The sequence below is a fragment of the Moschus berezovskii genome, chromosome 16 (genome assembly GCF_049115385.1).
Source record: "Moschus berezovskii isolate FMDL1 chromosome 16, NW_MosBer_1.0, whole genome shotgun sequence".
Lineage (NCBI taxonomy): Eukaryota > Metazoa > Chordata > Mammalia > Artiodactyla > Moschidae > Moschus > Moschus berezovskii.
This window is the reverse complement of record NC_142475.1, coordinates 75,331,207-75,403,295: the sequence shown is the minus strand read 5'-3', so window position 1 is coordinate 75,403,295 and position 72,089 is coordinate 75,331,207. Positions and strand designations below refer to the sequence as shown.

Below are 72,089 nucleotides of genomic sequence, written 5' to 3'. Positions count from 1 at the left end.
CCAGGCTTCCCTGTCCATCACCAACTCCCAGAGTTTGCTCAAATTCATAGCCGTCGAGTCGTTGATACCATTCATCTCATTGTCTGTCATCCCCTGCTCCTCCTATCTTCAATCTTTCCCAGCATCAGGATCTTTCCCAATGAGTCAGTTCTGCACATCAAGCAGTCAAAGTATTGGAGTTTCAGCTTCAGCATCAGTCCTTCTAATGAGTATTCAGGGTTGATTTCCTTTAGGATTGACTGGTTTGATCTCCTTGCAGTCCAAGGGATTCTCAAGAGTCTTCTCCAACACCACAGTTCAAAAGCATCAATTCTTCAGTGCTCAGTATTCTTTATGGTCCAACTCTCACATCCATTCATGACTACTGGAAAAACCATAGCTTTGACTAGACAGACCTTTGTTGGCAAAGTAATGTCTCTGCTTTTGAATATGCTGTCTAGCTTGGTCATAGCTTTTCTTCCAAGAAGCAAGCATCCTTTAATTTCATGTCTGCAGTCACCATCTGCAGTGATTTTGGAGCCCAAGAATATTGTCTGTCACTCTTTCCGTTGTTTCCCAATCTATTTGCCATGAAGTGATGGGACCGCATGCCATGATCTTAGTTTTTTGAGTACTGAGTTTTAAGCCAGCTTACTTTTTCACTCTCCTCTCTCACTTTCATCAAGAGGCTCTTTAATTCCTCTTTGCTTTTTGCATAAGAGTGGTATCATCTGCGTATCTGAGATTATTGATATTTCTCCCAGCAATCTTGATTCCAGCTTGTGCTTCATCCAGCCCAGCATTTCGCATGATGTACACTGCATACGAGTTAAATAAGCAAGATGACAATATACAGCCTTGACATACTTGGAAACAGTCCATTGATCCATGTCCGGATCTAACTGTTGCTTCCTGACCTGCATACAGATTTCTTAAGAGGCAGGTCAGGTGGTCTGGTATTCCCATCTCTTGAAGAATTTTCCAAAGTTTGTTGTGATCCACACAGTCAAAGGCTTTGACCTAGTCAATAAAGCAGAAGTAGATGTTTTTCTGGAACTCTTTTGCTTTTCCTATGATCCAGTGGATGTTGTTAACCTCTGGAGTTTCAATTGCTATCTAAAACATTTCTAATGTGGGGACTTCCCTGGTGGTCAGTGGTTAAGACTGCACAATGCAGAGAGCCCAGGTTTGATCCCTGGTGCAGGAACTAGATTGCACATGCTGCAACTAAGAGTTTACATTCACAACTAAAGATCTCACATGCTGCAATTAAGACCTAGGAGAGCAAAATAAATATGTTTAAAAAATTAAAAACATTAAAATATTACTAAAGTGGACACAATTTGTCATAACTAGCAGGAAACTAGCATTAGAAAAGAAGTGTTTAAATGACAAATAAGATGTGCTGATATAAATGTGCAGAGAAAACACATATAATGAGATTCTCTGTGTCTAGTTTTCTAGGTTCAGTTTTCTAACTGATCAAACTTAGCTCAATTTTGAAAAAACTTATCTTTATCCATCAACCCTAACTTGCAGATGAGTTCCTAAGAATATGCATTTGCAACAACATGTATGGACCTTGAAGGTGTTAAATGGAGTAAATTCAGACAGAAAAACACAAATACTGTATACTCTCACTCACATGTGAAATCTAAAACAAATACACAACAAAAAACCAAATGAGAAACCATGCCAACTGCATAGAAAAAGAGATCAGTAGGGAGAAAAGGAATTGGATAAAGTGTTTAAAAGGGACAAACTTCCAGTTATAAGACAACTAAGTTCTAAGGATGTAATACACAGCATTAACAGTGTTGTATGATATATATAAAGCTGTTAAAAGAGGAGAGCCTAAGAGTCCTCATCACAGGAAAAAAATGTTTTTCTTTTCGTTATAGCTATACAAAATGGTGAATGTTAACTAAACCTATTGTAATCATTTCACAATAGATGTCAATGAAAGTCATTATGTTGTATACCTTAAACATATACAGTAAGGTATGTCAATTACTTCTCAATAAAACTATAAAAAAAGAAGAAGAGGTTGGACTTTCAGTCCCAAACTTCCAGGGAAAGGCTAGAGATGGAGATCAAGCCCCAGTGGCTGATGATTTAATCAATCATGTATACGTAAAAAAGTCTCCATAAAACTGCAAAAGGACCAGGTTTAGCGAGAGACGGCCGGCTCCCGGCGGCGCAGACGCGAGAGACGGCCGGCTCCCGGCGGCGCAGACGCGAGAGACGGCCGGCTCCCGGCGGCGCAGACGCGAGAGACGCCCGGCTCCCGGCGGCGCAGACGCGAGAGACGCCCGGCCCCCGGTGGCGCAGACGCGAGAGACGCCCGGCTCCCGGCGCAACCGACCACGTGCAGAATCGTGGCTGAGAGGAGCTGCCCCGCGCCCAGGGTTAGGGCGGTGGCCGAGAGGAGCTGTACCACGTCCAGGAGGCGGTGGCTGCTTGGGCACCTGAGGGCCGGGAGGAGCTGATCCACATTCAAAGCAGGAGGGGCGGCCTTGAGGAGATACCCCTCGTCCAAGGTAAGGTGCAGCGGCTGCGCCTTGCTGGAGCAGCTGGGAAGAGATACTCCACGACCAAGTGGAATATAAGAATCCAGTGTTCTGGGGAGGAAGGAACAAGACAGCGAGACCACTTTCTTCCCCACAAATTCATCAGAAGAACATTTGAACGTGGAGTGAAGTCCACAAAACAACTTCTGAATACTGGCAGAGGACATCAGGCTCCCAGAAAAGTAGCCCATTGTCTTCTAAAGGAAAGAGAAGAAATCCAGCTCCACCCACCAGAACACTGACACATGCTTCCCTAACCAGGGAAACCGGACAAGTCACCTGTCCAACCCCACACACAGCGAAGAAACTACATAATAAAGAGAACTCCACAAACTGCAAGAAGAGGGAAAGGACACCCCAAGCAAAGCAATATAAGCAGGATGAAGAGGCAGAGAAATACCCAGCAAGTAAAGGAACAAGATAATTGCCCACCAACACAAACAAAAGAAGAAGATATAGGGAATCTACCTGATAAAGAATTTCGAATTTTGATGGTGAAAATGATTCAAAATCTTGAAAGTAAAATGGAGTTACAGATAAATAACCTGGAGAAAAGGATTGAGAAGATGGAAGAAAGATTTAATAAGGACTTAGAAGAAATAAAAAAGAGTCAATATACAATGAATAATGCAATATATGAGATCAGAAACACTCTGGAGGGAACAAACAGTAGAATAACAGAGGCAGAAGACAGGATAAGCGAACTAGAAGATAGAATTGTAGAAATAAATGAAACAGAGAGGAAAAAAGAAAAACGAATTAAAAGAAATGAGGACAATATTAGAGACCTCTGGGACAATGTTAAACGCTCCAACATTCGAATCATAGGAGTCCCAGAAGAAGAAGACAAAAAGAAAGACCATGAGAGAATACTTGAGGAGATAATAGTTGAAAACTTCCCTAAAATAGGGAAAGAAATAATCACCCAAGTCCAAGAAATCCAGAGAGTCCCCAACAGGATAAACCCAAGGCGAAATACTCCAAGACACATATTAATCAAATTAACAAAGATCAAACACAAAGAACAAATATTAAAAGCAGCAAGGGAAAAGCAGCAAATAACACTCAAGGGGATTCCCATAAGGATAACAGCTGATCTTTCAACAGAAACTCTTCAGGCCAGAAGGGAGTGGCAAGATATACTTAAAGTGATGAAAGAAATTAACCTACAGCCCAGATTACTATACCCAGCAAGGATCTCATTCAAATATGAAGGAGAAATCAAAAGCTTTACAGACAAGCAAAAGCTGAGAGAATTCAGCATCACCAAACCAGCTCTCCAACAAATGCTAAAGGATCTTCTATAGACAGGAATCACAGAAAGAGTGTATAAACTTGAACCCAAAGCAATAAAGAAAATGGCTACGGGATCGTACTTTTCAATAATTACCTTAAACGTAAATGGGTTGAATGCCCCAACCAAAAGACAAAGGCTGGCTGAATGGATACAAAAACAAAACCCCCATATATGTTGTCTACAAGAGACCCACCTCAAAACGAGGGACGCATACAGACTGAAAGTGAAGGGCTGGAAAAAGATAGTCCATGCAAATAGAGACCAAAAGAAAGCAGGAGTAGCAATACTCATATCAGATAAAATAGACTTTAAAACAAAGGCTGTGAAACGAGACAAAGAAGGAAACTACATAATGATCAAAGGATCAATCCAAGAAGAAGATATAACAATTATAAATATTTATGCACCTAACATAGGAGCACCGCAATATGTAAGACAATTACTAACAAGTATGAAAGGGGAAATTAACAATAACACAATAATAGTGGGAGATTTTAACACCCCACTTACATCTATGGATAGATCAACTAAACAGAAAATTAACAAGGAAACACAATCTTTAAATGATATAATAGAAGAGTTAGACCTAATAGATATCTATAGGACATTTCACCCCAAAACAATGAACTTCACCTTTTTCTCAAGCGCACACAGAACCTTTTCCAGGATAGATCACATCCTGGGACATAAATCTAGCCTTGGTAAATTCAAAAAAATTGAAATCATTCCAAGCATCTTTTCTGACCACAATGCAGTAAGATTAGATCTCAATTACAGGAGAATAACTGTTAAAAGTGCCAACATATGGAGACTGAACAACACGCTGCTGAATAATGAACAAATCATAGAAGAAATCAAAAGAGACATCAAAATATGCATAGAAATGAATGAAAATGAAAACACAACAACCCAAAACCTCTGGGACACTGTAAAAGCAGTGCTAAGGGGGAAGTTCATAACAATACAGGCACACCTCAAGAAACAAGAAAAAAGTCAACTAAATAACCTAACTCTACATCTAAAGCAACTAGAAAAGGAAGAAATGAAGAACCCCAGGGTCAGTAGAAGGAAAGAAATCATAAAAATTAGGGCAGAGATAAATGCAAAAGAAACAAAAGAGACCATAGCAAAAATCAACAAAGCCAAAAGCTGGTTCTTTGAGAAGGTGAATAAAATTGACAAACCACTAGCCAGACTCATCAAGAAACAAAGGGAGAAGAACCAAATCAATAAAATTAGAAATGAAAATGGAGAGATCACAACTGACAACACAGAAATACAAAGGATTATTAGAGAATACTATCAGCAATTATATGGCAATAAAATGAATAACCTGGAAGAAATGGACAAATTCCTAGAAAAGTACAACTTTCCAAAACTGAACCAGGAAGAAATAGAAAATCTGAACAAACCCATCACAAGCACGGAAATTGAAACTGTAATCAAAAATCTCCCAGCAAACAAAAGCCCAGGTCCAGACGGCTTCACAGCTGAATTCTACCAAAAATTTAGAGAAGAGCTAACACCTATTCTACTCAAACTCTTCCAGAAAATAGCTGAGGAAGGGAAACTTCCAAACTCATTCTATGAGGCCACCATCACCCTAATCCCAAAACCTGGTAAAGACCCCACAAAAAAAGAAAACTATAGGCCAATATCACTGATGAACATAGATGCAAAAATCCTTAACAAAATTCTAGCAATCAGAATCCAACAACACATTAAGAAGATCATACATCATGACCAAGTGGGCTTTATCCCAGGAATGCAAGGATTCTTCAATATCCGCAAATCAATCAACGTAATACACCACATTAACAAACTGAAAAATAAAAATCATATGATTATCTCAATAGATGCAGAGAAAGCCTTCGACAAAATTCAACATCCATTTTTGATAAAAACCCTCCAGAAAGTGGGAATTGAAGGGACATACCTCAACATAATAAAAGCTATATATGACAAACCCACAGCAAACATTATCCTCAATGGTGAAAAACTGAAAGCATTTCCCCTAAAGTCAGGAACAAGACAAGGGTGCCCACTCTCACCACTACTATTCAACATAGTTCTGGAAGTTTTGGCCACAGCAATCAAAGCAGAAAAAGACATAAAAGGAATACAAATTGGAAAAGAAGAAGTAAAGCTTTCACTGTTCGCTGATGACATGATCCTCTACACAGAAAACCCTAAAGACTCTACCAGAAAACTACTAGAGCTAATCAATGATTACAGTAAAGTTGCAGGATATAAAATCAACACACAGAAATCCCTTGCATTCCTATACACTAATAATGAGAAAATAGAGAAATTAAGGAAACTATTCCATTCACTGTTGCAATGAAAAGAATTAAATACTTAGGAATATATCTACCTAAGGAAACAAAAGACTTGTACATAGAAAACTATAAAACACTAGTGAAAGTAATCAAAGAGGACACGAATAGATGGAGAAATATACCGTGTTCGTGGATTGGAAGAATAAATATTGTAAAAATGAGTATACTACCCAAAGTAATTTATACATTCAATGCAATCCCTATCAAGCTACCAACAATATTTTTCACAGAACTAGAACAAATAATCTCACAATTTGTATGGAAATACAAAAAACCTCGAATAGCCAAAGCAATCTTGAGGAAGAAGAATGGAACTGGGGGAATTAACCTGCCGGACTTCAGGCTCTATTACAAAGCCACAGTCATCAAGACAGTATGGTACTGGCATAAAGACAGAAATATAGATCAATGGAACAAAATAGAAAGCCCAGAGATAAATCCACGCTCCTATGGACACCTTATCTTCGACAAAGGAGGCAAGAATATAAAATGGAGAAAAGACAGTCTCTTTAACAAGTGGTGCTGGGAAAACTGGTCAGCCACTTGTAAAAGAATGAAACTAGAACACTTCCTAACACCATACACCAAAATAAACTCAAAATGGATTAAAGATATAAATGTAAGACCAGAAACTATAAAACTCCTAGAGGAGAACGTAGGCAAAACACTCTCCGACATAAATCACAGCAGGATCCTCCAAGACCCACCTCCCAGAATATTGGAAATAAAAGCAAAAATAAACAAATGGGACCTAATTAAAATCAAAAGCTTCTGCACAGCAAAGGAAACTCTAAGCAAAGTGAGAAGACAGCCTTCAGAATGGGAGAAAATAATAGCAAATGAAGCAACTGATAAAGGATTAATCTCCAAATTATACAAGCAGCTCCTGCAGCTTAATTCCGGAAAACTAAGTGACCCAATCAAAAAATGGGCCAAAGAACTAAACAGACATTTCTCCAAAGAAGACATAAAGATGGCTAATAAACACATGAAAAAATGCTCAACATCCCTCATCATCAGAGAAATGCAAATCAACACCACAATGAGATACCATTTCACACCAGTCAGAATGGCTGCTATCCAAAAGTCTACATGCAATAAGTGCTGGAGAGGGTGTGGAGAGAAGGGAACCCTCTTACACTGTTAGTGGGAATGCAAACTAGTACAGCCACTATGGAGAACAGTGTGGAGATTCCTCAGAAAACTGGAAATAGAACTGCCATATGATCCAGCGATCGCACTCCTGGGCATACACACCGAGGAAACCAGAATTGAAAGAGACACATGTACTCCAATGTTCATTGCAGCACTGTTTATAATAGCCAGGACATGGAAGCAACCTAGATGTCCATCTGCAGATGAATGGATAAGAAAGCTTTGGTACATATACACAATGGAGTATTTCTCAGCCATCAAAAAGAATGCATTTGAATCAGTTTTAATGAGGTGGATGAAATTGGAGCCAATTATACAGAGTGAAGTAAGCAAGAAAGAAGAACATCAATACTGTATATTAACGCATATATATGGAATTTAGAAAAATGGTAACCTGAACCCTGTATAAGAGACTGCAAAAGAGACATAGGCATTTAGAACAGTCTTTGGGACTCTGTGGGAGAAGGTGAAGGTGGAATGATTGGGGAGAATGGAATTGTAGCATGTATATTATCATAAGTGACCAGTCCAGGTTCGACGCATAAATTTTCCTCTGTTCATTTCTTTGCATTTGTGCTTTTTTAATAAAATTCTTTTTTAGAAATAAAAACAAAAAAAGAAGAAAACTAGGAAAAAACTAGAAAAAAAAAGAATATGTATTGATATGTACTACAATTAAGAGAAAAACACACACCAAACCAGACCTTTTAGCCCTTCTGCAGAGGCCTGGTTTTATTAGGACAAGAAAGGGGAGTTAAGGGTTTCAGCTCCTCAAACATTTCAGCATAGCAAGCCTGGTTTTACCTGTTTTACACTTTGGTCATCTATAAAACAGGCTTCCCTGGTGACTCAGTGGTAGAGAACACGCCTGCCAATGTGGGAGACATGGGTATGATCCCTGAGTCAGGAAGATCCCTTGGAGAAGGAAACAGCAACCCATTACAGTATTCTTGCCTGGGAAATCCCATGGACAGAGGAGCCTGGCAGGCTACAGTCCATGGGGGTCACAAAGAGTCGAACACCTCTTAGTGACTAAACAGCAACAACATCCATAAAAAAGATTTAATGACTTCAGAAAGCTTGAAAATCACAATACTGAAAAAGTTAGAAGTCCCAGGGCAGCAGAAACCTGTGGGACAGATTTAGGTCACCCAGCATCCAACCTAGATTTAGCACCAACTGGACATGGAACATGGAACCAGCCATAGAAACCCTCTGGGCCTCAATTTCCTCATCTGAAAACTGAAGCATTTAATGGATAGGAATCCACAGTCCATTCCACCCCCAAATCCAGAAATGAAAATAAAATCTTTTGAAGTATATTAAAAATCATTCCTGGTTAGGGAAGCACAATCTCTGCTTCAGATGTTGTGAAGGGAATTTTGTTTCTTAATGAGATGACATTCTGTATAACGAATGTAACGTGTGGGAGTCATCTGTCTTTACTTCATGCTGCTCATTATTGGTGCTTCATCTCAACGCTTTCCTTGGAATTCTGTCCCTGTTGTTTTGGGTTCCCTGATTGGAAGCAACAAAGGTCTGAACCAGAGTGCCTATCCAGTTTTGCTCAACTTATTAATTATTTAAATTATGTGGTTCGATTAAACTAAAATGGGGATCCCCAATGTCCCAAAGTGATTAAGAGAATAGAAGCCCTAATCTATAATTCAAAAATTATAAAGATACAATTAGATGAAAGATGCTTGCTCAGAACCTCAAGGCTCTTCCACAAGTCAAGTAAGTCTTCATGCCACTAATAAAATCTCAAGCACACTGCTAAATAATAATATACTTGACTTTCTTGGCTATATCATACGTAAGTCAGATAAGCAAACATTCAAAACCAATATACACAAAATGTTCAGACACAGTATCTAACTTTCACAGTTCTATGAAATGGGTGGGGGGGTGTGTGTGTGTGCATGTGTAGGCATGTGTGTGTATGCATAATCAGGAAATTATCAAAAAAAGTTAATTACACTGCCTAAGGTCACATGTAATAGGGGTCAAAGACCTAGAATTAATGGGAAGATCCCCTGGAGAAGGAAATGCAACCCATTCCAGGATTCTTGCCTGGGAAATCCCATGGACAGAGGAGCCTGGTGGGCTACAGTCAATGGGGTAACAAAGAGTCCAGACATACCTGAGTGACTGAGCACTCATGCACACAGGATGAAAAATATTTGGAAAAAAAGTAGAAGCTTCAAAAAATGTAGCGTCGCTTGTTTAGAAAATGCCTACTTCTCAGAAGGACTTGGGACAGCACAGAAAATGTATAAATTCTCCTTTAAATAAATCAATGTCTTACTTCCCTGGCATTTTCAGAGAGTGTTCCATGAAGCCAAGACTTTAAAGAATATGTCTGATTCTTTCATGTCTGAGCATATTGAAAAAAATAAAGTTCGTGCACTTTCTTGATGATTCCAACATTAAAAATACTGGTTATTGTACTCTGTTCCACCAAACTAGCAAACGAGAAACAAATGCACTGCACTAAACATGTTTATGCTTTTGAGATCTCCTAGGGCCATTGCAACACAGGATGGTTTGCCTTGTCTTAAGTGACCCCAGCTGCTGGGCCGCTGTCATTTATTATCGAGACTTCGGACCATGATGTTCCACACCTTCTCCCATATTTTACGTGCAATTTTACTGCAAAAGGCACGTTATCTTATGACAAAGCACCAAGGATTTTGCCACTCAGAGGCATGTTTCCTTACTTTTGCACTGCAGCCTATGTTCCAAATCGTTAAGAATGTCAGGTTCTTAGGGCTCTGTTAAATACCTTCACGTCATTCACAAATCCTGTGTATATATATTTAACAATCACAGATATTTATTTCAAATGGTGGTTACTATCCCTCCAGATACATTAAAAACTACTGTACTATTTTATAAACCAGATATCTATTATCAAAAAGTAATGAAATTGTATGCCTGATGCTGCTAAACCATCCCAGTCAGCTGAATTATCATATTCCTTCATTCTGAGTGCACCTGAAAACACATTTTAATGTTTCTGAAGAAAAGCTGTGACAAACCTAGACAGCGTATTAAAAAGCAGAGACATCAACTTGCCAACAAAGGTCTATCTAGTCAAAGCTACGGTTTTTCCAGTAGTCATGTACAGATGTGAGAGTTGGACCATAAAGAAGGCTGAGTGCCAAAGAATTGATGCTTTTGAACTGTGGTGTTGGAGAAGACTCTTGAGAGTCCCTTGACAGCAAGGAGATCAAACCAGTCAATCCTAAAGGAGATCAACCCTGAATATTCATTGGAAGGACTGATGCTGAAGCAGAAGCTCCAATACTTTGGCCACCCGATGCGAAGAGCTGATGGTGGGGAAAGACCCTGATGCTGGGAAAGACCAAGAGCAGAAGAAGGGAGCAGCAGAGGATGAGGTGATAGATGGCATCATTGACACAATGGACATCAGTTTGAGCAAGCTCCAGTAGATAAAGGTCAGGGAAGCCTGGAGTGCTGCCATCCATCGGGTCGCAGAGTCGGAAGCGCCTGAGTGACTGAACAACAACATGGTACAGATGTATGCTGATTCACGTGTAAGTACCAAAATGCTGCGTTCCACTACTCCTTCCTCTTCTGGCTCCTAAACAGTCATTTCAGCTTGACAAAATAAATGGATGTAGTTTTTACATATGTACAAAGTGACTCCATTTCAACAAAGTCCAGACCTTTTGCTTCTTTTGTGCAAGCTTTCCACTGGTGCCAATGAGAGCTTAACAAGAGAAAGCATGAAGGGATTGGTTGGTCCATTGTTGGAGGATGGAGAGGAAAGGGAATTTTAGGAAAGTGGGATCATTTTGTAAAGTCACCCTCCAAATACAGTCTTGGAAGAATCTATTTCTTTGTGACTTTGTGGTAAGTTCTTTCAGAATGTCAAAAACCTTGCTGAATAATTAAATAGATTTTTAAAAAGCAAACAGATCTTCATCTTTAAAAAACAGTGACTAGAAACTCCCTAGAAATATAACCCTACCCTGAATGCTTATGGGGCTGTGCAGTGACCCTGTAAAGTTTTCCTCTGTTGTGAAGTTACTTGTTCAATCATAACCTTGGTTTATCATCTTAACTGTGTATTTTTCCTTCTATCACTGGACTTAGCAGTTTCCGTCAGTCAGTGCAACAAAAGCCAAATTTATCTTTTGTTCCTGAAGTTTCATTTATGCTGCAACCTCAAAAACCAAACAACGAATTTCACTTTACCCCTGTTACTGAGCTAGTGGTTGGCAATTTCTAACAACTTAAAAAGAGCTTGAAACCCAGGGTTTCAAATTCAGATTAATATATGGTTATTTAAGCCACAAAGGAAATAACGCCATCTAATCAGGATATTCTTGCAGTCAGGAGAGAGCTTGCTTCCAATCAGTGATCCTGCATGCCAAAACACTTTCTGAGAAGTACATTTATAGATGTATTTTTGAACTTCCTGTGTGTCTTGCTATGAGAAGAAAAAAATCCCTAAAAGTACAATTCTGCAAAATAGAGAAAGACAAGAGAGCTGTAAAGCTGACACATGCTGTTCAAGACCCTCTGAGACCCTCTTCTAGGTAGAAGTGAGCAATACTGTGTCACACCTGATCTGGCAAACTGGGAGTCACAAAAACAAAATCTGATGTGTCGGCAAAGATCCCTGATGAGAAAACAAAAAGATGTGTGTGTCTGTGTGTGTGTGAACATAATGAAAGAAACTACAGCTTTCTAATGGGCTTCCCAGGTGGCGCTAGTGGTAAAGAACCTGCCTGCCAATGCAGGAGACATAAGAGATGTGGGTTCGATCCCTGGGTCAGGAAGATCGCCTGGAGAAGGGCATGGCAACCCATTCCAATATTCTTGCCTGAAGAATCCCGTGAACAGAGGAGTCTGCAAGGCAACAGTCCATAGGGTCACAAAGAGTCGGACACAACTGAAGCAACTTAACACACACACACACGAAAAAGTTTAACCCTACAATTCACTACTTCCATTTTTTTCATTTATTTTATGCCTTGTATGCATATTATTTGCTTCTTAAATGTTTACTGCCATTAAAGTTCAGTCAGTTCAGTTCAGTTCAGTTGCTCAGTCGTGTCCGACTCTTTGCGACCCCATGAATCACAGCACGCCAGGCCTCCCTGTCCATCACCAACTCCAGGAATTCACTCAAACTCATGTCCATAGAGTCAGTGATGCCATCCAGCCATCTCATTCTCTGTCGTCCCCTTCTCCTCTTGCCCCCAATCCCTCCCAGCATCAGAGTCTTTTCCAGTGAGTCAACTGGTCGCATGAGGTGGCCAAAGTATTGAAGTTACCTCATAGTAAAAAAGAAAAATAATCTTATCATACTAATTGAATGCTTCTTCCATCTTAACCAAGCATTCCTCCACACTGTGGCCACAACTTCTGCAGCAGGAGGCACGACAGCAAAACTAGCACAAATTCCTTTCTCCCTTTTCACGATTTCATGGATAGATCTATTCTTATCATAGATCTTAGTCATCTCAGCGTATGATTTTTTTTCTTTCCTTATAAGTTGAGAACTTTCACTTTTTCACTCAAAGGAAGCACTTTACAGCATCTCTTTGTCATATCTGAACCGCCAGCCTCACTGCTCTTGCACTATGTGGTCGTTATTAAGTAAAATCAGGGTCACTAGAACACAAGCCCTGAGGTACTTCGACCGTCGATCTGATAACCCCGACAGCGGGCAGGAGACACCCAACAAAGGGATGACGCAGTGGTGGCACGAAATTTCAGTAGGCTACTCAGGACGGCATGCAATTTCAAGCTTATGAATTGTTTATATCTGGAATTTTCCATTTAATATATCTGGATCGTGGTTGGCCATGTGCAACTGAAACTATGGAAAGTGAAATTCCGGATGAGGGGGGAGAACTGCAAGCACAACCAACTCGACTGCCAGCTGATGACTCAGGCAGATGGTGGCAGAGAGAGGGAAACGGGGGTGATCTAACTGCTAAATAATGGAGATACTGGGGGAAACAGAGTCACCAGCACGAAAACAGTACTCCAGGAAATAAAGTTCAACTGAGTAGAAAGAGAATCCCAGGATAGATATTATTGATAAACCACAAATTCTACAAGAATAGTGCAGGCTTTGAGAGGACAAATGACATGACTAATTAGCTGGACATAATTCTAAAAATGAACAAATAAAGCAAAGCCGATGAGGGGGAAATTACTGGCAATGAAATGTCTGGAGTACTGGATGTCGGTACAAAGGAAGAATAAATTAGATCCAAATGTCACATCATACACCATAATAAACTCTAAATGAGTTAAAGTGTAAAACAAACATTAAAACTATGTTCGAAAAAATAGAAAGATACACATGTAAAATGACACAGATAAATGTTTTAAAAAGAAAGCAATGAAATTCCCAAACTGACAACATAACTAATAAAACTTTAACATTCTGAATATACAGAGAACTGATACAAATAATGTCAGTGCTCACATTTTCTTGGAGGCAGGAAAGAAACACAAATAAATTTCAGTTACCACGGATACAGCTGTAAAACCAAGCACAATAAATACAAATAACAAGAGTCAAAGTTAAAGACAAAAATTCTACGGGAAAGGAAAGATATTCACAGTAAACCACTTGACAATGTCAGACAATATTTACAAAGTCACGATAACACGGAGTGTCTACCCACACGACCACTGGTGAATGTGGAGGCGGTTGTTAGAGGTGGGAAAAGACTAAGTGTGTGCAGCAGTAACATTTACTACTAGGGACTTCCCTGGAAGTTCAGTGGTTAAGACTTCACCTTCCAATGCAGGGGGTTTGGGTGTGATCCTTTGTCACAGAGCTAAGATCCCACATACATCACAGCCAAAAAAATCAGAACATAAAACAGAAGCAATAATGTAACAAATTCCTTAAAACTTTAAAAATTGTTGTTGTTGTTGCTTAGTCGCTAAGTCCTGTCCAATCCTTTGCGACCCCATGGACTGAAGCCCGCCAGGCCCTCCTGTGCACGGGATTTCCCAGGCAAGAATACTGGAGTGGCTTGCCATTTCCTCCTCCAGGATCCTGATTCAAGGATCAAACCCGCATCTCTTGCTTTGCAGGCAGATTCTTTACCTCTGAGTCACCAGAGAAGCCTACATCAAAAATTTTTTTAATTTACTACTGAAGAAATAGCAATTTAAGCAGTTAAAAAATAAAATAAAATGGACCTAATTACCTAAAGAAAGAGACAGAAAGTGTGTAAAGTCACAGATCTGGAGGCCAGAATTAAGAGAATGGACAGGATAGAACAGAAGAATGCTGTTTTCTATAAGACTTCTAATGCTACAGATCCTTTGGTTAAATTTTGGCTTTGAAAATCACATTTTTTTCTAGCATAATTAGTTATTTAACTTGTGAACAATTTGAGCATAATCGAGATTTCCCATTTCCTTATGTGTGATTTTGTCTGCAGGAAGCGCTAGAAATACTGCATCAGATGAACTGAGTGGTCATTTTTCTTTAGTCAGTGAGTCGTGTTTGACTCTTTGCAACTCCACAAACTGTAACCTACCAGGCTCCTCTCTCCACAGGATTTCCCAGGCAAGAATACTGGAGTGGGTTGACATTTCCTTCTCCAGGGTATCTTCCTGACCCAGGGATTGAACCCGCATCTCCTGCATTGGCAGGCAGATTCTTTACCACAGAGCCACCAGGGAAGCCTGCTAAATTTGGTAGGAAAACACAAAACACACTCTTGTCAGTTATCTACCAACTACCTCTGTGCAGCAGGTATACAAGCCACACTCATCCACATCTCTAATTATCAATATACATTAGCCATGGAGATGAGCAGCAATAAATAAGTCCAGCTGTTTGTAACACCAACATTGACAATTTTAGTATTTTGAATATTTTGCTCTTAACAAAAAGGTTTTAAAAACATTATTTCTTTTTCTCTGATTTATCACTAGTAGTTTGTGTTTGATTCTTTTATAAATAACAGCATTACATTTTCATATCAGTTCAGTTCAGTCGCTCAGTCGTGTCCGACTCTCTGCGACCCCATGAATCACAGCACGCCAGGCCTCCCTGTCCATCACCAACTCCCGGAGTTCACCCAAACCCATGTCCATAGAAACAGTATTTCCATGATCTATAACACTATTACCCAGATTTTTTAAAATATAATAAATGCAAAATATTAAAATACAATATATATTAATAGAGTATCATATTGGGATTCTCAGGTAGCTCAGTGGTAAAGAATCTGCCTGCCAATACAGGTGATGCAAGAGACATGGGTTCGATCCCTGGGTAGGGAAGATCCCCTAGAGAAGGAAATGGCAACTCACTCCAGTTTTGTTGCCTGGGAAATTCCATGGACAGAGAAGCCTGGCAGGCTATCGTCCATGGGGTCAGACACACAGGAGAGGTAAAACAATGCCTGGAATTTGCTTTTAATATTATTTCAAAATTATTAGCTGTCAAATTCATGTATGTCATTCATAAAATATTTGAGAATCATGCCCCTAATCCCATTTTTGCCCTGTTGTATTGTTTTTTTAAATTGAATCAACTTTATTTTTTAGAGCAATTTTACATTTACAGAAAAACTGAGCAAAAAGCACAGAGTTCCCAAACACATAGCTGCCCCATTATTAGCACCTTGCATTAAGTGTGGTGCCTCATTACATCTGATGAGCCAGCGCTGGTACATTACTGTTATTATTAACCGAGTCCATTCTGTGTGTTGTACATTCTCTGGGTTCTGACAAATGTATAATGACATGTATTCACCATCACAGTGTCATTCAGAATAGTTTCATTGCTCTGAAAGTCCCCTGTTCTCCGCTGATTCATCCTGGCCTCCCCCTGAGCCCTTAGCAACCACTAATCCCTTTACTGTCTCCAGAGCTTTGCCATTTACAGAAAGCTACACAGTTGGATTCACACAGTGTGTGGCTTTTTCAGACTGTATACTTTCACTTAGCATATAGGATTCTGCCATGTATTTCTGTGGCTTGAGAGCTCATTTCATTTTATTGCTGAATGATATTCCATGGCATGAATGTGCCACACAGTTTGATTCCAATCACTTACTGAAGGACATCTTGATGGCTTTCAAGTTAGGATAGTCATGAGAAAACCTGGTATAAACATTTGTGTGCAGGTTTTTAAATTGTAATTTAACTTTTTTTAGTTGGAGTATAATTACTTTACAATGTTGTATTAGTTTCTGCTGTATAGCAGCATGAATCACCTATGCTGCGCTGTGCTGTGCTCAGTTGCTCAGTTGTGTCTGATTCTTTACCACTCCAAGGACTGTAGCCTGCCAGGCTCCTCTGTCCATGAGGATTCTCCAAGCAGGAATACTGGAGTGGGTTGCCATGCCTTCCTCCAAGGGATCTTCCTGACCCAGGAATTGAACCAGGGTCTTCTGCATTGCAGGTAGATTCTGTACCAGCTGAGCTTCCAGGGAAGCCTGAATCACCTATGAAGTGAAGTCACTCAGTCGTGTCTGACTCTCTGTGACCCCCATGGACTGTAGCCTACCAGGCTCCTCAGTCCTTGGAAATTTTCCAGGCAAGAGTACTAGAGTGGGCCTTCTCCAGGGTATCTTCCCGACCCAGGGGTCAAACCCGGGTCTCGAGCACTGCAGGCAGACGCTATACCGTCTGAGCCACCAGGGAAGCTCACCTATATGTGAATCACCTATATATGTATATAAATCCCCTCCCTGTTGAGTGTGCACAGGTTTTCTTGTGCACGGACATAAGTTTTCAATTCATTTGAGTGCAATTATGTTTTCAACTCAAGGCACACAACTGCTGGCTCATATGGTAAGAGCACGTTTAGTTTTGTAAGAAATGGCCAGACTGACTTCCAAAGTGACTATAACGCTTTGCTTCCCCATAAGAAGTAAAGGAGAGTTCGTGTTGCTCCACACCCTCGCCCACATTGGATGCGATCAGTGTTTCGGATTTTAGGCATCTAATTGATATGTAGCAGTTTAGTTCAGTTCAGTTCAGTCGCTCAGTCGTGTCCGACTCTCTGCGACCCCATGAATCACAGCACGACAGGCCTCCCTGTCCATCACCAACTCCCAGAGTTCACTCAAACTCATGTCCACAGAGTCGGTGATGCCATCCAGCCATCTCATTCTCTGTCGTCCGCTTCTCCTCCCGCCCCCAACATTTCCCAGCATCAGAGTCTTTTCCAGTGAGTCAACTCGTCGCATGAGGTGGCCAAAGTATTGCAGTTTCAACTTTAGCATCAGTAGCTTATTTTAATTCCAATTCTCTAATAATATATGACGGTGAGCATCTTCTCAGACACTCATTTGCCATCTGTGTATTTTCTCTGGTGAGGTGTCTGTTCACATCTTTTACCCATTTTTTAAACTGGGTTGCTTCTTATTGTTGAGCTTTAAGAACTCTTTATATATTTTTGCAAAATCTGACTTATCTTTTCATTCTTTAAACAGCATCTTTCACAGAGTAGAAGTTTTCATTTTAGTCAAGTTCAGCTTATTATTTTTCTCTTTAGTGGGTCGTGTTTTTTATCACAGTTTTGCACAATGCAGTAATTTTTAGGAATTCACAGTGTGTGATAGCCACTGACCACATTTATCCTTTCAACCATTCATTTATTTGACCACATCACTCATTTTGAATAAAGCCCCAAAATAATTGGTATAGAAGTACTGAGAAGCATATGGTGAAAAACTGGAAATTTAACGACAAACAGTTGAGTTTGAAAAGTAATACAAGAGAATATTACCAATATGAAACAGGAATATGGTGTTAAAGATGGTTAGCATGTCAACATTCTTTGCATATGAAAGTGGTGTTGTTATTGCTGTTGTTCAGCCACTAACTCGTATCCAACTCTTTGCAACCCCATGGATTGCAGCATGCTAGGCTCATCTCTCCTCCACTATCTCCCAGAGTTCATTCAAATTCATGTCTACTGTCGGTGATGCGATCTAACCATCTCATCCTCTGCCACTGCCTTCTCCTTTTGTCTTCAATCTTTCTCAGCCTCAGGATCTTTTCCAGTGAGTCAGCTCTTCACATCAGGTGTCCAAAGTATTGGAGCTCCAGATTCAGCAATAGACCTTCCAATATATATTCAGGGTTGATTTCCTTTGGGATTTATTGACTGGTTTGATCTCCTTGCCATCCAAGGGACTCTCCAGCATCACAATTCGAAAGTATCAATTCTTTAGCACTCAACCTTTTTTATGGTCCAACTCTCACATCTGTACATGACTACTGGAAAACCATAACTTTGACTACATAGATTTTTGTCAGCAAAATGATGTCTCTGTCTTTTAATAGACTGTCTAGGTTCATTGGAAGGACTGATGCTAAAGCTGAAACTCCAATACTTTGGCCACCTCATGCAACGAGTTGACTCACTGGAAAAGACTCTGATGCTGGGAGGGATTGGGGGCAGGAGGAGAAGGGGACGACAGAGAATGAGATGGCTGGATGGCATCACCGACTCAATGGACATGAGTTTGAGTGAACTCCGGGAGTTGGTGATGGACAGGGAGGCCTGGCGTGCTGTGGTTCATGGGGTCGCAAAGAGTCGGACACAACTGAGCGACTGAACTGAACTGAGGTTTATCATAGCTTTTTTCCAAGGACCAAACGTCTTTTAATTTCATGGCTGCATTCACCCTCCACAGTGATTTTGGAGCTCAAGAAAATATAATCTGTCACTGCTTCACTTCTTCCCCTTCTATAGTGATGAGACCAGATGCCATGATTTTAGATTTTTTTAACGTTGAGTTTCAAGCCAGCTTTTTCACTCTCCTCTTTCACCTTCATCAAAAGGCTCTTTAGTTTCTCTTTACTTTCTGCCATTAGAGTGGTATCATCTGCATATGTGAGGTTACTGATATTTCTCCAGGCAATCTTGATTTCAGCTTGTAATTCATCCAGCCTGGCATTTCACATGATGGATTCTGCATAGAAGTTAAATAAGCAATGTGACAATATACAGCTTTGTTGTACTCCTTTCCCAATTGTGAACCAGTCTCTTGTTCCACACCTGGGTTCTACTGCTTGTTGACTCACATACAGGTGGTCTTGTACTCCTAACTCTTTTAAGAATTTTCCAGTTTGTTGTGATCCACATAGTCAACAGCTTTAGCATAGTCAAAGAAGCAGAAGTAGATGTTTTTCTGGAACTCCCTTGCTTTCTCCATGATCCAACAAATGTTGGCAATTAGACCTGTGGTTCCACAGCCTCTTCAAAACCCAGCTTGTACATCTGCAAGTTCTCGTTTCACATACTGCTGAAGCCTGGCTTGAAGGATTTTGAGCATAACCTTGCCTGCACATGAAATGAGTGCAACTGAATGGTAGTTTCAACATTCTTTGGCATTGCCCTTCTTTGGGACTGGCATGAAAACTGAGCTTTACCAGTCCTGTGGCCACTGTTGAGTTTTCCAAGTTTTCTGGCATATTGAGTGCAGCAGCTTAACAGCATCATCTTTTAAGATTTTAAATAGTTCAGCTGGAATTCGATCACATCCACTAGTATGTCAACATTCTTTACATATGAAGGTAAGTTCATGGAAATTTAAGTGAAGAAAGTAACATGTAAAATATCAATCATACATTAATTTCAACTAAAAACTGTAATCTGACAGAAATAAAAATTCAGTAACATGTATTAGAATAAGTAGCACTCGTTATAAAATGAATCCAAAACTTCACAAGAAAAGTTCGTTTTTCATTTGTGCAAAGTTGAACACAAATATTCCAGGTAAGCATCAGCTAAATGACCAGCCTCCTTCCAACTGTGGCTCCAGCATCCCCTAGATCACAGTACCCTTGGCCAATTACTTCCTCTGAACTTGGCCAGTGGGTGGAGAAAGCAGGTGAGGATCACACAGGAGGTTTTCTCAGGTTGGCTTGAAAGGCTGAACTCACTCGCACCCACGTGATCCTCAAAGCAGGTAGGAGAAGTGGCCCAACTTTGTGCTCAGGACAGAGATCACTTTCGTGCCTGCACACACCTCTATGCACTTAACAAAATTAGACTTCGGTTTTCTTAGGCTCCTTTCTCCTTTCAATTTTTCCCAAATCTGTAATAATATCTAAGTATCCCTTATTATCTTTATCTATTTAGTTTCAGATTATGAGGATTTAAATACACTTATCCAAGTCTATTAGGTTCCTTTGTTCAAATAGGAAGGGTTTTGATAGCTAGGATTTATTCATTCTTTAAAAAAAGAAAACCTAAATTCACAGGTTCTCTAGCCTTTATTTCAGATAATAATCACCTAAATCATCTAAGAGCATTGTCTGACCTACTTAAAATTTTTACAGTAAGATTATGTCTTGCTAAAGAAACATCATGCAACAATTTATTCTCTGATTCCTTATTCTTAACCCAAGTCTCTCTTTTTTTTTTTTAAGACAAAGCAAAGTTTCAAAGATTTCTTTCCCAATTAGCACAAAATGACTCTAGGTCTTCTAACCTACATATTAAGAATTAGTGTTGGTTATTCATCAGTGGCATTCATCAGTTTCAATTTTTGCAGAAGTGTCTTGTATTAAGATAGATATTTTTATATGATATAAGGAGCTGTGCATGCGTGCCTACTAAGTCACTTCAGTCGTATCCAACTCTGTGCAACCCTATGGACTGCAGCACACCAGGCTTCCCTGTCCATCACCAGCTCCCGAAGTTTTCTCAAACTCATGTCCATCGACCATATCATCCATCTTGTCCTCTGTCATCCCCTTCTCCTCCTGCCTTTAATCTTTCCCAGCATCAGGGTCTTTTCCAGTGAGTCAGTTCTTCGCACCAAGTGGCCAAAGTATAGACGTTTTATCCTCAGCATCGGTCCTTCCAATGAATATTCAGGACTGATTTCCTTTAGGATTGACTGGTCTGATCTCCTTGCAGTCCAACAGACTCTCAAGAGTTTTCTCCAACACCACAGTTCAAAAACATCAATTCTTCAGCGCTCAGCTTTCTTCACAGTCCAACTCTCACATCCATACATGACTACTGGAAAAACCGTAGCTTTGACTAGATGGACTTTTGTCAGCAAAGTAATGTCTCTGCTTTTTAATATGCTGTCTAGGTTAGTCACTGGAGAAGGAAATGGCAACCCACTCCAGTATTCTTGCTTGGAGAATCCCATGGACAGAGGAGCCTGGCAGGCTACAGTCCATGGGATCACAAGAGTCGGACACAATTTAGCGACTAAACCACCACCACCAGGTTGGTCATAGCTTTTCTTCCAAGGAGCAAGCATCTTTTAATTTCATGGCTGCAGTCACCATTTACAGTGATTTTGGAGCCCAAGAAAATAAAGTCTGTCACTGTTTCCATTGTTTCCCCATCTATTTTATGAAGTCTTATTATTATGATCTTTAAAAAATGATTTTATGCACTTGCTTGATGATTTTTCTGAAAGATTTTTACTACTAACTTGTCAAGTTGTATAAAATGTTATATACAGGCTCTTAATAAATAGTTACATTTAGTCTATGCTCACCTTAAATGGTATTTTCATGTTTACTATTTTTAATCTCTGAAATTATGAGTGTCTTCCTCTATTTTTCCTAATAAGACTTTATTATAATTCTTTAATATACGTCATATGTTAAAAGATGAAAAGCTTTTCTTGCTATTTTATTACATGACATTTTATTTTCTGTCATTACTGCATATATGAAATTTATTTTTTGAAAATTAAACAACTTAAAATCTTTCAATTTCAGTGAACTTTCAATGTCCTTGGTTTACTGTATATTATACAGTTACTAAAAGACGACTTTCTAAAAAGATATCCAAGGACCTTATTTGAGGCTCTCCTTTAAATAACTTCTTATATAGACTTTTACAGTTTTAATAGGATAAACAAAGTTCAATCTGTATCCACTCTTAGTCTTCTAATTAAACAAATTGATTAATTAAAACTGAAACTATTTATAAAATTAACTGAATTAAGAAACTACAACAGATTGGAAATCATGTCTGTGGTAATTAGATTTGGAGTCTGATTTTATAGACATTAAAAGAACAAATTAACAATCAATTGATATCATAAGTGAATATATTGGGCTTCCCAGGTGGCTCAGTGGTAAAGAATCTACCTGCAATGCAGGAGACTTGGGTTCAATCCCTGGGTCGGGAAGACCCCTGGAGAAGGAAATAGCAACCCACTCCAGTATTCTTGCCTGGGAAATCCCATAAATAGAGGAGCCTGAGAGAGCTACAGTCCATGGGGTTGCAAAAGAGTCAAACACGACTAAACAACTAAAGTGAATATATGAAATGCAACATAATAAATTTAAAAATGCATTCCTTGTATATAACATTAAAATTTTACTACACTGGCAAAGAATATTTCTAAATATGAAATATTGACTCCTACAGGGAGAACTGCAGTTAGTTACTAGATTAGTAACTATTTTGAATGTTATAATATCACCATCTACTGGAGAATTAAGGTAGGAACAATTTCTCATCTTGGAAATCCTCATCAATAATGATATTTACTGAATTTCAGTTCAGTTCAGTTCAGTCGCTCAGTCATGTCCGACTCTCCGCGACCCCATGAATCACAGCACGCCAGGCCTCCCTGTCCATCACCAACTCCCAGAGTTCACGCAAACTCATGTCCACAGAGTCGGTGATGCCATCCAGACATCTTATTCTCTGTCGTCCCCTTCTCCTCCCACCCCCAACCTTCCCCAGCATCAGAGTCTTTTCCAGTGAGTCAACTCGTCGCATGAGGTGGCCAAAGTATTGCAGTTTCAGCTTTAGCATCAGTCCTTCCATTTAGACGCTTCTAAATTCACATTTTTTAAGGTACTGAGGTCCTAACCCTGTACATTACACTCATGAGGAAATAGACACACAGTTCAATGATTTGCCCCAATAACACGACTAATTATACAAAAGATGATATGAGGTCAAATTTACATATATATATATAACAATTCTCCAGGTCTCCTAGTTCTCAGTCCCATGATCTGAGTTCTGTTACTCGGCTGTACAGTGATAGACACCATGTTCATTGTCAGTGTCCATTACAATAATGGCTAAAACATCCCTTAAGTGAAAGCAAAGTTGGTTTTCCTATCAAACGTACTTATAATTCCCCCAGCCCCATTTTTTACTGACTTATAGAACAATTAAGAGCTAAACCTCAGTGACATTCTTCTGTTATCTCCAATGGGTGACTGTTAACTGAATTATTTATATGAGCAATCTAATTTATCATTTCTCCCTTTTATTTTCTCACCTATAATTAAAGAAAGAAAGGAGATAGCACTTTTCATCTCTCGGATCAACAATTTAAAAGCCTGCTGGAAACTGGGTGGTAAAACAGGCTCCCTCTTAACTGTGAGAGAATAAATTGGTGCCAAAGTTTGCTGGTTATTTCACAGTGCGGCCAACCCCCGCCCCATCCCCCAACTGTGCCTTCTCTTTCCAATTCAACTGCAGTCCAAAATTACTAAATGGAAAATTCCAGAAATAACCAATTTATGAGTTTTAAACTGAAAACTGTTTTGAGCAACATGATGAAATCTCATGCTTAGTCCCACCCAGGAGACCCAATGATCAACACTATCTACACCTGCCATCTAACCACTGGCATCACCACAGGTCAGTGATCCAGGATCAGCCCAAGCAGATGATCCTCTTGATGTATCATTATCAGAAGGTCAGCAGTGGTCCAACGCTGTGTCACAATGCCCACGTTATCCATGTCATCTCACCATGTAGGCATTTTATGATCTCATACCACCTCAAGGAGAAGGATGAGTACAGTACAAGATATTTTGAGAGAAACCACATTCACATAATTTTTATTACAATATATTGTTAAAATTGTTCTACTTACTGTTGTGATAAGTGCTAATTCGCTTCAGTAGTGTCCAGCTCTTTGTAACCCTAGGGACTGTAGCCCGCCAGGCTCCTCTGCCCACGGGGTTTCCCAGGCAAGAATACTGGAGTGGGTCGCCATGCCCTTCTCCAGGGGATCTTCTCGACACAAGGATCGAACCCGAGTCTCTATGTCTCCTGCATTGGCAGGCGGGTTCTTTACCACTAGCGCCACTTGGGAAGCCCTACTTACTATTACTTATGTTAATCCCTTACTGTGCCTAATTTATAAACTAAACTTTATCATCAGGGTGTATGCATAGGGAAAAACACAGTATATCCAGGGATCTGTACTACCTGTGGTTTCAGAAGGTCTTGCAACACATCCGCTGTGTATACCTGTACACAGGACTATAAGGGGGACTCCTGTATCCATAAAAGATTTAGGTCAAGTAGACTTTGATGCCACAATTCCAATCCTAGGAATTTATTCTACTGAGATTTCTACACAAATAATTACTGAAGCATAACTGGTAACAGCAAAAGTGAAATAAAATTGGAAACAACCTAAGTGTTATTAATAGGAGACTGATAAAATACAGGGCATTGATGACAGCCATACGATATGGAACACTGTGCAGTCGTTTTTCAAAATAACAGTGTTCTAAGCATACTTATAAGAAAAGGTAACTAAACCTTCTGTTTAAAGAAAAAGGGCCAGTTTTTGCATTATATGTGTACTATCAATCCACTTGCATAAACATATAGACTTTTAAAAATGCTTACAATTTAAAAAACATTAATGTGTGGTTTTACATAAATATAATTTTATAAATACATGTGAAAATGTGTGTATATATGTGTGTGTGCTAAGTATACATATGTGTATATATACACATATACACATTAATACATGCATTTGATTATGCATAGAAACTTCTTAGGTGATGTGTTACATTGTTACATCTTTTTCAAGTTCTGACTCACATAGCAAAAACAGTGTCCTATACTCAGAAAAACTAGAGAGGATTTAGAAGCATGTATGAGTTTGAGTGAACTCCGGGAGTTGGTGATGGACAGGGAGGCTTGGCGTGCTGTGATTCATGAGGTCGCAAAGAGTCGGACACGACTGAGCGACTGAACTGACTGATGTGGAACTTGATTTTAAAAAATCATGAATTTTTTATAGTACAAAATTATTATAAAATCCATATAGTATCTGGAACACTTTTAAATACTAAATTTAAGCTTCAAATATCATTTGTTAATATCTGATGTATTACTAAGTTTTTTCTATATAATTTTTTAAAATATGACTTTATACTTGAAATGTCTACATGCAATCCCTGATCAAGACCTTTAAAAATGACTAAAGCTACTTCTTGATGACCACCATTGATGAAAAACTTATTTACCCTAAAATACAACAAAAAAATTTTATTACAACTGCACAAAAATTTTAACATAAATGAAAGTCTGTTTTCAATTTTAATGTCTTTTCTTTCATTGATAAGTGTGATGAAAAAATTTCTTGGTGACATGAATGGATTTCCAATGATCAAACGTTTCTATAACACGTATTTCATCACCTAAATCTTGAATTTTTAAAAAGGTGTGTTCCTTGTTAAAGCAAGGATCCTCAAAGTGATCTGGATGCCCCTAACAGGGCATGTCAGCCCCAAGCACACAGAATTATTGTGCATGTGGTATACGGGGTGAAAAATGTCCCCCCAAAATTCACATCCACCCAGAACCCCAGAATATGACTTTATTAGGAATAAGGGTCTTTGCAGATGTAGTTAACATGAGGTTCAAATCATCCTGGATTCGGGTGGCCCTGAAATCCAGTGAGAGTATCCTCAGATGAGACAGAAGAGGAGAGACGCTGGGGCCCGGAGAAGAAGGTGATGCAAGTCCAGTGACAGGGGCTGGAGTGATAGGGTCTACAAGCCTAAGAGGACCGAGGCCCTGCAGGATGCTGGGAGCGAGGCAGGGAGTGCATTCTCCATCAGGACCAATGGAAGGAATCACCCTGGGGACACTGATATCAGACTTCCAGCCTCCAGAATGACGAGAATACATTTCTGTTACTGTAAGCCATTCCATTTGCAGAAACTTGTCATGGCCACTCTGGGCGTAGATGTACATGGACGCCCATCCAGCACCCCCACTAGGGTGGGATGGCTCCTGGCCAGGCTGCTCCCAGCTCTCTGCGCTCTGGGGGTGATGGGATGCAGAGAGCGGCAGCCTGGATGAGGGAGAGCTGGACTCCCCATGGGCTGGGGCTGTGGAGCAGGAAGCTCCCTTTCCTGGAGGTGAGCCAAGACTGCAAACCATGATGGAAGGTCTATGGGACTTAGTTGTGACTTGGCACCGCACACCCCTGAGCGGATCCACTGGCACCACACCAGGAGTTCAGAAGACACACTGCCACAACACTGGAAATCAACTACACTCCAGTAACATGCATAAATAATAAATAAGTAAACAGGGAAAAGAGAAAACACTGCATGAGTGAACACCGTGAGGATCACCGGGGAAAGCAAGGTCAGCCCTTCATTCCAGCCACAGTGGGGTAAAGCGTCTTAGACTCAAGAGGGAAGAAAACCACCAGACCTTTTCAGAGAAATCAGTATCTGCAACAGACAAAGGTGTGAATTTCAAGAAAATGTTAAACACAATGCATTTGAAGAATGGACATATTTGAAAAATACCTTCAAGAGTATCAGTGCATGAGAATCTCAGTCACTTGAAACTAGGTCAGGCTGCAGTCTCCAATATTTGTGTGAGAATCTTCCCCAGGGAGGAGTAATTCATGAAGTGGAGATGCTGGTACATCATGAGTTGCAGTCGGGTATTCTGAGAAAATAAGAAACTCAGCCTTTCCCACCTGACAGACCCTTTCAGATTAGATGATAAACTGCTACATTATAGCAGAAATGAAGATGGAGTTCAGTTCAGTTCAGTTCAGTCGCTCAGTCGTGTCCGACTCTCCGCGACCCCATGAATCACAGCACGCCAGGCCTCCCTGTCCATCACCAACTCCCGGAGTACACTCAAACTCATGTGAAGATGGAGTTATAGGTGCTTAATTCATAATATTTTTCTCCAGAAGACCTTTGACAAAGACAATTTTATTTAAAGATACTTATATATTTTATGGAACTTCCCTGGCAGTCCAATGGTTAAGACTTCACTTTCAAATGCAAGGGGTATAGGTTTGATCCCTGGTTGGGCAGCTAAGAACTGGCATGCCTCGTAGCCAAAAAACCAAAATAAAAAAACAACGGAAGTAATATTATAACAAATTTAATGAAGACTTTTTGAAATGGTCCACATCAAAAAAGATCTAAAAAATAAAGATACTTATAGATTTTAAATGGAAGATATAAACCTGGGGCTTAGAGAACAGTATCAGTTTAGGGCACTCTCATATAGCTGGGTTATAAAGTGAAATTTTGATATTTGGGGTAAATTTGAAAGTGAAGTGAAAGTGTTAGTCACTCAGTTGTGTCTGACTTTTTGTGAGCCCATGGACTGTAGCCCACCAGGCTCCTCTGTCCATGGAATTCTCCAGACAAGAATATGGAGTGGGTAGCCATTCCCTTCTCCAGGGGCTCTTTCCAACCCAGGGATCGAACCCAGGTCTCCTGCATTGCAGGCAGACTCTTTACCATCTTGTCTCCCTCAAAATTGATACAGAAATGTAGGGGGAAATTATGAGTTAAAAAATAACTTGGAAAATTCTGGAAGTCAGTTTTCATAGGTTGTTTTGTTCTTGCAATAAAAAGTTGTATGTTAAATGTTAAAAAATAGTCCAGTCTGGTGAATATCTAAACCTAAACTGGTCCACACACGTCTGCCTTTCGCCTATTTCCATCTGGATGGTTTAGCAGGTAAATAAACTCCCCTGTCCAAAACTATAGTAGTTGTAGTAGAAGTAGTAGTAACAGTAATAATAATCAACACGGAGATTAACTTTGGGGCCACAGCACCAGCCAGAGGCCTCCCTGACCCCTGCTCCCCAGGCTGCTGTCTTGCATCACCTCCTTTAGAAACAACTGTTGCAAATTTCACATCAGCAGTTCTCCTTTTCTTTTACTAAATTCAATTTTACATTCTACATAAAAAATAACCACAAAAAATATGTTTAACCCTCTCTCAGCGTGAGTTGTATGTAACACTGCATTCCGGAGAATTTCACCTTCTTTTGTTCAACAAAGATGGAGAGGAAGCTAGAATCAGAAATCTCAATTTAGAGCTGAAATCTATGGGCTGGTGCGCCCTCTGATGGACATTTTTCACATTACATATGCTTTTTATTGTTTGGGGTATTTTGTTTCGTTTTGTTTTTTAAATGCAGGAGCACTTCATTCACAGGAAAGAAACATCTTGTAAAGCCAAGAACAATCAGGAAGTCATCTCAAATGACCCCTAAATGATCCAAAAACGCATGAGTCTTATTTAGCTTTGTCTTCACCAGAATTCTTGTTAGGGAACTTGTTTAAAAGGGGTGGCTTGGGACTTTCCCTTCCAATTTAAGGAACATGGGTTCGATCCCTGGTTGAGGAAGTAAGATCCCACGTTTCTCGGTTGGGCCAAAAAATAAATAGAGTTTAAAAAAACGAGGTGGCTTGATAACAGCTCAGAGTGGCAGCTAAAACTGCAAAGGACTGATCAGTAGTAATTGATTTTTTAATTTTTAAATGTTTGTCCTGATTGATTAAGGACGGGGAGTTTGCCTTTAAGAATTAGGAAGAGTGAAATTTCACCCTCATCCTGGGGACAGGGTAGCATGGAAGAACAGGGGCCACAGAAAATACGCGCTAAATAAAGCGAGTTCACTGTGAACAGTCTAAGATGGTAAGTCCTTCCCCAGACCCTTCAAATCTTCAGCACAGAGGAATCTGTCAGTCTTTTGTGGAAAACAGTAAAGAAGCTGAATTCTATGACTTGGGTGATCTGGGGCGGGGGAGTGTTGAGGGGGGCAGAGGGCTTTGAGACACAGACGCAGAGTCTGAAGGGACAGCAGAATGCAGAAGCCCAGTGTTACCAGGAGAGGCACCATGGCCCTTCCCTGGAGCAATGTGTCATCTCGTAAAGCCGGACACCTCTGAGTCAACACCACAGCACATGGTTGAAAAGAGACCAAAGCAGAGCTATAGGCCAGCAGGCGAGCATGGAAGTGATGATGTGTATGCCACCTGCTGAGGGGCCGGGCCAGGGACCACAGACCTTGTGCTGCTTCCCACAACCTCAGAGGCATCAGCATCTCCGCACCTGAGCAGCCTCCTGAGGGCACACGGGGAAGGTGTGCTGTAGGGAGACTGCCTATGGGTCAATGGAGCAACCAGGACCTGCCCATCAGCACGAGTGACAACTACCCCCAAAGAAGGCCGCGGTCTCAGGCCTGCACCTGTCTTTCACCACAGCTAAAACGGATCCCTTCGGTCCTGCTGTCCGGTGTCATCAGGTCATACTGGAATCTGGTCCTTTATTGAACACTCCCTGGCTGGCCTCCATAGAGCTGCTAAATTCTGGGCATTTACTTAGCTGCCCCATTTTCAGGCACAGGTGAACAGAACTTCACTGCTGCAGTTCCAGTGGTTTTTACTCTTCCTTTATTCTCCTTGTTCTACCTGGGGATGCTTTCTTGTCTGAATACTTCACTAACAAACACAAACAGTTACACATGACACAGCTGAGAACTGGGAAGAAAGCATGAAGGGGGAAATGCCTGTGGAGAGCAGAGCTCATGTGTAAGAGTGATGCCATGTCCTCATAATTCTTTTCTATTACTTTGGTTGCACTGCACAACACGCAGGATCTTAGTTTCCTGACCAGGGGCCCATGCCCCCTGCATTGAAAGCTCAGAGTCTTAACCACTGGACCTGCAGGGAAGTCCTTGTGTCATGCGTGTGTGTTTAGTTGCTCAGTCATGTCTTTGCAAGTCCATGGACCTTAGCCTAGCAGGCTCCTCAGTCCATGGAATTTTCCAGGCAAGAATACTGGAGTGGGTTGCCTTTTCTCCTCCAGGAGATATTCTTGATCCAAGGATCCAACCCAAATCTCTTGTGTCTCCTGCATTGGTGGGCGGATTCTTGACCACTGTGCCACCTGGAAAGCCTCACATAATTCTGAAGCCACCATCTGAGAACAATTCTAACTTTTCTAACTGCGATGACAGAGGGAAAAGCTTGGTAGCTTCCTATATGAAAAGAGCAGTTTTCTGGGCATCGTGTAGTGATTATTACAACACTACCTTTTCTTAGTTACAGCTCCTAGTCCACTGTACAGGATCTCCGTCACAATTTCAGAACAAGATGCAAGGGACTGTTTACTCCAGGACCAGTGATTCAGAACCAGTGTAGGAAAGACTTGAATGCTCCCTGCTCTTAACCTGTGAATCACACTGAAATAGTCACTCCTGATGTCCCATCTCCAGCTCCCCTCCTTAGACCACACGGTGGGACTGCAGTCACTCAAGTCCTGGACAGTCAGGCAGGACCCCTGGACTCACTTTGGCCAAAGACATATGAGTGGGAACATCATGTGCCAGATCCAGGCAACAGCTTTAAGATCTGAGCATGATTTGCCGAATTTTCTCCCCACTGTGTGACAGCAGAGATTGTTCCAGAGGGCGGAGGTGGTGATGTCAGTCAGGGTCTCTAAGCGAGACTAACATGAGACAGAGACCATTGGCTCATCCTCACCCCATAGTCTATAAGCACCACGGAGATCTGTGGACTATTTGTTACCAGAATATCACATTTCCTGACTGGTGTGTACACATACACTAATTGTACATTTAGAACAATTCCCATATCAATGGATATTTTATCTCACATATGGTCATAAGAAATTAGATTATCTATACTCAAGATTACAATAAAATAAAAGGTTGTTACTTCTATAGGTAGATCTAATGATTGTCTTTAAAAGGAACAGCAGGGGAGAAAAAAGAAACAGCTGGTAGATAAAGAGAATACAGCTGAGCCTTGAACACCATGAGCTTGACCTGCACAGGACTGAACTTTTTTCAATAAATACATACTACAGTTAACTACATGATCTGTGGGTTGATACTCAGATCCAGAACCACCGATGCAGAGAGCTGAATGTAAAGTTACAGCACATTTTTGACTATGCAGACTATGCCCCTTCATTGTTCAAACATCACTTATACACATAAACTAGAAAAAGCAGAGGAGAGGCAATGATGCAATCAGGAGTTATTAACAGCAGTCAGAATTTGGGACTGGAAATTAAGAGGAGGAAGCCTAGCAAGTATTAGTAGCTCAGTTGTGTCCAACTCTTTGCGACCCCTTGGACTGTCGCCCACTAGGCTCCTCTGACCATGGGATTTTCCAGGCAAGAATACAAGAGTGGGTTGCCGTTCCCTTCTCCAGGGGATCTTCTCAACCCAGAAATCTAACACAGGTCTCCTGCATTGCGGGCAGATTCTTTACTGTCTGAGCCTCCAGGAAGCCCAATCCTAACAAAGAGCTTGCCAAAGAAAAGGAACCCCTAGTCGTCTGCAAAACTCCTCTGCAATCCCTCACCAGCGCCTTAGCTGTGGGGACCTAAGAAAAAGTCCAAGAAACTGAGTAGAAGGCTGGAAAGTAGCCTGAACGAGCTGGTCACATACTGAAAGAATGTCTCTTTTTTTTTAAACCCCCTGTGCTATTCACAGTTACAGACACAGCACAATTTAAGTCTTAACTGCCTTGTAAACACTTCCTCCACTATATTCTTAAATTTAAACAATGAACAAAACAATAAATCAATGTCTGATGTGCAGCATTTGTCAACTTCTGAGATGTAAATACTCCCACACTGGTTGAGTTTCAAGCTACCAATATGCTGTCACCACAGCAGACCATTATATGGTATTTCATCATGTAAATACAACAGATGTATGGATAATAATAAAGTGTATTTAAATAATTTGGAAATAATCTCTTCTGTATTGATTACATTGCTTTTTAATATGATTTCATTGTAAGTTTATGTAATTTACTTTTTATTACTTTTTTAATTGAAGCATAGTTGATTTACAAGGTTATGTGAGTTTCAGGTGTATAGCAAAGTGATTCAGTTATACATATATATATTTATATATCTTTTTTCTAGTCTTTTCCATTATAGGTTATTACAAGATATTGACTATGGTTCCCTATGCTATATTGTAAAACTCCTATTGTTAATCTACTTTATGTACGGCAATGTGTATCTGAGGCTTCTGTGAGCTTCCCATGTGGTGCTAATGGTAAAGAACCCATCTGCCAATGCAGGAGACACAAAAGCAGATTCAATCCCTGGATAAGAAGATTCCCTGGAGAAGGGAATGGCAACCCACTCCAGTATTGTTGTCTGAGAAATCCCATGGACAGATGAGCCTGGCAGGCTACAGTATCTGTTAGTTCCCATACTCCTGATTTATCCCTCCCCCTTTGCCCTTAATTTTTAATAATGGCTGTGTTTAACAATTGCTTTTAAAATTCCTGAAAAATTAACCACAGGCTCTCCTGAACCAGGATAAGCCACCTCCTGCACATCCCTGACTTTAAGTACCTCGAAAACACAGCTTCACTGTCCCAGCTGTCATTCTCAAACTGCTAAAATGTGGGTTTTCTTCTCTATGAAATTCATAATGACCATGGTACTGCAACCTCTTCTCTTAATCCAGTGGACACATTCCAATTCTAATGTTTTTTTTGGCCATACTGCGAGACTCGTGGTATCTTAATTACCCGATCCAGGATTGAACTCAGGTCAAGGCAGTGAAAGCGCCAAATACTAACCACTAGCCCACCAGGGAACTGCTCCAATTCTAATCTTGATTATCTGTAGGAAATGGCACTGTTGGTCTCCTCGAAATTCTCCCTCACTAGTCTATCCAGCCTCTTGTCTTCATCCTTCCTCTCTGACTACTTCCAGCGTCTCCTCTGAATATTCTCCTTTTACCCGCTGAGCCTTTCAGGGTTGTTTTTTTCCGAGTATTCTTGGTCCTCAAATCTTATCACATCTCACACTTTTCCAAAAGCCTCACCTACCCTGTTATCACTCACAGGCAGTCAACACCAATTCTATATCTTCAGACCAGAGTCCTCTCCTCGCCTCCTGGTATCTAGACCCACATCTGCAGTTGCTCCATGAAGTATTTTCCCCCTGTGTCCCACAAAATTTTTACATTCAAAATGTCCACAACACTCTCATCCCTTGTGATTTTATGACTATGTTTAGTGTGATGTTTGGAGTCCTCCTTCTTTGTGTCTATGGGTATGGGTATATCTATTACAAATTTTAGGTCCCAAGAGGTTTACATACAGCCACCTATTATATAAATTAGACAGGATGATTTTAAGTTGATGATCTCCAAAGTGACCTTTCCTATTTTATTTTACATCTATACAATTTGATAGATGTTCACTAAACCTCCTGGGGTAAACATTCCATGATGTATGTAAGTCAAATCATTATGCTATACCCCTTAAAGTTACACAGCACTAGGTGTCAGTCATATCTCAATAAAACTGGAAGAAAACAAAGCAAAACAAAGCCACAACATGCCCATAACAAACTTGTTTCTTTCTTTTGAAGTCTGCCTCTCCTTTTCAACTCAAAGATTTATAGGAGGCACTATGTGCCAAATCACCTAGCCAAAACCCTGAGTGTCATTCTTTACCCCTTCTTCTTTCCTATATTTCCCATGAAAGACTCCAGCATCAATTGGCTCAGGTCCTAAAATCTCTACCAATTATTGTTTCTCTCTTTACTCACTGCCACTGATAAAACTTTAATCTTGGAAATCCCCTCATTGCCTTGGGCCCAGGTTCGATCCCTGATCAGGGAACTAAGATCACACAACCCACACATCCAAAAAAAAAAAAAAAGTTCTTTAATCTTGCTCATCCCTCACTGTTGTAATAACCTGCTAATTTCGTGATTCTTATTCATCTTACATACTGAGGCTTCTGCTATCTTTTTAAATCACAAATCACTTAATGGCTCCCAATTGTCTTAGACCAGTGGTTCTCAACCGTGGCTGTGCAACAGAATTATCTGGGGTGGGGGTTCAACCAATTGTGTAAATGTATGATATATATAATAAGGTACACTCATTTTAAGTATATAGTTCAATGTTTTTGACAAATACACATACATATATGAGTTGACTCACTGGAGAAGAGTCTGATGCTGGGAGGGATTGGGGGTGAGAGGAGACGGGGACGACAGAGAATGAGATGGCTGGATGGCATCACCAACTCGATGGACGTGAGTTCGAGTGAACTCCGGGAGCTGGTGATGGACAGGGAGGCCTGGCGTGCTGTGGTTCATGGGGTCGCAAAGAGTCGGACACGACTAAGTGACTGAACTGAACTGAACTGATATGTAACTATCACTACCAATAAAGATATAAAATATTTTCATCACCTCAAATAGTTCCCACATATCCTTTGTCGATCAAATTCCCCAAGTTTATCATTTCCCAAAGAGTTGACCCCAAGCAATTTACTGCCAGCTTTCCATCAGTAAAGATAAGTTTTGCCTGCTTTAGAATCTCATACACATTGAATCAGACAATATTTACTTTTTTGCATCTGACTTCTTTTACTCGAGATCGTGGCTTTGAGATTCAGTCATGGTGTGTGAATCAGTAATTTCTTCCATTTTACTGTTGAGTAGTAGTCTGTGCTATGAAATTTCTCAAAATGTTATTCATTCATTTCTTGATGGACATTTGGATAGTTTCCAGTTTGCAGCTATTATGAGTAAAGCTTCTATGAACATATGGGTACAAATATTTTCATCAACATATGTTTTCATTCCTCTTGGGTCAATACTTGGGAGGGTCAATGCTGGGTCTTAAGATCACTGAATACTTAACTTTAGAAGAAACTATTTTCCAAAGTAGCTCCACCACTCTCCATTTCGCCAGCATTGTAGGAGAGTTCCAGGCAGAAAGCCAGGACAAACATAGCTCATCTCACTTGTTTCCCTTCTCTGGCACAGCACAGATCTGTACTGCCTGTAGTTCGGTGTCTGAAAATAATCGTTTCATATATTTTGTCTCAGTTCAGTCAGTTCAGTTCAGTCGCTCAGTCGTGTCTGACTCTTTGCGACCCCATGAATCACAGCACGCCAGGCCTCCCTGTCCATCACCAAATCCCGGAGTTCACGCAAACTCATGTCCATCGAGTCGGTGATGCCATCCAGCCATCTCATTCTCTGTCGTCCCCTTCTCCTCCTGCCCCCCAATCCTTCCCAGCATCAGACTCTTTTCCAGTGAGTCAGCTCGTCACATGAGGTGGCCCAAGTATTGGAGTTTCAGCTTTAGCATCACTCCTTCCAATGAACACCCAGGATTGATCTCCTTTAGAATGGACTGGTTGGATCTCCTTGCAGTCCAAGGGACTCTCAAGAGTCTTCTCCAGCACCACAGTTCAAAAGCATCAATTCTTCGGCACTCAGCTTTCTTCACAGTCCAACTCTCACACCCATACATGACCACTGGAAGAACCATAGCCTTGTGTTTTCATTGTTGGGAGGGGAAGGCAAATCCAGTATCAGGAACACTGTCATGGCCAGAAACAAAGTCCACATGGGGAGCACCTTTAAAAAATTTGCCTGACTGGAATCCCGTACTAATTAAATCTGAGTTCCTGCATTGGGAATGGGAGGGGAGTTCTTTGTGCATGAGCATTGAGAATCATTGGCCCAGGGCATAATATTTGATCTCTTCACTAAAGCAAGACCCCTCAGCACCTGTCCTGCATCTCCAGGCTAGATGGCAATCACGCAACCCAATACCAACCATCATTTATCATTTCTCCTAATGTTTAGCCATGTGGTATTTTACCAGCATGAACATGGTATTTCAAACCCATGCCTTTCCCTGTGGTCCTTTTAAGTTCAAAGTTTATCAGGAGCACTTATCTTTCAAGACTGGGGCAAAATGCCATTGATTTTATGGGATATAAGGAAGATACAGGGATTTCTAGAGGAGAATGCTGTACTAATTGAACAAGATGGTTGTACTAATTGGACAAGATGTTGGACGAGATGGTTGGATGGCATCGCCGACTCAACGGGACATGAGTTTCAGCAAACTCCTGGAAATAGTCAAGGACAGGGAAGCCTGGCCTACTGCAGTCCATGGGGTTGCAGAGTGCTACATGACAGAGCGGCTGAACAACAAATACTGTACTAAAAAGAACACTGGGATAACCAGCAAATGCAAGGCTTAGTATCCGCTACCGCCATTCACAACAGGGTGAATTTAGTGGTTATTTGTCATCAGTTTTCCTCAGGTATAACACGGAATACAATACTCACCTCCTACAGCAGTAGACAGAACACAACGCACCCAGCACGGTGCACGTAGCAGGTGCCAACAGAATATTTCCCTTCACACCCATATTCCACTCCTAACATTTCCTGCAAAGTTTTACTGCAAATGTCATTTACTCTGTTTATATCTCTTTTCCTCCGCTAGACTGTGAGGTTTATAATGACCAGGTCTACTTTCTTTTTACCTTTGCGTCCGGGGTCATAAAAAAAAAAACAGGAGTCTGAACAAATTTCAAATGAACAGAGAATTTAGGAGTCTCTATCTCTAATCGCCGGAGAAGGCAATGGCAAGCCACTCCAGTACTATTGCCTAGAAAATCCCATGGATGGAGGAGCCTGGTAGGCTGCAGTCCGTGGGGTCGCTAAGGGTCGCACACGACTGAGCGACTTCACTTTCACTTTTCACTTTCACACATTGGATAAGGAAATGGCAACCCACTCCAGTGTTCTTGCCTGGAGAATCCCAGGGACGGGGGAGCCTGGTGGGCTTCCGTCTATGGGGTCACACAGAGTTGGACACGACTGAAGTGACTTAGCAGCAGCAGCATCTCTAATCGCAAAGAGAGTTTACGGGGTTCTTCCTCAAGAACACTTCACGCTTTGGGGACGACGCACCACCCAATTCTTGGCAGGGAAACGAGAGAATGTGACCGAGATTGGGAAAGTAAGGTGGCACTCTCCATCAGAAGACATCGTCTCCATGGGGTAAAGAAACCCGCAAGTCCGTGCTGCCGTTCTCGGAAGGGAAACTCGGAGCCAGCTTCCTTTAAGGAAAGGAGCGGGACGGACAGGTGGGCGGGCGCCGGAAGAGGGGCGCGGGGGGGCGGGGCGCACAGGGACCGCCCCGCCCCGCCGTTGCCAGGCAACCGGCCCCGGAAGTCGCGGGAGGCGCGGCGGCGGCGGCGCCGGGAGCCGTGAAAGATGGCGGAGGGCGGCGGCGGAGAGGCGGGCGAGGAGGAGCCGAGGGCGGCGGGGCCGCGGCCCCCAAGCGCGCGGGACCTGCAGGTGCGGCGGGGAAATGTGTGGGGCCGTTGCGGTCGCGGCCGAGCTTCCTCTGACCCGCCCGGGGACCGAACTCGGATTCCGTGGGTCTCCGGCGGGCGGCACGCCGGGCAGGGGCGTCGGGAGAAACGAGTGTCGGCGCCCCGCGCTCTCGGGTGTCCCGGTGGCGTCTCCCGTCCACCCCTCTTGCCGTTTAAGAAGCAGCTGTTGATTTCGAATGGCTTCTTTGAGGGGTCAGTTGAATGCTTCACTCGTTGACGCTCCGGTCAGACTTCTGCAGAAGGAAACTCTGAGGTGGCCGTGGGGAAGTAGAGTCACGAGGAAGACGGTTTGGTCTTGTTTCTCTCGGATGCTGTTTCTGGCTTATTTAAATGTAAAAATGGTTCCTTTTTATCGGAGAGCTTTTCCCTTTCAGAATGAACTAAAAAAGTATTTCATCCTACGGCTCGCACCCTAGTCGTAAGTGCTATAGTCTAGAAAACAGTGCACGTAAGAAACGGGATGTAAAACTTTTAATGTTACAAGACATTGACATTAATTGCCTCAATACCAGCGCCCCGAATCTTGCTCTGCCAGGTGCTTCACGCTATTCATTTTAGGGTGTTTTTTTTTTACTGTCCCTTTGTGAGATGGTTGATAAAATTCAAACAGTAAAGATCTGTGTGTGCTCAATCGTGGTTTGCGACCCCGTGGACTGTAGCCTGCCAGGCTCCTCTGTCCGTGGGTTTCTCCAGGCAAGAATGCTGGAGTGGGTTGCCATTTCCTTCTCCAGGGGATCTTCCCAACCCAGGGATCGATCCACCATCTCCTTCATTGGCAAGTGGATTCTTTACCACAGAGCCACCTGGGAAACCCCAAACGCCTGTAGGGACTATAATTAAACATGAGTGTCACTCCATCTACAAGGCTTGTTAGAAAAGGTGTATTACAGTTCTTTGTTGTCACACCTTCTCTGCTTCTTTAAACGAATGTGTATTGACCACCTGCCCTGTAACATACTACTAAGCTCTGGGAATGCAGAGATAAATAGTACATCAAATCCACAGTTGGTGCTGGGACACTGTGGAAGGGCCTAGAAGCTTGAAAGGCATTTCTGCCCATTGTTTGCCTAAATAAGATACACATGTATTTAACATAACATTTTTAAGATGGAGGATGATTGAGTGCCAAGATAAGCAGTGCATACAGTGATGAATTTGGAGAATGGAGTGATCAGTGTCAGCTTAGGAAACGAACTCAGTGTATTGATAAAACACTTGCAGTATTTATGACTCAATTTAGTATTAGTAAACAGAATCGAGGAGTAGGAAGCTTTCATCTACTTCATCTTGTCTTTTGAAGGCCAGCATCACTAAGAGGCTGCATGTGCTGTTGGGGGGAAAATGGTGTTTCTGGTCAGAACAACTTCAGCTTGCTTCTTGACCTTGCTGCTTAGTAGTTACCTGAGTATAGGAGAAATGTCCAAACTTCTCTGATCCTGTGTCTTTATTCATAAACTCAGGGTTATGTTGATCACAGGTGTCAAGGATGAAATAAAGGAATGTCTATAAAGTGCCTCTTCAGTCCGGTATTACCCTGGCTCAGACTTGCTTACTAAATATTTGGTTCTTTTTCCCTTAAAGGAGAAAAATACTGTAACTTTCACTGGTTAGTCCATCTAATGCTTATTAAGTTAAAAAACTATGTGACCTAATATCCTTTGTCTGATTTAAATCTATTTCTTCTTATGTGAAAAATGAGAACAGCTTGGTTAATGATCACCTGATACTTGTCAAATTTAGACCGAGTCCACTGGATTAAGATAAGGTTAATTGTTGGAGATGTTGTTGTAGATGTCACTAATTGTGAGAATGCCTTCCTTTCCACCATCTATTAGAAAATAAACTTTTTTTTCCAGTCTCCTATCTACTTTTTGGTAGGTAGATAACTGATTTTTTTGTGAATGTGATTTAGTATTTCAAATACATTAAGTATTGATAATGTTTCTTTTAGAATTTAATAAGAATGTGAAAAATTTGCAAAGAAACCCCAGAACAAAAGAAGCAAAGTAATGACATATGAAGAAATAGAGTGTGTATCAAAGGTTTAAAAGAATTGGATAATGTTCTTCTCCCCAGCTGGTTTCTTGGATAGTGAATATTTTTGGATTATCTTTTTATTGTTTAATCCTGCTGTGCTTATTTTAAGCATTACCCAGTTCTCAGTAGATATTTCTTACTTTCCTGACAACTTGCTCTGAGAGTCTTTCACAGTATTATTGAGGAGAAGGGTGATGTGTTACTAATTGGAACAAGCAGAAGTACTGCTCAGTGCCTATTTCTCAGCTGCCGTGCAGTGTAGGGTTTGTCAGCCTCTAAATTAGGAGAGATTTCCTCATTTACCACACCAGGAAAGATGGATGGTCGTCCCCCAAAAGCCTCCCAGCACAGAAGCCTCTGACTCTAACGGCAGAAATTTCCCATGGGTCCCATATTATTGAGAGTACATTTTATCTCCTTTCCTCCTCCAGAATTGGGAACATTCAAGGGGGAAGCTTGGGACAGGATTGTTAGTGACAGTCTGTAGGTACTCAGTCGTGTCTGACTCTTTGTGACCCCATAGACTGCCGCACACCAGGCTTCTCTGTCGATGGGATTCTCCGGGCAAGAATACTGGAGTGTGTTGCCATTTCCTACTCCAGGGGATCTTCCCTACCCAGAGATCTAACCCACATCTCTTCTATCTCCTGCACTGGCAGGTGGGTTCTTTTCCTCTGTGCCACCTGGGAAACCCCTGTTAAGTGACACTTGTTGTTCAGTCACTCAGTTGTGTCCAACTCTTTGTGACCCCTTGGACCACAGCTCGCCAGGCTTCCCTGTCCCTTCACCAACTCCCAGAGCTTGCTCAACCTCACGTACATTGAGTTGGTGGTGCCATCCAAACATTTCTTCCTCTGTCGTCCCCTTCTCCTCCTGCCTTCTGTCTTTCCCAGCATCAGGGTCTTTCCAATCAGTCGGCTCTTTGTATCAGGTGGTCAAAGTATTGGAGTTTCAGCTTCAACATCAGTCCTTCCAATGAACACCCAGGACTGATCTCCTTTAGAATGGACTGGTTGGATCTCCTTGCAATCCAAGGGACTCTCAAGAGTCTTCTCCAGCACCACAGTTCAAAAGCATCAATTCTTTGGCACTCAGCCTTCTTTATGGTCCAACTCTCACATCCATACATGATTACTGGAAAAACCATAGCTTTGACTATTCAGATCTTTGTTGGCAAAGTAATGACAAAGTGACAGTACTCACCCCCAGAACCTCAGTGTTCATGAGTAGTTCTGAACATCTTCAGAGAGCCCTTTGTCTCTTGTCGTGTCCTTCCCTCTATCCACACACATGGAGTTATCAGATTAGATACACTCTGTTCCAGGTTTCCTCCAGAATGACATCAAAAGAAAAAGATTTCTGTTTTTATTTCTCTATTTCGATATAGGTTGGAGTTGGGGGAAAGTTGGGGCTAACTTAAGTACTTACCAGGGTTTGGAATAGGCTTTGGGTGGGGCAGAGAGGGGAGTTCCGTCAGTGAGAAATGAGTGGGACTGTCTGGGACCTTCGTCGTGTTGGCGTCAGTGTCCCTTATCCTTGGTTCTCAGGTAAACGTGCATCAGAGTCACCTGAAAGGTTGGTCAAGCATGGGTTCCTGAGCCCCACCCTGAGTTTCTGGTTCTTTTGGTCCGGGGTGGGGCTTGAGCACCTGCAGTTTTATTTTTTATTTTTTTTTTTTTTTGGACATGAAGAATCCATAGTTTACAGCAGCGAGGGGCACTGTTACAGAATGCTGATGGGACGGTCTGTCAGCACACTCTGACACGGGGGTCCAGGAAGAGGTCTGCGTCTGTTTCTCCCGCCTGCAGGACTCCCAGTTGGTTCTGTGTCAGGCATTAAGCAACCTGGTGGCTTCTGGTCCAGTCAGGTCTCTTAGTCTTTTTGAACCTTTGTATCCCTCTGTGAAGAGCTGAGTTCAAACACTGGAAACCGTGATGCCTCTGGGGCCAGGATGTCGGAGAGGAAGTGAACAGTGCCAGCCATACCTTCAAAGAGAGAATAGGGTCTGTCAGGAATTCGGCAGCCATGTGCTCCATAATCTAGACACCACTCTGCAAACTTGCAAGCTCGGTAGAGGTACTTTTTATCCTGTGTTATGTGATAAAGGGAAAGGAAGGAGTAGCCGTTCCCAGCGGTCCCATGGCAGATCCCATAGCCCTTCCGCAACAGACCTCGCTGCCAAATCACGTCGCTGCACTCCACTGCATCCTTCAGGTACTTCTCCTCTTTAAAAACCTTGTATGCCTGCATGAGCATGTGGATGACACCGGGGGCCCCATGGCACCAGTGCACCAATCGGTCTGTCTCATTGCTTAGTGACGACGGATAATTCCCAGATCGGAATCTTTTGTGGCGCATATAGTCAATACTAGGTTTCACCATTTCTGTCAAGGTTTCTTGGTCCACTTTTGCTGCTGGCTGTATCAACTGGTAGTAGATCCCGGCCATGCCATGGGCTGCTCCAACATACTGCTTCCTGTGCCACTGATACAGCAGGGGACAGCGCTCTACCTTCTTCTCTTCCCTGGACAAAGCTTTGCCCGATTCAAGGATAGCACTGACTACCTGTCCAACCAGTATAAGCAGAGCAATCATGTGGATCAGCTGTCTTCAGCCCTTCTTCCATTTGCTGTAGAAGATCTTTAATTTTGGTCTGGATCCGTCTTGTGAAGTTATTAATAATCTATATGAATACTGCATGTTTGGCTGTATCTTCCTCAGAAGAAAAATGCAAAAAAGTAAGCATTTCTTCCCGTCGCTGTGGAAAGGGAGGCCCAGCTCCTCGGGGGAGAGCGGGGTGCGAGAACATGGCGGTTCTTCGGCCTGCCTCTCGGCGGCGGCCTCGTAGTCGCACCTGCAGTTTTAAAAGGCCCCCAGGTGATGCTGATGTTGCTCTTTTAGATTTAAGTCTGTATTGTACCTTCTGGGCTTCCCAGGTGGCTCGGGTAAAGAATCTGCTTGCCAGTGCAGGAGATGCTGGTTCAGTCCCTGGATTGGGAAGATCCCCTGGAGGAGGGCATGGCAACCCACTCCAGTATTCTTGCCTGGAAAATTCCATGGACAGAGGAGCCTGGCAGGCTAAGGTCCACCGGGTCACAAAGAGCAGGACTGAGTGACTAAACAATAACATTATGCCTTCTGGCAGTTGTCTCTTAAGACTGGGAGTTCCAGTACTTCCAATCTTTTGCTATGTTGTTGATATTCTTACCCACAGTTTCAGGTTCTTTTCACACATTCATCACATTTCCAGTTCTACAGAAAATATTATCAGTGCTTACATACTTAATTCTCTCTGTATAATTGAAATATCGCATAATTTAGTTGTTTAGCACATGGACATCTGTCCTGATAATTCACAGTGCATAATTATTTCACAATGCATATATTTTTATCTCTTTATTTGACTGAGATTTTTCTGTCTTTTTCTACTGGTTTTAACCAGTACATTAGTTTATTTTCTCTCAGATGTGGTGTAATTTGCTATGTCCAATAATATCAGTTAGCTAATGAATTTATGCCATATGATGCTATAGGGACATCATGGATCCTGGCATTAATTCCCTTTATCATTCATTTTCTTCTAAGTTAATAATGTGCCAGTAATAACTGGGACCTTTCAGCTAGTTGGACTCCCTGGTCTGATGTAATTTTCTCCATATTCCTATTTTATTAATATATGTTCCACATTTCATGGAGTCAGAAGGCATTATATGCATTATTCATTTATTTTATAGAAGATTATTTGATTGACAGGGTTTGTTCAAATCTTTTTCAAGCAAAAAACAAGGTACAAAACTATAGGAAATTTTGAGTTTGCCAAAAAGTTCATTTAGATTTTTCCATAACAGCTTATGAGAAAAACCCAAACAAACTTTTGGCCAACCCAGTATCTCAGTTTTTAAATCTATAGCATAATTTATCTACCCATGTCTCTCTATGATTCCTGTTGTGTTATAGTGTACATAATTTAGCAATAATTTTTTGGGTGCCTGTCCAGTTCTGCATTAGAAACAATTTGGGAAGCCTAAATTATAGTAGGGGGAATGAAATAGTAAGAAAATTACACAAGTGATGAGAATGTAATATTTAATATGTGTCAATAATAGAATGCCATATGCTGTAAGGATTTAGTCAAGATACATCACTTTAGTTAAGAAAACTAGAAAAGGCTTTGTAAAGGATGGCTGTAATGGGCCTTTGACATACAGGTACCATCTCCATTAATGGAGGAAGAGCATAAAAATAATTCGTAGAGCAATATTATTATCTCATGAGGAAATCCATAAAGGAATATGGTTTTGAAGAAAATGTTTTAAGGTAAAAATTTCTGAAAACCTTGGGTCCAGGTAATTAGAGTGTCTTTCTCTGTCCATCTGTCTCATTTATTTTTTGTGCATGGTCGGGGAGGTTTGTTTCTCCCTTTTGGAGAAGGTAAGGTAGGAAAAGATCATAGATGGTGTATAGATCTTCTGCAGGAAGAAGAATCTTGGGGAAAATGAAGCAGTGATAAAAGTCATTGTTGAGCAGGTTTTAATACTACCTTCTGGTAATGGAGCATTTGCCTAGTGCTTCACGTACAGTATGTAATCCCTTTATTGTAGACATTGGAAGATGAGGGAACTAAAGCTCAGAGAAGTTAAATAATTTGCTTAAGCTGACACAGTAAGAACCTAAGTTAGGATTTTAATAAGATTCTTTTAGGCTACACTACACTTTTATAATTAAGATTTCCTGCAAAATTAACATGATAGAAATATGAAAGTTGACATATGTGTATGGAGTGGCGGTCAAAGTTAGGTGGGAAAAATAAAGCCTTTCAGTTTTGTTTTCTTGTTTCTTGCATATTTTAAAGGTTGATTAATAGAATCTTCAGAAAATTAACTTTGCCCCAGTTCCCTATTTTTCTTTTCCTCCTGAGGACAGAATCCCTGGAGATTGTTTCATATTTCTCATGCTTCTAGGAGTACTTCATCTGAGTTTTGTTTCTTGGTTTTTTAATTTTCCAAAGATTAGGGTCATGCCTGTTTTAATTGAATAGCCACAGGGGCCATTAGGGAAAGTCTTTGAGTTGTCCAAGGATGTCAAAAGTGGGAACAATATAACATACAATAATGAAATATTTTGATAATTTCTTAAAATTCCAGTTTCAAAAAGTATGCTTTGTTGATGTCATTTTGAAGAAGATATCCAGCCATATATCTGCAAAGCATAATTTGGTAATACTGTTTTCTAACAATTATATAAACTGTATATATATATATATTTCATTGCCTTTTATCTTTTAGAAGCTTATTTTCCTAAACTTTAAAAGTTTATATGTCTGGTAAACTTTTAAATAGAATAATTTTGAAATTGTTTTATGTACTCAGATTTTGAAAATTTGAAGAACTAAATGAAATATTTTTATGGGCTCTAATGAGAGCAAGCTGACATTAGTGTAAAACATCTTCAAGTCCAACTTTGAAACTAATCTATTACCAAATCGTTTTTGAAACTGTTGAATAGTTCATTGAAAGTAATTAAGCTATTATTGTAACTTTAATTTATGCTACTATGTGTGACATTTTAGTGAGAGTTGCAGTGGTTTTATTTTGGAAGGGAGTCATCTTCTGAAATTGCAGCTTTCATTTTTCATTAAAAATCTTGACTACTCAATTACAAGTTAATTTTCTACTCCTAACTTTTTGTATAGAGAGTTTATTTCTAATGTTTTTATACTTTATAACAAATCTGTTATTCTGTAGTTGGCCTTGGCAGAATTATATGAAGATGAAGTGAAATACAAAGCTTCCAAATCTGATAGACCTAAAACTACAGCCTTTAAAAGCCCACAGACAGCACCTCAAAGGTAAGTTTTGTTTTGTTTTTCAAACTTGTATCCCTTTTTAGTTCATTAATCCCACATTATTTTAAATGGCCTTGGGAATTTTTTAACTATAATTTCTTAAATATTTTTAGATACTATTTCTGAAACTAATAGAAAGCAAGAAGAAAATTTTGGGAAAATTATCTTAAATATTTAATATTTTGATAGACGTCACATAGCATAATATACTGAGTAGTATTTTTCTTGGGCACTGTGGTTCTGAGTCATAGGACTCATTGAGGATCTGATAAAAGCTTCACCCTCTTTCCCCTAGAACAACATTTATGTACAGCTTTGTCAGTCATTTTTAAAGGTTTGTGTGTTTCTTAAAGTCCGTCCATGGAACCCCTCTATGTGTTTTGTTCTCCATTTAAGAATCTGTGACTTCAGGACTCTCTTTCCTTCCATTGGGTGATGCTACATCTGATAGTGATAGATAGTATTTGCTGTTGTTAAAACCCCTGAACTATAAAAAGAACCAACAGTGAAGATTTAAGAGATGGAAACTAGGTATATTTTATTGTCATGAGTTTTCTTATTTCCATATATATGTTCATTAATGTCTTTTTAGTACAGCAATCTCATTACTAGGGAGAAACTTGAATTTCCCCATTACATCTCATTCTCAGAAAGTCTTATTTTTCCAGAAGTTGAAAAATTCACTGGAAATTACTTTTTTTTGTTTGTCACTATTCTGCCTTCCTTCTTCCTGTAGGGGAGACAAAATGACCTATCTTTCTTCCAGACCTGAATGCAAAGAATAACACTTATAATTTATAATTTTCACCCCAGCTTTTTATTTTACAATTTTTCAAACATATAGATAATCAGAAGATTAGGGCAGTGAACATCAGCTGTGTCTTCTCCAATGTTCACCAGCTGTCTGTATGCTGTAGCAGTTCGTTGGTGCACGCACTCCGTTACTCAACCACTTGAAAGTAATTTGCAGCCGTGACAGCACTTCGTCCCTAGAGGCTGCAGTCCGCACCCAATAAGACGCACACACTCCTTGATAACGTCTCACACCGTAGAAAATGAGTGCTAACTGCATGTTATTTAATACATAGTCCATAATCAGATACTCTTAGAGGCTTTGAGGATTTAGGAGCCATACATTTCACTGATGATGCCTGTTTTAAATCTGAATCCAGAGCATTCTTCCCACCTTTCCATTGTCTGCTTTTAGCTCATCTGTTTAATCTAAAGCTTATTAAGTTGACATTAAAGAGCTGGGCCCACATGTCTTGTAAAATGTCCCACACTCAAGGTCACTGTTTCCTCACAATGAGATTCTCATTAAACATGCTTGTCAAGAGTACTACTTCATGATATTTTCTGCTGTGTATTACGGCACCGGGAGCCGTGTGGTTCCAGGCTCCCCACTGTTGGTGCCCTGTTCATTCGCTTAGGGTGCTGACCACCACCGTCACTCCACCAGAAGGTACAGTCTTTCCTTTATTGTCTGCAGATTGGTCATCTTGGCACAGTCTGAGTATCCTTCCCTTTCACTTAAGTTTATCTGATATATATATACACACAGATATATGTATAATATATGTATGTGTGTATGTGTATGTATAATATATATTATACAGACATTTATATAACATGTATGTATTATATATACACAGACATATATATTTTAGCTGCTTCCTTAATTTGTACAGTCTTCAAAACTTTGAAAGTGCTTAAAATATTAATGTACCAAAGTTTTACTCATTTGACTATTCTTCCCCAGTTTGAACCAGTTTTTGAATGACTTGATTTGCTGGTATAAAAAATCAAAATATTTGACTTCTTAAAATAAGATTAGTACATTAATGTTTTCCTTAAAGTTTCAAATATAATCCTTGAAATATTTCAGTGAATTGTTTTTTATTTTATACTGACACAGTGTTGCCATTAATATTTACAATTTGATAATACATTTTTAAGCACTTAGTGCCTTAGATATGATTTCCAGAATTACTTACATGTCCAGAAGGAGGAGCTGCGTTAAATATATTGAGGCTTATGCTACGTTTGATCTGCTTAAAATACAATTGTGAACCAAATTATTGGCCATCTTTTCTTTTTGCTAAGTGTGATATTTTTGAATAGAAAGTATGCAGTTCTGTTGGCTTCACATTTGGCAATGACAGCTGCCTGATTTCATTGCATGTCTGCTGCTTTGTCTGGTACAGAAATGGTCCACCTTACTTCATGGGCCACCTTCTTGGACAACTTTAAATATCAAAACATTCATCTGTTCATTGTTGTTTTAAGCCAGTATATTTTCAGTGGGACCATCATGTGACATTTCAATAGTCTAGACATAACTTGATCTGTTTTAAAGAAAAGGAGGGAAAGGATCTACAGAAAAGTTCACAGAAGACAGCCTGACACCTGCTTTTACATATTCATCCACAAAAGGTTCTCTGTCACAAATAGGACTTTAAAAATGTAACTCTTCTTCTTCAAAAATATAAGAACTTTAAAAAAACGTTCCCTACAAGTCATTAGATCCTAGTTTGATTTTGCAAATTTAGTGAGACAAGTGTCCACAGTGTGTTACCTGGCTGGGCCTTTAAAGATGACTGGAAGATAAGGGACAGAATAGGCCTAGAAGAACAAAGTAATCAAAATGACAGGAGGGAGCTGAAGAGAAGCTGCAGAATTTGGGAAGCCTCGTGGCAGGTGAGGATGGACAGGCAGGATGCTACCGGGGCCTGCTTCAATGATGTGGGGCCTCTGTGCGCACCCAGAAAACCTCACTGGGAAGGGCCTCGAGCTTGCTTTAGTGCTTTGCTCTTCAGTTCAGTTCAGTTCCTCAGTTGTGTACTGCAGCACGTCAGGCTTCCCTGTCCATCACCAACTCTTGGAGCTTGCTCAAACTCATGTCCATCGAGTCAGTGATGCCATCCAACCATCTCATCCTCTGTCATCCCCTTCTTCTCCAGCCTTCAATCTTTCCCAGCATCAGGGTCTTTTCCAGTGAGTCAGTTCTTCACATCAGGTGGCCAAAGTATTGGAGTTTCAACTTCAGCATCAGTCCTTCCAATGAATATTCAGGATTGATTTCTTTAGGATTGACTAATTTGATCTCGCTGTCCAAGAGACTCTCAAGAGTCTTCTCCAATACCACAGTTAAAAAGCATCGATTCTTTGGCGCTCAACTTTCTTTATGGTCCAACTCTCACATCCATGCGAGACTACTGGGAAAACCACAGCTTTGACTATATGGACCTTTGTTGGTAAAGTAATGTCTCTGCTTTTTAAATATGCTGTCTAGATTGGTCATAGCTTTTTCTTCCAAGGAGCAAGTGTCTTTTAATTTCATGGCTACAGTCACCATCTGCAGTGATTTTGGAGCACAAGAAATTAAAGTCTGTCACTGTTTTCACTGTTGCCCCCTATGTTTGCCATGAAGTGATGGGACCAGATGCCATGATCTTAGTTTTTTGAATGTTAAGTTTTAAGTCAGCTTTTTCACCCTCCTCTTTCACTTGCATCAAGAGACTCTAGTTCTTCTTTGCTTTCTGCCATAAGAGTGGTGTCGTCTCTTATCGGAGGTTATTGATGTTTCTCCCAGCAATCTTGATTCCAGCTTGTGCTTCATCCAGCCCAGCATTTTGCTTGATGTACACTGCGTATAAGTTAAATGAGCAGGGTGACAATATACAATCCTGACGTGCTCCTTTCCCAATTTGGAACCAGTCCATTGTTCCATGTCCGGTTTTTAACTGTTGCTTCTTAACCTGCCTACAGATTTCTCAGGATGCAGGTAGGGTGATCTGGTGTTCCCATCTCTTTAAGGATTCTCCACGGTTTGTTGTGATCCACACAGTTAAAGGCTTTAGTGTAGTCAGTGAAGCAGAAATAGATGTTTTTCTGAAATTCTCTTGCTTTTTCTATGATCCGTTGGATTTGGCAGTTTGATCTCTGGTTCCTCTGCCTTTTCTAAATCCAACTTGAAGATCTGGAAGTTCTTGGTTCACATACTGTTGAAGCCTTGGAGAATTTTGAGCATTACTTTGCTAGTATGTGAGATGAGTGCAATTGTGTGGTAATTTGAACATTCTTTGGCATTGCCTTTCTTTGGGATTGGAATGAAAACTGACCTTTTCCGTTTTTCATTTGCTGGAAAACTTTGCTCTTACTGTCTTGAAATTCTTAACACATTTTGAGCAAGGAGACTCCCACTTTCATTTTGGTGCTGGGCCCACAAATTACATGTCAGTCCTGGATGCAGCCATAGCACAACCAGCCTGGAAGACCAAGGAAAGCTGTGCTTATGTGGAAAGGGGGAAGCCAGTGTATGGTTTTACTGTAAATTTTACAATAAAAATTATAGTGATAAAAACTTTGTTTCTAGTCATAGACACACCTCAGTTGTTTTTCTCCTCTCTGTTCTAATAAGATTTTGGCAGTGGACAAGTCTTTTAATTCCCTTAACTTCAGTATTTCTTATTTGTAAACTGGAGTTAGTGCCATTTTTATGAGGATTAAATGAGCACTTGATAAATGTTAGTTATAATACCTTTAGAAAAATAGGACTGGCAGTACCATATAAAATACAGAGTAATGGGGAAAACAGAATAAGAAGACATCAAGAAAAAAACAACTGCAGTAATCCAAGGAGTATGCTGGTAAAATTTAGGATTAGGGTGGTGTCAGTGGAATGGAGGAGAAACGGTGACATTGGTGTGGATACTTTCAGAAGAATTTATTGTAGAAACATGATGATGTGGAATAGAAATGTGCTGACATGGAAAAGAGCGTAAGAGAATGGAAGAGAACTCTGAAAAGTTCTTAACCTAGTACCTAAGGAAAATGTGATTATTCATGGGAAGAGATGAACTGGATTCAAGTAGGTGCTTTTCAGTTCAGCACTGGACCATAAGTAAGAGGCTCTAAAAACCTATATTTGAGAGTCATCTCTACGGAGGAAGTTGTTATCTCTGCTGCTGCTGCTGCTATGTCACTTCAGTCGTGTCCAACTCTGTGCAACCCCATAGACGGCAGCCCCACCAGGCTCCCCCGTCCCTGGGATTCTCCAGGCAAGAACACTGGAGTGGGTTGCCATTTCCTTCTCCAATGTTTGAAAGTGAAAAGTGAAAGTGAAGTCGCTCAGTCATGTCCGACTCGTAGCGACCCCATGGACTGCGGCCTACCAGGCTTCTCCATCCATGGGATTTTCTAGGCAAGAGTACTGGAGTGGCTTGCCATTGCCTTCTCCTGGGCAGGGACAAATGATGATCAAATGAGTTGAAATAGAGCAAGAGAGAAATAAGTATATAGGCATACTTATGAAAGAGGCAAAAGGTGGAATGTGCCTCTAAATATAAAAGGGTAACAATAAAATTTCTAGAAGAAAATAGACCTTGAGGCAGGCAGAGATTTCTTATACTGGTAATAAAAATTCAGAGACCGTAAAGAAGTTAGTAAATCTTTTCCTGTGCCCGGTTTTTCCTGTAAGGTCTTTCTCACCAAGACTGAGAGGAAGGAGCTTTGTAACTGAGCTCTTGAGATTAGGGACCCGGGACAGCAGGGAGAGCCTTCAGCAGAAGCTTCCCACTCCCTCCCCTTCCCTCCTTCCCCCTTCCCTCCCTTCCCCTTCCCTTTTCATACTGCCATTTAACGCATCAGCTGTCAGGCTCTTTCTTGCCCTGTTGTTCAGTCGCCATGTCCGACCCTTTGCATCCCAGTCAGCTGCAGCACGCCAGGCCTCCCTGACCTTCACCATCTACCGGAGTTTGCTCAAACTCATGTCCATTGAGTCGGTGATGCCATCCAACCATCTCATCCTTTGTCACCCCCTTCTCCTCCTGCCTTCGGTCTTCCCCAGCGTTTTCCAGTGAGTCTGCTGTTCACATCAGGTGCCCAAAGTATTTGAGCTTCAGCATCAGTCCTTCCAATGAGTATTCAGGGTTGATTTCCTTTAGGGTTGACTGGTTTGATCTCCTTGTTGTCCAGGGAACTCTCAAGAGTCTTCTCCAGCACTATAGTTTGAAAGTATCAATTCTTTGGCACTCAGCGTTCTTTATAGCTCTCACATCCCTACACGACTACTGGCTTCTTGCTCTGACCCTAGTCTTAAAGCCAGCCATGGCAGTGCCTGGCCTTGCTTTGTTGCATGGGGCCCTCTAAGGATCAGCTTGGCAAGAGGGCTTCGGTTGGCTCCTATTCTGGGTAAACTTGGGCCTCAGGTCCCTCCCCAGGGCACTAGGAGCTTGGAGTCCACCCAGCCGCACCCACCTGTGAACCAGCCTTGTTAGTGGGGTTCTGCTGGTGTCCACTGTTCTCCTCTTGGATCTTTCCTCCACAGACAGTGAGTTAAGAGCAGAGCTTCCCTTCCCTTTCCTGTTTCATTTTGCATATACTCATTTGGAGAAAGCCTTGAAGGTGACTCTATCCCTGGTCTTCAGTGCTGATAGAATTTTCCCCTTCTGTTTCATTTTCTGAGTCAGTTCAGTGTAGATTGGGAACTGGACTGGAGGGTATGGGTAGTTCAGGAAATGAGCTTTGATTTTCATCTTATTCCGAAAGTCTCCATGTGTATATTTCATTGGTTATATTTTCTGACATTCTTGATTGGAAAAAATCTTGAAAGATAAAATAGTGTACTAGTTTATGTGAAGGAACCTTTTATGAGGAAATAGAAAAGAGAGGAGAAATGATTCATCTTATTCCGAAAGTCTCCATGTGTATATTTCATTGGTTATATTTTCTGACATTCTTGATTGGAAAAAATCTTGAAAGATAAAATAGTGTACTAGTTTATGTGAAGGAACCTTTTATGAGGAAATAGAAAAGAGAGGAGAAATGATTCACTGCATAGTTAACATACTGAGAAAATTGTGGTCTGAATTATTTACCTTTAGCATAGTAAAAAAGTGTGAAAGTGTTAGTCACTCAGTCGTGTCCGACTCTTTGTGACCCCATGAACTGTAGCTCACCAGGCTCCTCTGTCCATGGGATTCTCCAGGCCAGAATACTGGAGTTGGTTGCCATTCCCTTCTTCAGGGAGCTAACCCAGTCGTCCTGCATTGCAAGCAGATTCTTTATCATCTGAGCCACCAAGGAAGCCCTTTAACACAAGGAGATTACAACCTTTAACATGAGGCAGGGAGGTTAATTTTTCACTCAGAGCTCTCTGAGGAATAAACTCTGTGTGTCGGCCTGTGGATTTAGATGTTCACATCATCTAAATCTAGAGGGCTCTTCACTAACCAAGTCCTATGAAATGTGGGTTCCGCTGGAGAAGAGACTTAGCTTCTGGCTGTCAGCAGTGCTTTCCGAGGATCACGCCGCTAGATCAGCAGTCACACGGGGAGGGAGGAAGAAGCAAGCCAGTTCTCAGGTGGGATGCTGAGCCTGCTACCAGCATTTCCTCAAACTCCATGAGAAAGTAGATGAATGAACTCTTTACTTCTTAATTCCTTGATCCTGATTTTAAAATTAAGTACTTCCACAAAAGCCATAGAAATGGCTCTCTAAATAAAAGTCATTTCCTAAGACTGTAGTCTTTTGCTTTAGTTTATGCTTAAACATTCTGTTTTTATTCATGAACTTTACAATGTTTAAAGGTTCTATTCAAGTGAACATGAATATAGTGGATTACATATAGTTCAACCTTCAACTGGGAAAATTGTGAACGAACTTTTCAGAGAGGCGAGGGAACATGGGGCCGTCCCTCTGAATGAAGCCACAAGAGCCTCAGGGGATGACAAATCTAAGGTAAGGGCTGAAGTTTTAAAACTAAATATGCTATCAGTATACTTGATCTGGTGTAGATTTTTATATTATTTGCAAACACTATTTCTCTAACTGTATATTTCTGTTTCAGATATTTCCGTTATTTTTCAAAGTCTATAATCTTTCTATTAATCAAAAGTTAAAGCAGTTTCTTAACATTTCTATGAATGTGATTAAAAACCTATATATGATATGAATAATAATTAAAAGGAATGGTGTTTTTACTTCATAAGCTACCTCATCTGAAAAATAGAAAAGCTTGTGATTAGTGTAACAAAATAAAAAGTGCAGTTCAGTTGATTCGTTACAGTTGAATCAAAGCTGCTTATAAAATAAGTATGGAGCTTTTCTTCAGGGTAAGTTATACTCACTTTATTAAATTCTTCCTTTCTCTATGAAGCTCTTAATGGTTTGTCAAATATGATTCAAGAATTATAATTTTATTATAAGCTTGTTATAAAATATTAATGGTGAGTTTTAAAAGTGTTTCTACTAAAAAATATTATTTCAGTATATGAATGTATTTCCTAATTTAAGATTGGCATAAGTTAAGTCACTAATGTTTTTATGGGAAGAAAACAATTTACTACAGTATACATCTCTGTAACATAAGACCTTTATTTTAATGTAAAAATTTCCTGGAAAGTATAAACCAGTGTAGCTAATTATAACTGATCTAGTTTTAAAATATATATCATACATTATCACACATTTTGCTTTAATAAGACTGAATTTTTAACCCACTTGCTGTGTGTTTTTAGTCTTTTACAGGTGGAGGATACAGACTGGGTAGTTCCTTTTGTAAGCAGTCTGAATACATCTATGGAGAAAATCAGTTGCAAGATGTAGGTACAGTAATAAAAATGAGAAATTGTTCATTTCTAGTTACTACTGTTTGTTATAAAATTAAAAATTGAAAATCTCTTTTCCTGTTATTTTTTTAAGTATTGATTAAAAAGACTAATGTGTAAGTTCTCAGATTCAAATTTTGTGTTTTGTATCTCAGCTGTGCCTTGCACTTAGAGATATATAACCATTTGTGAAAGAATGTATCGTTCACTGTCAAAATGAGTTACATAAATGTTATAATAATTATTATAAATGGCATACCATCATGGTATAGAATTAGTTGAGTTACATACATAGAAACATTGGGCTTCCCAGGTGGCCCAAGTCATAAACAATCACCTGCCGATACAGGAGACACAAGAGACGTGGGTTCAGTCCCTGGATTGGGAAGCTCCCCTGGGGAAGGAAATGGCAGTCCACTCCAGTGTTGCCTGGAGAATCCCATGGACAGAGGAACCTGGCAGGCTACAGTCCACATGGTCGGAAAGAGTTGGACACAACACGTACGCACAAACATAGAAATGCCTCAAGTCAGTCTTTGTTTTTGCTTTTTGAAATTTTGGAGTTAACTGTCTCATTTTCAACGTGATGAATAGTTTTACTTTGGAGGGTCACTGGAGATGCCATCGTGCTCCCTGGCATGAAGCAGAGAAGAATATGAGTACAGGTGAAGGGGGAAAGTGGATGTGGAGTGGCAGTGGCTTCTCTCATGACTTTGGTCTTCTCAATGAACTAGAATTCAAGGCCACGCTCCAACAGTGGCACCTTTGATATTTTAACCATTGTCAGTTTGTTAAGCCAAACACAGATCTGAGGAAGCACACGTGGTTCCGTTTATGTCCTTATTTAACCTGAATAAAGTAAAGGATAGTACAAAAAGCTTTGTGTATGTTTTAAATATTTGGTTTTTGTTTTTTTAATGTATTTTTGGCTTCACTGGGTCTTCATTGCTGCACGGCTTTCTCTAGTTGAAGCGGATGGGGGCTTCTCTCCAGTTGCAGTGTGCAGGCTTCTCATTACATTGGGTTCTCTTGTTGTGGAGCACAGGCTTTAGAGCTTGGACTCGGTAGTTGTGGCACATGGACTTAATTGCCCCACAGCACATGGGATCTTAGCTCCCCAACCAGGGATCAAACCCGTTTGCTCGGCATTGGCAGGCAGATTCTTAACCGCTGGACCACCAGGGAAGTGTGTACTTCATACTGTAAGTAAGTAGTAAATAACGTGTTTGAAAATTAAAATGGTTTAATGCAGATGCATTCTTGTATTTTTTCTGTGCTCAAAAGGTTCAAATTTTGCTTAAACTGTGGAGCAATGGTTTCAGCTTGGATGATGGAGAACTGAGACCTTACAGTGACCCAACAAATGCCCAGTTTCTGGAGTCTGTTAAGAGAGGGTAAGATATGTTACTTAGATTTTGTCTATTACTGAGGGTGGAAGTTTTTTGTGTGTAAATTGTTGTTTTAAACTGACCACCAGTCAGTAGTGCGCCACTGGTTTTTAAGAGTGAAATACTGGAATATATTCTGTAAGTGGTTGCTGGGGGGAAAGAGTATTTTAAGTCTATAAAGGACAGATTGCTATCTGTAAGTCACTGGTTCTTAACTTGGTGGGGGGAGCAGTAGATTTTGGTTCCTTTTAAAATCTCATGAAGCTATGGTCCCAGTTCTGAGAAGCAGCATCGTAGTGTCATAAATTTGTGAATTGATCAGTAGGTGTCTGCCCATCTGCTAAGCCACTGTCCTGCTTACTGTTGACAGGGTGACTCACTGCATGTATGCCTGAAAGCCGCTTATGTTAGAAATCTTTTTAAATGGCATTACTGCTGGCAGAAGAATTCAGAAGGTTAGTTTGAAGTTAAAATTTTTGAAACCAGATTTACAGTGCCCTGACCCATCTAAAGAACGTTGTAACTCACCGGCCCTTGTGGCTGAAGGACAAGGACTTGAGTGATTTTGCTACAATTACAAGAGCTGTTTATTTTCACTAGCTGATAAGTGGTCATCCCTAAGTAGGAATACAGCGAAAGAAAGACATCAGGCTAGTTATGAACGGGGAAATGTGAGTAGCAGTGAAGGGCCCTGGACAGGAGGCTACTCTCCATCCAGGAGCTGAAGGTGGGGCTTTTCCAGGAGGTGAAATTTATCATAGCAGAGTGGCAGGAGGGGAGTGGAGGTGGAACTCTGAAGGAATGGCATTTTAGGATATTAATTTGCTTGGATTTTGAAGTTGAATTCTCCCAGATAATGTCAGAATACCGAAGAAGGTTTCGTAAGACATGCTGTAATTGGGAAAGAAGTCATTGAGAAAGATGGAGGCTGTCCTGGCAGGCAGTGTGTGCTGGTGGTAAATGCAAGGTCAAAAGGTGAGGTCAGGGCCATGGGCTTGGTAGCTTGCAGAGTCACTGAGCAGACTGGGAGCAGCTGGGGCCTGGGGGAGTGGTCTTCTGCCTGGTGAAGATCAACAGGACTGTTGAAATAATGCTTACGTCAGGATGGGAGAAGGAAAGACCATGTCAATGATGAGTGTGCTACCCATAAAGATCCAAACTATTATTAAATGAAAATACTCCATGAACTTTGTAGGCTAACATTCAGTCTTGGAATACCAAGGGAATGTTTTCATTTGAGCCACACTGTATCCTCAAGTTCAAATTATGATCAAGAACAATTTTAGAAAAGGCACCTTGAAAAAAATGATTGGTCAGATAGTGGTTCTCAGCTGTATAATCATTGCCCCCTGCTTTATGACATATTTTGTAACACCATCTTCACTATCCTCAAGGAAGTGTTTATAGATAAAATAATCAGTCTATGCATATTATGTCTAAAAGTTTCATATTTATCTTAAATATGGTGAAGAAGTGAAGGTAATTTATCATGAAATTACACATATTTCAATATATAACATAACCAAAATATAACAAAGTAGATAGCTTGGTTCCCGGGTAAAGAATCCACCTGCCAATGCAGGAGACTTGGGTTAGATCCCTGGGTTGGAAAGATCCCCTGGAGGAGGAAATGGCAACCCACTCTAGTATTTTTGCCTGGAAAATTCCATGGACAGAGGAGCCAAGTGAGCTACAGTCTATGGGGTTTCAAAGAGTTGGACACGACTAAGGAACTGAGCACGCGTACACACAGACTGCACACTGTGGTCTAGTACTTATCATGTAGACACGACAAACGTAAATCAGAATAATGGGGTAGTGAGGTTTGTGAAGTTAGCAACTTAATTACTATACGTGGTATTGCAGTCAGAGACCTGATTAAGTACCAGACAAAACAAAGTACAGTCTTTCTTTGGTTTATATGGCAGGTGAGTTCCTGAAAAGTTCAAAACATATTAATACGATACAAAAAAAAACAACAGTTGCCTGCAGGCGGGTGGCACACACGAATCAGACAGTAATCAAAACCACCCCTGTCAAACTTCCAGCCTTCCGCCAGGGTGTTTAGAAAGAAATACCACATTACCTGTTAGGTCCTCATGGGGATTTTCTAATTCTGACTGAAGTATAAATGCCATCCCACAGTTTAGCGCTCTATCAGAAGCACTCCCACCAACAGGATACAGGTTCTCTTTTCTCTACATCCTTGCCAACACTTGTTACTTGTGCTCTATTTGATGAACGGTATTCTGACAGATGTGCGGTCATATCTCATTGTGGGTTTTCTTTTTTCAAGAGAGATTCCCCTGGAGCTTCAGCGACTGGTTCATGGAGGACACTTGAATTTGGACATGGAGGACCATCAGGATCAAGAATACGTAAAGCCTAGGTTGAGGTTCAAGGCTTTTAGTGGAGAAGGACAGAAACTTGGAAGGTAAAATCCTAAAGTGAGAAAAATACTTGTCTTTGTTCAACATGAATTTTCTTTGAGAATGAAAGCAAAATAACCTAGAGAGTAAGATACAAATTGTGAAGACCTCGCTGATGGAATCAGATGTGCAATTTTGGTGATAGTCTTAGTAGGTAATGTTATGCTTCTGTACAGTTCAGTCGCTCAGTCGTGTCCAGCTCTTTGCGACCCCATGAATCGCAGCACGCCAGGCCTCCCTGTCCATCACCAACTCCCGGAGTTCACTCAAACTCATGTCCATCGAGTCGGTGATGCCATCCAGCCATCTCATCCTCTGTCGTCCCCTTCTCCTCCTGCTCCCAATCCCTTCCAGCATCAGTCTTTTCCAGTGAGTCAGCTCTTCGCATGAGGTGGCCAAAGTATTGGAGTTTCAGACTCAGCATCAGTCCTTCCAATGAACACCCAGGACTGGTCTCCTTTAGAATGGACTGGTTGGGCCTCCTTGCAGTCCAAGGGACTCAAGAGTCTTCTCCAACACCGCAGTTCAAAAGCATCAGTTCTTCGGTGATCAGCCTTCTTCACAGTCCAACTCTCACATCCATACATGACCACGGGAAAAACCATAGCCTTGACTAGACAGACTTTTGTTGGCAAAGTAATATCTCTGCTTTTTAATATGCTATCTAGGTTGGTCGTAATTTTCCTTCCAAGGAGTAAGCGTCTTTTAATTTCATGGCTGCAGTCACCATATGCAGTGATTTTGGAGCCCCCCAAAATAAAGTCTGACACTATTTCCACTGTTTACCCATCTGTTTGCCATGAAATGATGGGCCCGGATGCCATGATCTTAGTTTTCTGAATGGTGGGCTTTAAGCCAACTTTTTCACTCTCCTCTTTCACTTGCATCAAGAGGCTTTTTAATTCCTCTTCACTTTCTGCCATAAGGGTGGTGTCATCTGCATATCTGAGGTTATTGATATTTCTCCCGACAATCTTGATTCCAGCTTGTGCTTCTTCCAGCCCAGCGATTCTCATGATGTACTCTGCATATAAGTTAAATAAGCAGGGTGATAATATACAGCCTTGACATACTCCCTTTTCCTATTTGGAACCAGTCTGTTGTTCCATGTCCAGTTCTGAGTGTTGCTTCCTGACCTGCATACAGGTTTCTCAAGAGGCAGGTCAGGTGGTCTGGTATTCCCATCTCTTTCAGAATTTTCAACAGTTTATTGTGATCCACACAGTCAAAGGCTTTAGCATAGTCAATAAAGCAGAAGTAGATGTTTTTCTGGAACTGTCTTGCTTTTTCAGTGATCCAGCAGAGGTTGGCAATTTGATCTCTGGTGCCTCTGCCTTTTCTAAAACCAGCTTGAACATCTGGAAGTTCACGTATTGCTGAAGCCTGGCTTGGAGAATTTTGAGCATTACTTAGACAGCAGTTATTTGCATATCCCTGACTCTGTCAGCACCTTTACAAACATGAACCCATTTCATCTTCACAGCAGCTCCTTGACATAGCGCCTGTCACCACTTCATTTGCAGGTGCAGTAGTTCTTCCAGAGTAGTTAAGCTAGGAGGTGGTTAGAGTGTGAGGTTCACACCAGGCACTCTGTCTCCAGAGTGCATGCTTTTTACCACTGTGCCATCCTGCCTGTTCCCGATTATGATTATGTGGGTTCAGAGGGGGAAATACAGTAAATATCTTAGATCATAGCTGTAAGCATCTCTCTGCTATAAGTAATTGCTAAGCTCTTACAGCCAAAGCAATATCCTTAAGCTGGTTATTTTCAATATATTTTAAGCAGCCAAACTCTTTCTTCAGGTTTTGGAAACACATATAGAACTCTGGTTGAAGAAAGAGGGGATTGTCTTAGATATCTCCAGACAATGAACCCCAGGACTTTGCTGAGCACAATTTAGAAACCAGTGAGTGTGGCATGATGTTTGACGGACTCCTTTATAGTAGCCATGGCTGGACTCTTCATAAACGTAATAATGTGTGCTGGTAAACATGACCCTCCATTGTCCACGCGTCATTGCAGGTGGTACGTTGAATTGGGCCTTGGCTGTGTCGCCACCATGCCCTCTGGGGGGCCCTGTGTCCCTGTCCATGTGACTCCTTCCTTTCCAAGTTCTTCTCAGGTGCCTTGTGCACAGTGGTTCTCTCTTCCCCTTTCGTTTCTCAGCATAGGGAAGAATTCAGTGTCAGTTCGTTATACCTGTCTTTCATTGTTATTCCATGTAATTTCACTTTGACGCACACACACATCATGCAAAGAAATATATGAAAGCTTTTCTTCTTAGAGTTCCCACCCTGCACTTTATTTTTGTGTTTTGAGAAGTAGCTTAGCTGGTCCGAATCTTTTTTTAAACAGAAAGCATTAAAGCACAGAAAGGAGCAGTGTGAGGCAACTTGGCGTCATGGAGAGAACGCCAGAACCCCATCTGCCAGTGGGGTGATGGGTAACTTTTCCTCCCCTGGTTGTTGTTAGGACAGTAGTTAAAACATTAATAGCCAACTACATAGAAGCACTAACGTGCTTACAGATGTATTTAATTTACTCTTTGCAACAGTGCAGCTGTTGTCTCTGTTTTACAACTGAGGGAACTTGGGCACAAAGAGGTGAAACGACTTGCCGCCAGTCACATGTCTGACAAGTGGGGAAATCAGCCCTGGAGTCAGGCTCCTGGATCCATTAGCCACAGCACCTCCCTCACCCCAGAGCTTGAATGTGCTGCTGGTGGTTATGACAGCGTGGAGACCTGGGAATAGGGACACAGAGGGAGAGGGAAGAGGCCCCTTGGTTCATTGCCTCCCGTCCTCCTGTCGGCACAGTAACCCACCTTGGTGGTACAGCTCTTTCAACCCTGAATTACAAACTGGACAGGAAATTCCTTAATACTACCTAAGCAGTGACTGCAGATCATTTTCTCCTTTTCCATGTCTTTATCATATACATTCTGAAATTGGTTCTGTAAAATGTGTCAGGAGGTAGCTAAGGAAAGGCACAGTGTAGCAGGAAGTGCCAATTACTTTTTCCCACTTGACTGTATAGGTTGAGAAGGCTTTTGGGTGGGAATAAGACCATAATGAGCTCGGTTTGTACTAGAATAAAGCACAAATGCTCATGGGGCCTCTATCCTAACAGATATATGTTTTGTTTTGTTTCCAAAAGTAAGATAGGAACCCATCTAAGTCTCAGTATTTGAAAGAGTAAACATCAAGATTGTCAAAAGATCCCTTAAAAGATAACTGAGATAAGACTAAGATGTGATGTCTTTAAAGTACTTGGCTGCATTTGTTTTAATTGCTTAACTAAAAGAGCACTCTGTTTTTGATGTTCACTCTCGGCTTACAGTTATGGGTCGTCCTGCTAGCATTAGAAGGCACTGTGGTCTCTAGTAACCACGGTCCACTGGTAAGAGATCATATCACACAAGGTTCATTATGTACTCATCACCATATATTAAGTAGATAAAGTAAGATCTTTAGAGTTTCAAAGTCAAACTTTCAAAAATTAATAGAAAGAATATACAGAGAAGGAGAATTATATAGTAGACCTGAAAAGCACTGTGAACCAACTCAGTGTAATTAAGATTTATACAGTTTTCTAACAGTAGGATACAAATTTTATTCAGATTCCCCATAGACTGTAAACTAGGAGACACTGAAACATATCCAGGGGTATAAAACAAGATGCAAAAATTTCATGGTCTAAAGGTATTGAAATCATGGTCTGTTTATTTATCACTGTCATCACCATATATTGAATTTCTCATTACTTCTTTTTTGTAAAACTACTTAAATCAGATTTTTAAAGTAGTATCAACTAAGTAATAGCTTAGTATTGATGATATGTACAAATATAGCTGATAACCTCTTGAAACACTGTTTCAAGCGCTGTATTACTATAACAGATTTTCATAACATTATTATTTCCATTTTTATAAGTGATAGAACTGGGATTCAAAGAGATTAATTTACATACTCCAGTTCACACAGATTGACAAAGCTGGGATCTGAAATCTGTCTGTGCTCATGGTCAGTCTTGGACATAAACTCCAAGTTGCTCGGGTTTCTGACTAAAAACCATTGTGCCCAACAGTCTCATGAAATTTAAAAGGGATGAAGGAGGAGGAAATCCAGAGTTAGGCTTTCAAAAGAAATTGGACAAACTAAATCAGAATCATAGGACCCAGAATAATTTTAATAAAAGAATTTGCAAGAAAAATAGGATATCCCAAAGGAAGCCGTGTTCTCACTGGTGCAGACGTGATGGCAGGACGACTGGAGAGTCAGCTGTAGGTCTGAGTGGTGCTTCTACTCTCTGCAGTGTGTCATGCATCTTATGTGTTCATATTTACGTTCTGATTCTTTAATTCTTCTTTCTTAGCCTCACACCTGAAATAGTCAGTACTCCTTCCTCCCCAGAAGAGGAGAAGTCACTATTCAATGCAGTGGTTCTTATTGACGATTCCATGCCAACCACCAAAATCCAGATCAGGTTAGCAGACGGGAGCCGTTTGATACAGAGATTCAATAGTACACACAGGTAAGCTCAGGGTGACTTATCTTTGTAAATCTGGGTGCAGCTTGAGTCAGGAAAAATATGAAATTGCTTAGGTTTACTTTTGAAGTAAGTTTTTGACAGAAAAACTTGAAATAAGAAGTCAGACAATTAGTACTAAAACATCCTCTGTAAACTGTACAAATACTAATGCAAATGCAGATACCACTTAGAAATAAAGAAAATTGTTAAAAGCTGTCATTTTGCGCTGTTACTAAAACCAGGAAAAGTTGAATCAGATTTGATTTACTTCAGTAAAACCTTATTTGGACTTCTTTAAAAATTTATGATAACCCTGATTGAAAGTTAAAGTCAGAGTTGTGTCCGATTCTTTGCTACCCATTGACTATACAGAAGTCCATGGACTTCTCCAGGCCAGAATGCTGGAGTGGATAGCCTTTCCCTTCTCCAGGGGATCTTGCCAACCCAGGGATTAAATCCAGGTCTCCTGCATTGCAGGTGGATTCTTTACCAACTGGGCTATCAGGGAAGCCCTAACCCTGTAGGATTAATAATCTACATAGAGATTTGCAGTATAAATAGAGTTTAATTGTGCTGTTATCAAGTATTTAAAATAAACAGTTTTAAATGTCATTTTAGCATTCATTTGTTATGCCAATAAGATATTGTTTTTATTGTTCACTATGTCCCACTCCACTGTTCTTGCCTGGAGAATCTGGTGGGCTTCCGTCTGTGGGGTCGCACAGAGTCAGACAGGACTGAAGTGACTTAGCAGCAATAGCAGCAGCATGTCCCACTAAGAGATACATTTATGATCTTAGTTGAGTTACTGTGTCTATATGAAAGTAATTTTTTTTAACACTTTTTTAGGTACAGACTCAGGTTGACATAGGCTCATCTGAGGTACCTTTTTCTGGATCATGTGTTACTAAGATATTTTATACTGTGAAAAAATCAGCCCTGTAGTTCAGTGTAGTAGCATTGTTGATGTTTCTTTGATAGAATGACTCACCTGGAGATTGTGTCTATTTACAGTGAAAATAACTGTTAGGTACTCTCCAGAGTTAATCCTCACGTTTATCCTCAAGATAAATCCGTCCATTGAAATTAAAGAAGGTTATAACACATTTAAATAAGAATTAGAACTGTGTGATTTATTTTAATTATTATCTAATTTTAGCTAAAAAGCTTAAATGACAATAAAACTTTCATATCACAAATTATTTGCATCTTATTTCTTCAGGATCCTGGATGTCCGGGACTTTATCGTGCAGTCTCGTCCTGAATTTGCAACTCTTGACTTTATTCTTGTGACTTCGTTTCCAAACAAAGTGCTAACAGATGAAAGCCTGACACTACAAGAAGCAGATATTCTTAACACTGTGATACTCCAGCAGCTAAAATGATACTGTCCTACCCATGCAGTAGCATGTAGGAACAGTAATGTGCCATATTAGTGAGGAAAATACTTAAGAGCGTAAAAAATTATTATTTATACAGATAAATTTTGGTTTAATTCTTCAATCTTCCAGCTTTAGGAGAGACAAATTTGGACTCGGAATAGATCTTAAGGTAACATATGTTTGAAGTTTTATAGCTTTTAAATATTCAGGCAAACCAATTTGATACATGCTCAGAGTTAATGTAACAGCACTTGTTTGCAGAAAAAATGAACAAAACGCCATTTTTGACAAATGCATTTGGTAAAATTTGCACTAAAGTTTCTTGATGCTGCATTGATCAGCAGCCCTTAAGAAATCTTCTGATCAAACACTGAAATTTTTTTCTGTAATGTATACTGGGAAGTGTGTCTATATTCTGATATTTAAATACTAACTCCTTTTTACTTGCTGATTTAGCTATTTTACTCATGTGAGAAAATACAGTTTTGCCTTGTGTTTTATGACCATCATAAACCAGAAACAAAGACATAAAGGTCAGCAGTTGTTGAGGAGTGTGTTCAACTGCACTTTACAGGCGAGTAACTGCAGTCCCTGGCAGCGCCTGTCTTGATCACCCCCATTTATTCATTCAGCAAGTGTCTCTGGAGGCCCACTGTGTATACTAAATACTGCTGTAAGTACTCAACCCAGAGGGTATTGGACTGCAAGACCACACGCGGGTAGAGACGGAAGAATGAATTCCATCAGAGACTGAACCTGAAGAGTCATCAGCGTAAATGTCTGCATTTCTGCTGGAGCCAGATGTTTGCTGAGTGAGGGAGGGTGCAGCAGAAGTGAGAGAAAAGCTTATTCTTCTTCCCAACACCATTTCATCTTTGGTCACCTCTCCTGGCTCGTCTTTTATTGCTGCTGTAACAAATCACTACAGACATAGTGGCTTACAATAGCCCAGGTTTCTTGTACTTCTGTGGGTCTCATGTGGGCCTCACTGGGCTACAGTCAGGTGGCAGCAGGGCACCGTTCCTCTTGGGAGGTTCTCGGGGAGATGTGTGTCCCTGCCTCACCAGCTTCAAGCGGCCACCTGCATGCCTGGGACTGTGGCCGCCTCTCTCCATCTCCAAAACCAGCAACACTGTATCCCTCTGACTCCTCTGTCATCACATCTCTTGAAAAACAGCCGGGAAAGATTCTCTGTTTCTTGGGTCTACCAAGTAATCCTGGATGCTCTCCCCATATAAGGTCCATAGTAACTGGATCCTTGAGGTCCCTTTTATTGTGAAAGGTGATGGATCACAGGTTCCTTCCAGTGCACCAGGGCTTATTTCTTGCCTCTTCAACTGGCATTCATCCCTTCACTGTGGCCAAGTCCCTCATCTTGGCTTCTGTCCTTACGGCCTTTTCCTCCAGCTTTGATTCTCCTTTCTTCTAAGAGCCCTGGCAATTACATTTACTTCACCTGGATACTCTAGGATAATCTCCTTGCCTCAGCTGTGTGACTTAACCCCATCTGTAGAATCTCTTCTACCACATAGGCTGACAAATTCATTGGCTTGGGGATTAGAACATGAACATTTCGGGAGGCTATTCTGTCCACTGCAGTCCACTCCTGTACCGAAGATCCACATTCCACCCTGAACGGTGCTCAAGAGCTTCAACCCACAGCAGCACCAGCTTAAAAGTGCAGTTTTACGTGGATCTCATGAACTCAGATGTCCCGAATCTCATTTAAATCATGTAAATCAAGTATGAGTGAACATCTGGTACGAGTGATTCCTGGGACACAGTTTCTATCCATCTGTGAACCTAGAAAACCAGTTATATAATGACAACAAGCATAGAATAACCGTTATAGACACTCCTGTTTAAAAAAAAATAGAAAACGGGGTGGAAACGGAAGCTGCCAGTGCCAAGCACTTTATAAGTTCAGCCAGCCACACTCGGCTTGAAGGCCTGGAAACAACCTTCTGTGACTCACAGCAGCCTTTCCCGGTGTGTGACTTTTACTCAGAGACCTTTTTTTTTCTTTTTTTCCTTTTTCATGAAAGGTAGCAGGTATTTGCAGCCAAGTAGTTCTGTCAGCTTGTAATGTCTGTGTAATTGTAGGAGGCTGAGCCATCTTTTTTCGTTTCATGTTGTGTCAGTTCCCTTTAAGAAAGCAGTGTCTGCTGACGTAACATTCTTGAGACACGTGTGGATCTTCTGTGTATGTTACAGAGATTCACTCCATTAGACCACAGGCTCCTTCCAGAGCTTTCCTAGGTAAGCCAGCTGTTTCCCGCTGTCTGTGACCTTCTCCATCTTTCTCAGGTATAAACAGAAGGTCGTTGGCCACTCTCATCTCTTTCCCTAGAGCAGGCCTACCTGAAAGTATATCTTTGAATTTTAATGTCTTTGCTATAAGCTAAGGATTTCCAAACATCAAATCCTGTTTCCTTTTTTTTTTAAACAGTCCTTCCCTCAACTTATCTATTTTTTCTCACATTAGACTGTAATCAGTAAGAAGAAAGCAGGCTGCCCCTGCCACACCACTTAGAAATCTCTTCAGCTGAGAGTTTTGAGTTTCTCTCACACCCCTTTCTTTCCACACAGCTGCAGTCACAATGCTAAGCTTCCTGCCACTGATTGACTGGAATCTCTTCCTTCACTTTCCCGCAGTACAGGCCTCATTTCCTCCTGAACTTTTTAAAAGGTCCTTTTTTCCAATAACCATGTCCTCACAGCCATCAGCTGTTCTCTGCCACACCGCTTACCTCCTCGGAGCCCTCGCTGCCTTTCCCAGCCATGGCCCTGCTCCTTTGGCTCTCTGCCACACTCCTTTGAATGCTTCCACCCTCCTGCCACTGCCCAGTTCCAAGGCCATGCCTGCATTTCTGTGTCTTTATTAACGGCAGCACCCGCTTGTTGGTCTCTGGAAAACTCCACTCTGCCAGTTGACCTGAATGTGCCAGTAGGAGCTTTGGATGTCACATTTCACTGGGGGCTTCACTTCAAGGAGCTGAATTTGCCTATGTGAGGTGGACAGTGGGAGGGCTCCCAGACCCGCCCACCTGCAAGTGTTGGCCTTACCACCGAGAAAACTTGTGCTCAGTGTCATAAAAGAAGCAGCATATTCCTAAGACTTCTCAGAATAGGAAGCTCGGTTCCTTCCCACTGGTTGAAAACAACCTGGAGAATGCGGAAGTGACAGTTCAAAAAGGCAGTCTCCATACAGAAGGATTACCGGGTATAAGCTACATTTTCAAGGAGCAGAGTCATAGCCGTATGGAAATAATCTCCTGAAACAGGTGAACATTTTAAATAAGGGCATTACCCTGTTTTGGATTAACAAAATGGAGAAAACCTGTAAAATTATTTGAAGTTATATTCTTTTAGTTTCTTAATCAGGTGGAGTGCCTATAGATAGATGTACATACATGAATGACTGCCGTTCTTGTATATAATAGTTTTCCAAAATAGATTCTTGTTGGGAGGGAGAATTAAACAGCCAGAGGGATGAACATTACTTTTACGTGTTCTACAAAGTGTTTGCTTCCCTCAGAGTTCTCCTGAATCCTTTTTACTGTTGCAGTCACTGTAACTTTTTAAAATTTATAATCCCTTCAGAAGAGATTGTTATAAACAAACAACCATGTGTGACATCAGTTTTGCATGATGTGTGTAATCAAGAAAGTTTTAAGTGTGTGCTTACCAATAAAGAATGTTTTCACTGGAAGTCACTGAGAAGCCTTTTCACAGTTTCCTTGATGTACAGTTTTATTCAGGTGACGTACTGGAGTATTTTAAATGTCAGTAACGTTTCCCACATGCATCTTTTTGATGAGCAGGAGGATCTGAGTTGTAGCATTGTTATTTCTGTGTCCCATCACTGATTCAGTTTTCATTCCACCAAAAGAAACTGCAGATTTTTCTTCACTTTCGCCACAGTGGACCTCTGAAAACATTGTCATGATATGTGTTGTTGATAAAGTGCCTCAGGATTTCCCCTTAAGAGTTTTTGTCCCTGGCCAGTGATGCAAATAAATGTGTCCAATGTTGTCATAAGGCTAAGAAACATTTTCTGTAATCCTCTAATTTTAAAGTATCTTTTAACTCCAAGTAAACGTTACGTAAAAGGAGCCCTGTTGCATACGTGTGTGTGTGTGTCCAGCACGTATAAATTACTCATGTAGCCCATAACTAACAACTAGCTATAATTTACTCAGTTTAATACTTAACAGTTGGGCCTCTTTAGAATTTATAGCTGTGATTTAAGTCTCTGAAGAAAAGGGGAGGATGGGTTTTTTTTAAGAAGTTTGAACTTGATGGTTTATTTTCTTCTAGACAAATATTTCTGTATTGTTAAAAACAAGAGTATAGTCCTTAATGGAACCCCTAACTGCTAAGGCACCTGTCACCAAACGTTGACTTATTTACTGCAGAGGCCCTCCCAGAAATGAAATCTTAAATCAGTCTTTCGATAATCTGGTCAACACTAAACGGGTAATCAGTCTGATAAACCCTGCTGGCCCCTCAAGAAAATGACCTTGCCATAACTTTTTTACCTAGTGTTAACTTCCTGTTCCCTCCCTCTTCTACCTAAAAACGTCTCAGTTTCAACAGCTTCTAGGGGCTCCTTTCTGTTTGCTAGATTAGATGGTGCCCATTCGTGAATTGTTCAGTAAAACCCATAGATTTTTGGAATGTACTCGTTTGAATTTTGTGTTTTCACAAAATGTGTAGCAGAGACCTTCAGAGTCATTCTGAAGAGCTACAGCCTTAAAATTTCCTGAGTCCTGACTAGGTGGTTTCAGATGACTTCTTAGGCCACTCAGAGGAGAGCGACAGGAAAGATGGAAGTAATTGTGGATCACAGCATTTCTTGCTTTCTTTGGAAATAATTACTAACTTATTAGCATAGACTTAGAGACATAACAGGGGCTTCCCTGTTGGCTCAGTAGGTAAAGAATCCGCCTGCGATGCAGAAGACACAGGAGATGCTGGTTCAATCCCTGGGTCGGGAAGAACCCCTGGAGGAGGAAATGGTAACCCACTCCAGTAATTTTTCTTGGAAAATCCCATGGACAGAGGAGCCTGGTGGGCTCCATGGGGTCGCAAGAGTCAGACACGACTGAGTACACGCAGAAGAGCCATCACAGTCAGCAATGTGATAGGTTTTCAGTTGGCTTCTGTCAACTGAAAAAGAATGCACAACGTGAGAGTTACTTACTTAGGGCAAAATGACTGTAGCTGGGAGGCAGCACCTCATCTCTGAGGAACGTGTACATGTGATTTTGGTGTATATATATGGTGTATATGTAAGGTCAGTGTATATGTGATTTTGGTGAAGGGGGTTAAGGTCTGTAAATGATTTTAGTGGGGGGAATTAAGGTCAGTGTGTATAGTTTTAGCAGATGGTTAAGCCAGTTATGTATGGTTTTAGTGGGGGGACTTAAGGTCAGTCTATGTATGGTTTTAGAGGGTCATGTACAGTCAAGCATGCATTTTGGCAGAGTCTTGCTGCTAGTCATGGGCAGGTTTATGATTTTAGTGCTTCACCAGATAGGAAGAAGAAATGCAAGCCTTTGGGCTCCTAAAATGTTACCTTGAAAATAGCTATCCAAAGGCCTTTCTGCCAGTTTTTCCTGGACTGCGGTTGCCTCACTCCTGATCACCCTTTCAGTGGCTGTTGAAGGTCAGTGGCTGCAGTGGCCACTGACTTTATCCTTGTGAAGCCAGGTAGCCAGCGACAATTTTTAGTTGGCGCTTCTCTTGAGTGAAGGTATGTGTGTTAGTGAGGTAACAATAAAAGAGGCCCATGAGATGAAAGATGTGGGGCAGCTGGGTTTTTTCCTCCAGAAATTTTCTTCTGCCTGTTCCTTCCTTGGGTGTAAATTTGCTCAGCCCTGCTGTTTATTTGTGTAGATGTCAACACAGTCGTATCTACAACAGTGACTTTCCTTACTTGAACGTTGGGGATAAAAGAGTTCTTAAAATGAGTGAATGTCCTTTGACTTTATGCCTTCATGTCTGCATTTTGATTTGTATTTTCTTTGTCCACACAGGGCACCTTTCAATGTCCTTTTCAGAACTTTGTTAATTACAAAAGTTCCTACATGGTAGTTTGTGTATTTAATGTCCTTCCTGCTTTGTTTTCCATTTTTTCATCTGTGGGAAAGGCTAGTTTCTTATATTGTTAATAGATTTTATCATTTTTAATCATAGGATCAAGAATGGTAGGAAGTATGTTTTAGTTTCCTATCAGAGTCTATGTTGATTAGGAAGTAGCAACTATAAATACTACAAATATTCACAACATCAGTAGGCTTGGAATTGAAAGCATGAACATAGTTCAGTACAAGTGGGGGTCCTGCCCCCAGCCTGCAGTTTTTAACTGAGTCTGGGATTTTGAACCCAGGAGGGAGCAGGGTGAATTAACATCCTTTAGAAAGAAATGTTCATCCTTCCTATGAATGTCAGAGTTGACATTCCTGAGGTGAAGTGGTCACTTTTGTTCATGTAGTGAAATTATATGCAAATGAAAGTTTTATATTTCAGTTCAGTTCAGTTCAGTCGCTCAGTCGTGTCCGACTCTCCGCGACCCCATGAATCACAGCATGCCAGGCCTCCCTGTCCATCACCAACTCCCGGAGTTCACTCAAACTCATGTCCACAGAGTCGGTGATGCCATCCAGCCATCTCATTCTCCGTCGTCCCCTTCTCCTCCCGCCCCCAACCTTCCCCAGCATCAGAGTTTTTCCAGTGAGTCAACTCGTCGCATGAGGTGGCCAAAGTATTGCAGCTTCAGCTTTAGCATCAGTCCCTCCAATGAACATCCAGGATTGATCTCCTCTAGAATCTACTGGTTGGATCTCCTTGCAGTATAAGGGACTCTCAAGAGTCTTCTCCAACACCACAGTTCAAAAGCATCAGTTGTTCGGCGATCAGCTTTCTTCAGAGTCCAACCCTCATATCCATACATGACCACGGGAAAAACCATAGCCTTGACTAGACGGACCTTGGTTGGCAAAGTAATGTCTCTGCTTTTTAATATACTATCAAGGTTGGTCATAACTTTCCTTCCAAGGAGCAAGCGTCTTTTAATTTCATGGCTGCAGTCAGCATCTGCAGTGATTTTGGAGCCCAAAAAAATAAAGTCTGACACTGTTTCCACTGTTTCTCCATCTATTTCCCATGAAGTGATGGGACCAGATGCCATGATCTTTGTTTTCTGAATGTTGAGCTTCAAGCCAACCTTTTCACTCTCCTCTTTCACTTTCATCAAGAGGCTTTTGAGTTCCTCTTCACTTTCTGCCATAAGGGTAGTGTCATCTGCATATCTGAGGTTATTGATATTTCTCCCAGCAATCTTGATTCCAGCTTGTGCTTCTTCCAGCCCAGCGTTCCTCATGATGTACTCTGCATATAAGTTAAATAAGCAAGGTGACAATATACAACCTTGACGTACACCTTTTCCTATTTGGAACCAGTCTTGTTCCATGTCCAGTTCTAACTGTTGCTTCCTGACCTGCATACAGGTTTCTCAAGAGGCAGGTCAGGTGGTCTGGGATTCCCATCTCTTTCAGAATGTTCCCCAGTTTATTGTGATCGACACAGTCAAAGGCTTTGGCATAGTCAATGAAGCAGAAATAGATGTTTTTCTGAAACTCTCTTGCTTTCTCCATAATCCAGTGGATGTTGGCAATTTGATCTCTGGTGCCTCTGCCTTTTCTAAAACCTGCTTGAACATCTGGGAGTTCATGGTTCACATATTGCTGAAGCCTGGCTTGGAGAATTTTGAGCATGACTTTACTAGCATGTGAGATGAGTGCAATTGTGCGGTAGTTTGAGCATTCTTTGGCATTGCCTTTCTTTGGGATTGGAATGAAGACAGACATTTTCCAGTCCTGTGGCCACTGCTGAGTTTTCCAAATCTGCTGGCATATTGAGTGCAGCACTTTCACAGCATCATCTTTCAAGACTTGAAATAGCTCAACTGGAATTCCATCACCACCACTAGCTTTGCTAGTAGTGATGCTTTCTAAGGCCCACTTGGCTTCACATTCCAAGATGTCTGGCTCTAGGTCAGTGATCACGTTATCGTGACTGTCTTGGTCATGAAGATCTTTTTTGTACAGTTCTTCTGTGTATTCTTGCCACCTCTTCTTAATATCTTCTGCTTCTGTTAGGTCCATACCATTTCTGTCCTTTATCGAGCCCATCTTTGCATGAAATGTTCCCTTAAAATCTCTAATTTTCTTGAAGAGGTCTCTTGTTTTTCCTATTCTGTTGTTTTCCTCTATTTCTTTGCATTG

General features: G+C 40.9%; 1 protein-coding gene and 1 pseudogene across 1 annotated transcript; one reads left to right on the top strand and one right to left on the bottom strand.

The window, feature by feature from the left end:
• The first annotated feature begins 37,415 nt into the window (after positions 1–37,415).
• On the top strand, positions 37,416–67,918 carry UBXN2B (UBX domain protein 2B). The gene is made up of 8 exons (XM_055432341.2): positions 37,416–37,539; positions 45,359–45,462; positions 53,049–53,199; positions 53,979–54,062; positions 55,353–55,462; positions 57,753–57,890; positions 62,261–62,419; positions 63,639–67,918. Exons 1-8 carry the CDS (start codon positions 37,456–37,458, stop codon positions 63,799–63,801), a joined length of 993 nt encoding a protein of 330 aa, XP_055288316.2. The 5' UTR covers positions 37,416–37,455; the 3' UTR covers positions 63,802–67,918.
• Positions 41,282–44,172, bottom strand: LOC148775281 (lanC-like protein 2; annotated as a pseudogene).
• Positions 67,919–72,089: the final 4,171 nt, after the last annotated feature.

Coding starts and splice junctions, on each gene's coding strand:
- UBXN2B (XM_055432341.2), top strand. CDS start 37,456: ATGGCGGAGGGCGGCGGCGGAGAGGCGGGCGAGGAGGAGCCGAGGGCG. Junction 55,463..57,752: donor CTGGAGTCTGTTAAGAGAGG/GTAAGATATGTT, acceptor TCTTTTTTCAAG/AGAGATTCCCCTGGAGCTTC. Junction 57,891..62,260: donor GAAGGACAGAAACTTGGAAG/GTAAAATCCTAA, acceptor CTTCTTTCTTAG/CCTCACACCTGAAATAGTCA.